A 51,604-nucleotide genomic window follows, 5' to 3' on the forward strand; every position below is an offset into this window, starting at 1 on the left:
TTTTGCTGCAGGATGGCCACCTTAAGGTCTGCTATAGTGTGGCCAGGGAGGTTGAAGTGCTCTCCTACAGGTTTTTGTACATTACCATTCCTAATGTCTGATTTGTGTCCATTTATCCTTTTCCGTAGAGACTGTCCAGTTTGGCCGATGTACATAGCAGAGGGGCATTGCTGGCATATGATGGCGTATATTACATTGGTGGATGTGCAGGTGAATGAACCAGTGATGGTGTGGCTGATCTGGTTAGGTCCTGTGATGGTGTCGCTGGTGTAGATATGTGGGCAGAGTTGGCATCGAGGTTTGTTGCATGGATTGGTTCCTGAGCAAGAGTTATTATGGTGTGGTGTGCAGTTGCTGGTGAGAATATGTTTCAGGTTGGCAGGTTGTCTGTGGGCAAGGATTGGCCTGCCACCCAAGGCCTGTGAAAGTGTGGGATCATTGTCCAGGATGGGTTGTAGATCCTTGATGATGCGTTGGAGGGGTTTTAGCTGGGGGCTGTATGTGATGGCCAGTGGAGTCCTGTTGGTTTCTCTCTTGGGTTTGTCTTGCAGTAGGAGGCTTCTGGGTACACGTCTGGCTCTGTTGATCTGTTTCCTTATTTCCTCGTGCGGGTATTGTAGTTTAGAGAATGCTTGGTGGAGCTTTTGTAGGTGTTGGTCTCTGTCTGAGGGGTTAGAGCAGATGCGGTTGTACCTCAGTGCTTGGCTGTAGACAATGGATCGTGTGATGTGCCTGGGATGGAAGCTGGAGGCATGAAGGTAGGCATAGCGGTCGGTGGGTTTTCGATATAGGGTGGTGGTAATATGACCATCACTTATTTGCACCGTGGTGTCAAGAAAGTGGACCTCCCGTGTAGATTGGTCCAGGCTGAGGTTGATGGTGGGGTGGAAGCTGTTGAAATCATGGTGGAATTTTTCCAGAGTCTCCTTCCCATGGGTCCAGATGATGAAGATGTCATCAATGTAGCGTAGATAGAGAAGGGGTGTGAGTGGACGAGAGCTGAGGAAGCGTTGTTCCAGGTCGGCCATGAAGATATTGGCATATTGTGGGGCCATGCGGGTGCCCATAGCAGTGCCACTGATCTGGAGATATATATTGTCATCAAATTTGAAATAGTTGTGTGTAAGTATAAAGGCACAGAGCTCAGCAGCCAGTTGTGCTGTGGCATCATCAGGGATAGTGTTCCTGACAGCTTGTATTCCATCTGTGTGTGGGATGTTTGTGTAGAGAGCCTCTACATCCATGGTGGCTAGGATGGTGTTTTCAGCACTCCCAGCTATCTCCGCGACACCACTGATTTCCTGAGGAAACTACAATGCATTGGTGACCTCCCAGAAAACACCATCCTAGCCACCATGGATGTAGAGGCTCTCTACACAAACATCCCACACACAGATGGAATACAAGCTGTCAGGAACACTATCCCTGATGATGCCACAGCACAACTGGCTGCTGAGCTCTGTGCCTTTATACTTACACACAACTATTTCAAATTTGATGACAATATATATCTCCAGATCAGTGGCACTGCTATGGGCACCCGCATGGCCCCACAATATGCCAATATCTTCATGGCCGACCTGGAACAACGCTTCCTCAGCTCTCGTCCACTCACACCCCTTCTCTATCTACGCTACATTGATGACATCTTCATCATCTGGACCCATGGGAAGGAGACTCTGGAAAAATTCCACCATGATTTCAACAGCTTCCACCCCACCATCAACCTCAGCCTGGACCAATCTACACGGGAGGTCCACTTTCTTGACACCACGGTGCAAATAAGTGATGGTCACATTACCACCACCCTATATCGAAAACCCACCGACCGCTATGCCTACCTTCATGCCTCCAGCTTCCATCCCAGGCACATCACACGATCCATTGTCTACAGCCAAGCACTGAGGTACAACCGCATCTGCTCTAACCCCTCAGACAGAGACCAACACCTACAAAAGCTCCACCAAGCATTCTCTAAACTACAATACCCGCACGAGGAAATAAGGAAACAGATCAACAGAGCCAGACGTGTACCCAGAAGCCTCCTACTGCAAGACAAACCCAAGAGAGAAACCAACAGGACTCCACTGGCCATCACATACAGCCCCCAGCTAAAACCCCTCCAACGCATCATCAAGGATCTACAACCCATCCTGGACAATGATCCCACACTTTCACAGGCCTTGGGTGGCAGGCCAATCCTTGCCCACAGACAACCTGCCAACCTGAAACATATTCTCACCAGCAACTGCACACCACACCATAATAACTCTTGCTCAGGAACCAATCCATGCAACAAACCTCGATGCCAACTCTGCCCACATATCTACACCAGCGACACCATCACAGGACCTAACCAGATCAGCCACACCATCACTGGTTCATTCACCTGCACATCCACCAATGTAATATACGCCATCATATGCCAGCAATGCCCCTCTGCTATGTACATCGGCCAAACTGGACAGTCTCTACGGAAAAGGATAAATGGACACAAATCAGACATTAGGAATGGTAATGTACAAAAACCTGTAGGAGAGCACTTCAACCTCCCTGGCCACACTATAGCAGACCTTAAGGTGGCCATCCTGCAGCAAAAAAACTTCAGGACCAGACTTCAAAGAGAAACTGCTGAGCTTCAGTTCATCTGCAAATTTGACACCATCAGCTCAGGATTGAACAAAGACTGTGAATGGCTTGCCAATTACAGAACCAGTTTCTCCTCTCTTGGTTTTCACACCTCAACTGCTAGAACAGGGCCTCATCCTCCCTGATTGAACTGACCTCGTTATCTCTAGCTTGCTTGCTAGCACACATATATATACCTGCCCCTGGATATTTCCATTACATGCATCTGAGGAAGTGGGTATTCACCCACGAAAGCTCATGCTCCAAAACCTCTGTTAGTCTATAAGGTGCCACAGGATTCTTTGCTGCTTTTACAGATCCAGACTAACACGGCTACCCTCTGATACTGGGATGCGGGAGACCCCCAGTACAATTCCCCCCTCTGCCTGTTGAAGGAAACAAATTTGAACAGGGGGTCCTCATCCCTCAGGTGAGCACCCCAACCACTGGGCTATAGGATATTCTAATGTGGTTTTTCAGTCTCTCTTGAGGAAGCCATAAACTCTAGGCCACCCACTTTTCAAGTGAGTGTCCTATAGAGTCACATTCTCTGACACAGTGACTAATTATTTATATAGAGTGGAACAACTCCAACAGGAGACATTGAGACACACCCTTCCCTACCCCAAAACACCAGACTATCCCACAGCTCAATGGTTAGGGGACTCTCTTGACACGTGGGAAACCCCTGATCAAAACCTCTCCTGAACAGGCAGGGGGAAGGAGGAATTAAATGCATCTTCCACATCGTGGGTGAGTGCTCTAACTGCTGGGATACAGACTTAAGGAAGTTGCTGCCATCCCCATTACCTCGTCTTTCGCCAGCATTCCTTGCAACACGACCTTAGCATTTAATGTAGCAGTCCAGCAGAGAGGTTTCCAGCTATGGATCACAAGCAGAGATAGGGCCTCCCTGCAGCCTAGAGGTAGGTGTTTGCCTCCATGAGAGGAGTACGGCTATAGCTCTTCCAGTGGTGTTCTCAGACTGCTCCCCACCTCGCAGACTAGCTTTTGTGGATCGCATTCTGTGATGGTGGTTACTACTCACCATTGGGGCACTTCCTTTTGGCTCATGTGGAGATTAGCTCTTGATGCTCCCCCCTTCAGTTGCTTGCCCACGGTCTTTCTGGACTCAGGTTACTCCCAGTGACTGGTAGGGAACCAGGGCCCAACACCTACATCAAGTCCCAGCCCCGGGACCCTATAATCAACAGCAACTCTTGCTGATCTTTTCCTGAATTTCTTCCTACTCTGCTTTCCACAGGCTCTCTTCCTCACAGCTCTTCTGGGTAAGCCCCCGTCCATCACAGACTGGATACTAGGTCTTCTGCTCCCTCAGGAGTCCTCCCACCCACTGCTGAACCCAGAAAGCAACTACAGAGCATCTCCCTGAAACCCCTTCCTGCTCTCAATTTCCTTTCTTTATAGCAGCTCAGCCTGCCCCTTTTCAGCTGGTATTCATCATCAGTTACCTTTATCAAGCCTGATTCTCTCCCAGGTGCAGCCTATAAAGTTAACTGGCCCTTCTGAGCCATCTTAATCTCTTTAGAGCTGGGGTGGGGGTGAACTACCCCAGTACACATTCTTAGATGCCTCTCTCCCCCCCATGAACTGTATTGGAAGGTTAAGGGCCTAACCTTGGGTTTGTGAATTCCAGTGATTTTTAAAGGGCACCTTAAAAAAAAGAGTCGGGTGTTGCAACACCCAAGAATCTTTGTGGATTTAGGCCTTAGTTTTACAGATAACAACAGATAATTCCAAGATTGCTGAGGCTCACCCATTACTAAAAGTAATATTTGGGTATGGAAGAAAGCCATGCATCCCACGAAGATACAGCCATCTGTCTTTACCCTGCACTGGGCTTCAGCAAAGGAACATGCCCTGAGAAGGCAATTGTCTGGCTGAGGATAAATCATGATGCCCTGAGAGTGTAAGTGGGCTGTCACTACTGAGAGGACCTTGATGAATACTCTGGGGGCCAATGAGAGGCCTAAAAGGGAGTATTCCTTACTGGTCTTGGCCTAGTGTGAACCTGAGGTAACATCTGTGACTTGGTAAAATCGAAAAATGGAAGTATGGTCCTTGGTCCTCAACCTTCAAGATGCAATCTCCTTTATCTAATGCTGGAATAATTGATAAAATGACCATCTTGAACTTCTGAACCTTGATAAATTTGTTGAGTGCTCTGAGGTTCAGTATGGGTCTCCAACCCCCTTTTTTCTTCAGTATCAGGAACTAATGAAAGTAGAAGCCTTTGCCTCTTAGATGTGTGAGCACTGGCTCTACGGCTCCTATGCTGAGGAGATGGTTTATCTCTGATGTAGCAGGCTCTCATTAGAAGGGTCCCTGAAGAGGGATGGGGAAAGGTGGTGAAATGAATGGAGTACCCATCTCAGATGATCTCTGGCACCCATTTGTCAAATGTTATCTGTCCCAAGGTGCTGCGGAACAGGATGAGATCTCCAAATGGAATGGGTGACGTTTTCCAGCATAAGATAATGATGAGGAAAATGTTTTATGGGCACCTCAACCAACTCATCAAAACTGCTGTTTTGAGGTGGAGGATGGAGAGGAAGTGGACTGAGAGCCCAACGTTTTCCATCTGCAGAACCTGGGTTTCTTCCTCTGGGGTTCATATAACCTCTGTGATTAATATTGAGGTGAGTGAGGCTTGAATGGTGGCTGAGGGCTATACTATTTGTATCGAGGTGTGTAGATCCCAAAGGATCAGATGGTGGCCCTGGAATCTTAACATGTGGAGAGAGGCGTCAGTCTTCTCAGAAAATCACTTTGAAAGGACAAAGCGGAGGTCCTCTACCATCATTTGGACCTCTTTTGGGAAGCTGGATAGATGAAGCCATCTCATCACAATGGCAGTTGAGATCAGACTTGCCACCATGTCAGCTGCATCAAGTGCAGACTGGAGAGATGTCTTAGTCACCAGTTGGCCTTCATTGACTGAGGCCTAGAATTGCTCCTTATGAGAATCAGGAAGTTTCTCAATAAAAATCAAATTTTGCGTAGTTCTGATAGTTGTATTTTATGATTAAAGCTTGATAGTTTGCATTGCAAAACTGGAGGGTAGCCGAGAACGATGATTTCTTGCCAAAAAGGTGCTTCCAGTCCCAGTCATAAGGAGTGGATTTAAACTGGTGTTGGTGGTCCTTTGAATTGACTGCATCCATAATGACTGAATTGAGAGATGTGTGGGAGAAGAGGAACTCCATGTCTTTTGCTGGCACATAATATTTTTTCTCAGCTCATTTGCACATTGGTGGGACTGAAGTGGGGGTCTGCCGTATGACTTTGGCAGGGTCCAGGAGTGCCTCATTAATAGGGAGGAACACTCTGGATGTGGTGGAATATGTAAAATGTCCACCAGCCTGTGGTGTGACTGGGTCATCACCTGTAGTGGTATTTGTAAAGCTTCAACTACCCTCTGTACCAGATCCTGGAACAGAGTAAAGTCATCTGCCATAGATGGTGATGGGGACATCATTGTCATCTGACGACGAGAAGCCTTTGCCTCTTGGAAAGTGGGATTGAGAAATAACTGCATTCTCAACTTCAGCCTCCAGTTCCTCCCTTGATCAGGGGGTTCAGAAGCCCTTGAGTCAGCAGCTGAAGGAAGGTGTGTCACACTAACGGTAAGGGAGGCCTGTTGTCTTTGAGCCTGTCAAGGATCCCAGTATGGCCATTGTTACGGGAAGGGACCCAGTGGTTGGTACCACAGCTGACCAAACCAGGGAGGCTGTGGACCAGGAGGACAAATATGCCTGATGTCCATAGTGAAACTGGGCCTCATATAGCGGGTGAGAGGAGTGGTGGGAAACCAAGTCCTCGTATTCACTTTCTAACTATGACAACAAAAAGGGCACTGTGCAGCAAGAAGTCAGTGAATCAAGGGCTCTGAGTGAAGGTGGTACCAGTGCCCGGTACTGAGCAGAGGTGAGTTCAATGCATCAGACACTGAAAGAGCCATTTCACACTGGAAGTCTGCAGGTGTAGAAGGTGTTGGTACCGGCAGTTGTTGTCAGTGCCAAGAGGCCTATACTGACAGGATCGGATGTGGACCTGATAGCAAGGTCTGTCAGTGCCTGACGTCCTGCAGACAATACTGATGTCTGTGTCCTTACAGATGGAGCCTTCCCCGGGGCAGGTCTTTTGTGTGGTGTTGCAAGGAATGCAAGAAGTACTGGTGCTTTCTTGCTTGTGCCCATTGGGTCATTAGGCAACCTGACTAGCTGCTGCTGGTACCATATGTGCCTTGGGTACAAGATTTAGATGGCTTTGGTACAATCAGTACCAATGATACTGATTGAGCCAGAGATCATTTTTGGATCAATCAGGGCTTGCTATGGGGACTCACAGATCTTTTCTTAGAGTTCTTACATGAGTGGCTCATAGGCATCTCCCAGGACCCAGGAGATTGAAGGTCTAACTCTATGAGTAGGAGTTTAAGTAACAGTTATCTTTCTTTCCTGGATCTGGGCTTCAGTTGCTGACACAGGCCACACTTCTGTGGAACGTGTTTCTCTCCAAGGCAACTAACACACTGCAAGTGTCCATCAGTCACTGGGATAGAATCCTTGCAACTGAGGCACTTTTTGAAGCTTGGGGACCTGGCCATACCCCTATACAGGGGTTAGCAAAAGACAAAGGCCTTCACTTTCTCTCTCCCCCGACCCCCCATTTTTAAGACAATGGCCAAAATAAAATGCAAATGAAGAAAAAAAAAGGCTTCAAGGGAAACTACAAATTAGCAATTTTAGAAGAGTTAACTATCTGTGAACTGACAGCTATAGCTCTGACTCGAGCTAGGGGCTGCTGAGAAGGAACTGAGGAGGGTTTGCCCATGCATGCTAGCTAACCTCATGGCATGTGAGGAGCAGCGCATGCGTTAGCTGAATGGACACTGTTACCAAAGTTCTCCAACCAGCAGCGCAGGGACATAGACACACCTACAATGGAACACCCATAGGGACACTACCCGTAGAAGAACTGGGGGTTATAATGGATCACAAATTGAATGGGTTATCAATGTGCTGCAGCTGCAAAAAAGGTTAGTATGATTTTGGAGTGGATTAACAGAAGTGTTTCATGCAAGACACAGAAGGTAAGTGTCCCGCTCTACTCAGCACTGGTAGGGTCCCAGCTGGAGTACTGTGTCCAGTTCTGGGCACTCCAATTTAGGAAGGATGTTCACAAGTTAGAGAGAGTTTAGAGGAGAGCAACAAAAATGATAAATGTTTTAGTAAACCTGACCTATGAGGTTATTGGCTGGCAACGGCAAACTGTGGCCACTGGGAGCTGTGGGTGGCCGTGCCTGTGGACAGTCAATGTAATCTCTGTCTCACAGCCCACTACATGTTGCCCATCACTGGTCTAATCACATTGGAGCCATAGCTCCCTCAATATACTCTTCTCAGTGCATTCTAGCACACTTAATGAGATCCATGATTTGCCAAAGCCCTGAGCCTCTCTAATTAATCACTCGTCATAATGGAGAGCTTCTTAACATTATTTACCTGTCTGTGAGACATACGATATTTCTTATGCGGAAATACTGTATGAGGGCTGAAACTTCAAGAAATATTACACTAGCTAGCTGTTGAAACCTTAATATAGAACATACTTGTTATTCTTGTGCTGGACTTAAATTTTTTTTTTTAAATGGCAAACTTGAATTCTTATAAGGAATTTTTTATGTTCTTCCTTTGATGCAATTAGGATTTTAATTAGAGTCTTTTTTGGAGTGGGGTAGGGGGAAGGTATCACTATTTTAATTCTAATAAGTATTTTTGAGATTATCCAGGCATATGAGAGGGTAATGCCCTCTGGCTCATCACTTTTTCTCCTATGAGAATAAAATCAAACCCAAATCTGCTAAATTAATCCATTTTGTGGATCATATTGCATACATCATTTTGTCAAGTATATGGTGCATCAGAACATTAGGCCCTTCCTTTAGGTGAGGCTTTGAAAAACAATTGAATACTTGCTTAGCATTAGAGAACAAATTATGCTGTCTCCAAACTGAGCACATTAAAATTCTTCTTCACATCTACTTCCCTTAATAAACTCTTACTAAAACAAAATTGGGGGGGTTGCATGCTATTGAGCCAGTTCCTAGAGACCAGCTCTTCTACACCCAGTCCACCTGAAGGGGTAAGGGGCTACAAATGTGGTGATAGATCCAGAATCACAGCTCTGTGATGAGGCTGCTCTAAATTCCTTTCTGGGACCTTAAGTTGTTCTAAGTCAGGGGTCAGCAACCTTTCAGAAGTGGTGTGCCGAGTCTTCATTTATTCACTCTAATTCACTTTAATTTCGTGTGCCAGTAATACATTTTAACGTTTTTAGAAGGTCTCTTTATATATGTCTATACTATATAACTAAACTATTGTTGTATGTAAAGTAAATAAGGTTTTTAAAATGTTTAAGAAGCTTCATTTAAAATTAAATTAAAATTCAGAGATGCCCAGATCGGTGGCCAGGACTCAGGCAATGTGAGTGCCACTGAAAATCAGCTCGCGTGCCACCTTTGGCACACGTTGCATAGGTTGCCTACCCCTGTTCTAAGTTGTGTTGTCTGCAATGATGCCAAAGTTGCTGATCTGGAAGATGGGGATTACTGGAGAGAATTAGCGCTCTGCCCCTTTCTCCTGGGCACACTTTTCATGTTGAGGTGGAGGTTGACTCTACACCACCTGGAGATTCACCAACTAGTGGGTTCAATGCCAATTTTTGGTCCAATTTGCACTGCCAGAATAAGGATTGGGATGTGGCCCTTTCACTTTTAAATAGAGCTGTAGGGGTAAAAAGACAGAACTTATGCATTTCCTCTTCATTGTAAAAAAAGCTAGAGTATTTGCCCCCCACACTGCAGGAGTTCTATCCATATGTGCGCGTTATTTAGGTTTTATCAGTCACTGCAGTGGTTAGTGGTGAACCTAAAAAGAGAACATAAGACTTAAAACAAGAATCAATCATGTTCCTCCTTTCAATGCTAGCAGCTCATTACCATGACCAATATTTTCCAAAGGTATTTGAAGTTTCCACTTCCAGTCCTAGCCAAAATAATAGATCCTCAAGGAAAATAAAGAGCCACATCTTGAACCTCATTTTTTTAAAAAAAAGGTCTAAAACCGTGGATCCTTGTTTTACAGGGTACAGGGCATTCCAGTTTGATGGGAGCACAGGGCAGCCCTAGCCCCCAGTTGAGTTCAGTATGGGGGCAAAGGATTATATCACAAACCAGTGGTTCTCAATGCAGGCCGCTTATGGTCAATCAGCACACAGCTACGGCCCATGGGACATCCTCAGGGCCATACAGGTAGTATACATATTGTGTGGATGAGGCCCACAATGATAAATAGTTTAAGAACCACTGATCTAAAAATATTGATAGATATTCAAATATAAAACTAGATGATACATTGTTCAAACCATTACGTTTCAATGCAAGCTAATGTACCATAAGCCAAACCAATTTAGTTATGCGATACTAGTAGACTTCTCTCCTATCCAGCACCTCATGCCAAAGGAGGATTATAGTAACAGCAATTTGTTTCAGATTTACTCTGTCAGGTCAGCTGCTGATAGCTTCAGACCACCCTAATCTGGAGGAGAAAATGAAGCTCTCTGTTGACAGAAGGGCTGTTTATTATTTTTCTAAAGCATTTCATTGTTTACTTTAAAACAATTAAGAAAAGCTGAAGTGACAGTAGTCAAACTCTGTATATTTAAAGTATCTGACATAAGCTTTTGAGGTCCTGTTCTTTCCTCCCCTAAAAGATGTTTGTCTGAGATTAAAAATATATTATAAATACTAATTGAATTCACAGTGCACATACTTGGGAAAATATCTGGTTTCTCTCAACCAGTAAACAGTGATAATCTTGGGAGCTCTAATGAAATGGAATAGATTTCATGTTTGAATGAAAGACTTGAATGTAATATTTTTTCAACTACATGGAAGCAATGAAGGTGCACTGAGTTAGTTTAGCTGTTTATGCAGTACTTAGGACTAAGATTTTCAGTTACCTGAGGAATTTAAATGCAGTTTCCATTAATTCTAATAGGAGCTAAGCATCCAAATCCCTTAGGCCCCTAGGATAAGATTTTTCAAAGATGCCTATGGTATGATACAAAGCCCACCAAAGTCATTGGAGAGACTCCCATTGACTTAAATGGACTTGGGATCAGGCCTCTAGTCTCCCCTCAATGTCTGCATGTTGTTCCATGCGGAGATAAGAGGAACTCAGCTTTAGGCTAAAATGTGTATCTTGAGTAATCAGATCTTTCTGGCTAGCAGATATACTGTATATAAAAACTGGAATCTGGTATTCATGCTTGCTGATCTACTTGAACTTTATTTTAACGAGGGAGCTTTGAGTTAGAAGCACAGAATCAGGCCTAGTATCACAAAAGAGTGGATGACTAAACCCTTTATTTCACGGTTTCCATGACAGATGGCGGTCACTCAAGCAGTGAATTGTTCTTCAACATCTTGGGGCCATAGTAGCTGGTACAAACTCTCAAAAGCTGCCCCACATCGTTGGATGCCTGCAGCAGCATGGAGCTCCACTGATGCAGGCATAGGAGTCCACAGAGCGGTTTCAGGATCAAAGCCCAGTATGTTTCCATAATTTCTATCAGGGAATCCATAATTTCAATTTCTTTCTCAGAAACAATATAAAAATAGGTGTCAGTAAAATTTAACAAAAAGGAATATACAAGTTAACTGGTGAGGAGACTATCACTGGCCTCTCTTGGCTCAAGAAGAAACAGTTATTGTAAATTCAGTTGCACCCTTGGCAATGAAAGTTAGAAAAAAAATAACACAGATTGTACCAGATGCTTCCTTAACACATCACATAGTATAATTTACTAGGCTTCTGCACCTTCTTAAGGAATGGTTAATGTTGCAACAAACCAGTTTCTTTGAAGTATACTGAATGCTTGACTTAAAAAAAAAAAGTCATATTCCCAGGCTAGAAAGAACCTTGATGTTCAGCATCTAGTCTGACCTCCTGTATAACACAGGCCATAGAACTTCCATAAAACATAAAAATTGCCAGTGATGGAGAATCCACCATGACACTTGGTACATTTTTTCAATGGTCAGTTATCCCAACTGTCAAAAACTTACACCTTATTTCCATTTTGAATTTGTCTGTCTTCAACCTCCAGCCATTGCATTACGCTTTATACCTTTCTGTGCTATATTGAAGAGCCATTATCAAAGTATTTGTTCCCCATGTAGATAATTATAGACTAATTAAGTCACCCTTTAAATTTTCTCTTTGTTCAGCCAAAGATTGAGCTCTTTGAGTCTATCACTATAAAGGCATATTTTCCAATCCTTTATCATTCTTGAGGTTCTTCTCTGAATCCTCTCCAATTTATCAATATTCTCCTTGAATTGTGGATGCACCAGAACTGGACACATTACAGCAATGGTCATACCAATGCCAAACAGAGGTAAAGTAACCTCTACTCCTATTTGAGTCCCATTTATGCAGCCCCAAATCACATTAGCTCTTTTGGCCATAGCATCTCACTGGGAGCTCATGTTCATCTGATTATCCATCATAACTCCAAATCTTTTTCCAAATCATTGCTTCCCAGGATAGAGTCCACCATGCTGTAGGTAGAGTTTACATTCTTTGTTCCTAGGTGTATACATTTAGCTACATGAAAATGCATAGTTTGCTTGCGCCCTGTTTTCCAAGAGATCCAGATCACTCTGAATTAGTGATCTGTCCTCTTCATTATTTACCACTCCCCCAGTTTTATCATCTGCAAACATCAGTGATGATTTTATGTTTTCTTCCGGGTCATTGATAAAATGTTAATTAGCACAGGACCATGAAACAATCCCCGTGTGACCGGTCAACATACCTCCTTGATAATGATTCCCCATTTACAATTAAGGTTTTGAGACCTAGCATTTCATGAGTTTTTAACTCATTTAATGTGCCCCATGTGGGATCCAAACTGAAAATCCAGGGGGTGAAATCCTGGCACCACTGGAGTCAATGGGAAAACTCCCATTGACTTCAATGGAGGCAGGATTTCACTCTAGATCTGAACTCCCCTGAATTTTAGAGAAGTATGTATCTGGATCCCTGTTCACAACTGGTCCCTGTCTGTGTAATGGACCCAAACAAAAGCTCCCTAATCCAAAACTCAAAGTTAGATCCAAATTTCTCAGCTCAATCCATCTCTATACATTACTGTAATCAGCCCAGTCCCATTACTGAGAAGTGCCATGAACTCCAACAAAAGTCAGTGGGAACTGTGGGTACTCAAAACTCAGGACCAAGTCCCTATTGCATGGAGTGTTCTTTTCTTTTGGCAACACTTTGCAGACAGAATTTATCCATCATGGCAAAATTGTAGTTGATGAATCTTTTTCTAAAGGACAATTGAATTCACATTGGAGGGTCCCCCCCATTTTTGGAACACATTGCAAAGTAGTAAACTGAAGTCTTTCATACCTAGATCTCCTTACACAGATTTTTTTTCCCCATGGAAACAATTGAGACAGTACAGAGGATATAATACTGTATATTGTTAAGACAAAAAAAGCTACAAACAATAAAACCAAATATTAGTTGCACTTGAATTGGAAGCCAAATTTTGGATTTGACTCTATTTATTGGTAATTCTGGGAAAAGGTTTCAGAATAATCCTTAGTTAATGAAATCTTTGCTAGTCAATTTCCTTTGTCAACACTACATTTAATGTGAGAAGTGCTTATACCTGCTAGATTATCAAAACCTGCAAAGCTAATAGACTCGACTGGAATGTATGAGACAGGGAAGATTTTCATAAAACCTTAATAAAAGGTTTTGGCCTAAAAGGGTGTAGGGTGATTCCTTTAAAAACAACTCTGCTATTACTATTCTCCAGTTTCCAAATAGTTTTCAGCCATGAAAACTGACAGCTATACTGAAAAAATATATTAAAAAGTGTTTCTTGGAAACGTCATACAAATAAAAGAAGAATTCAATTGTAAAATCCCTAGCCAACCCAGGTCTGAGACTTCTACTCTTTTGCAATGATTATAGAGTTTGGACACATGCCAAATCCCAAAGAAGCCAGTCAAAATTGTGCATGAGAGAAAGGTAACCTTGGCCTTTGATAGAAAAAGAAAGGCTAAAGTCTGGCTTAGTGCAATGAAGTACAGAGGCTCTTTTGCTAAAATGACAAAATCCCCCCCTGTGAGCTTATGTACAGTGAGTGACAGGACCATGACAGAAAAGATGCCTAAACTGATCTAATTCCAGCAAACACATTCTATTCTACCACAGAAGTAAGAGCAGGTGCAGTCGGTGTCCAGTGGGGCACGGATATCTGCATCAGAGGTATTTTAGTAAATCCACCTTTAATGAAGGAGCGAGCAGGTCATGTTTTCTTACACATTTTCGAGAGACTTCTGTGCAGAAAGTGGAGCTGTTGATTTCATGATTGTCAGCCATTGAGGAGGAATAGGAAACAATCAAATACAAGTCTCTCATTGGTATTGTTAGTTATATTATTGAAAATGTTTCATCTTCGGGGAATTAAAAGAAAACATTCATAACACAAATTGCGCATTTCTCTTTTCTACATTTTATATAACTGCATACATTTTTATGTGGTCAGTTAGCCCCAAATCCTATCTTGTTTCTCTTCCACGTGGGCTACATTTTGTCCAATGCAACATACCTCAGACAACATTATAAACTGTTACAGCTTATTTGGTTGCTCTCTGAGGATTCTCCTCTCCAAATTCCTGAACAAAAATACACCCAGAAACATTATGATTTCAGAGAATCCTTCCCAGATATTACATGGAGTCAGCTCATGCTTCGACAGGATTTTGGGAATTTAGTTAGTGCTTCCATGTCTGAAGTGTGAACATGTTTGCAATTATGTATCTAACCACCAAGTCTCAACACTTCAATTTAAGTAGCTTTCTAGTCAAGCTGGATGTGCACATTTCAGACTTTTAAATAAATATTTTGACTGACAACTTTTATGTGGACTTTCCACAAATATCCAACAAACATGGGATATTTGTGAAAACAGAACATTAAGAAAAGATTTAGAAAAGTAAATTCTGAAATCATAACACAAATATTTGCAGCAGAAACCTTATTCTCCTCATCCGGTGAGGGGACAGAAACATACCACGTATTGTGTGCATCCCATCAAACATTATAAAACACTTAAAATTTTTGAATACTTACAAAATTCTAGGTCTGTAGTTTTTGTACAATAACTAAATTGGAGAAAATAAGAATTTGCTCATGGGCAATTCTCTAAAACAAGTGGCAAAATGTGTGCGTGGAGGAAATGATCTATTACAAACTAAGTCCCCAATTCTACTTCGCAGCAACCTTCCCATAATATATATGAGATATACCTATCTCATAGAACTGGAAGGGACCCCAAAAGGTCATTCAGTCCAGCCCCCTGCCTTCACTAGCAGGACCAAGTACTGATTTTGCCCCAGATCCCTAAATAGCTCCCTCAAGGATTAAACTCAAAACCGTGGGTTTAGCAAGCCAATGCTCAAGCCACTGAGCTATCCCTCCCCCCATAACATTATGTTTTGCCAAATGCAACCTTGATGACTAGTAACAATTGCACTCTTTCGTGGGGTTTCTGGCTGAATAGCTCATGGAAGTGCTGACAGTGAACTCTATAAGCTCATGTATAGGGTCCCTAAAGGAAGTAAAAATACACTGCACTAAAACATACTGTAGGGAAAACTCTTACAATAGCATGGAATTATAGAAATGTAGGACTGGAAGGGACCTTAGTAGGTCATGTAGTCCAGTCTCCTGCACTGAGGCAAGACTAAGTGTTTTTTTAACCTGTTCTTAAAAATCTCCAATGACAGATTCCACAGTCTCCATAGTTAATTTGTTCCAGTGCTTAACCACCTAACAATTAGGACTTTTTTCCTAATGCCGGTCTTAAATCTCCCTATCTGTAATTTAAACCCATTACTTTATCTCCTTATCCAGTGAGGACAGGACATCACACTCCTCTTTATAACAACCTTGAATGTACTTGAAGACTGTTATGTCCCACTTCAGTCTTTTCTTCTCCAGACAAAACAAATGAAGTTTTTTCAATCTTTCCTCATAGGTCATGTTTGCTAGACCTTTAATCACTTTTGTTGGACTCCTCTGGACTTTCTCCAAAATGTGGTGCCTAGAACTGAAGACAATTCTCCAGATGAGGCCCTATCAGTGCTGAGTAGAGGGGAAGAATTATGGTTTCTTGCTTACAACACTCCTGCTAATACATCCCAGAATATTGTTTGCAACAGTATTACATTGTTGGCTCATATTTAGTTTGTGTTCCACTATGACCCCCCAAATCCTTTTCTGAAGTACTCCTTCCTAGGCAGTGATTTCTCATTTTGTACATATGCAGTTGATTTTTCCTTCCTAAGTGAGGTACTTTGCATTTGTCCTTCTTGAATTTCATCCTATTTATTTCAGACCATTTCTCCAGTTTGTCAAGATCATTTTGAATTCTAATCCTGTCCTCTAAAGCATTTGCAACCCCTCCCAACTTGGTACCCTCCACAAACTGTAAGTGTATGTTCTACATCATTATCCAAATCACTGACCAAGATACTGAATAGAACTGCACCCAGGACAGATCTCTGTGGGACCCTATTCAATATGCCCTTTCAGCTTAATTGTGAACCGTTGATTACTACTACTTTTTCAACCAGTTGTGCACCCACTTTATAGTGCTTAAGTATCAAAAGTCAGACTGATTTTGATTACAGTGGCCAACTACCGTCACAGGGAAAAAAATTTAAATGACTGTTTAATCCAGTGAAGAATGGCATAACAAGAACCAAAGGATGAAAGCTGAAGCCAGACAAATTCAAACTAGAAATAAGGCACATTTTTAAACAGGGAGGGTGATTAATCCTGGGAGCAAAATACCAAGGGAAGTGGTGGATTCATCATCTCTCAGCACTCAGATTAAGACTGGATACTGTGATGTTACACCCCATATCCTTCATAAAAATATTGTTATATGAATATGGCACAATTAAAATGATCCATCTTGCATAAAACACGTGAGGTATTATTAGAAAGTTTATAATTTACTGAATGTGTTTATCCAATTTGTATGCATGTATATTTCTGTATCTGAAGTTAGGAATATTGTCTATGTAACAACTAGAACTGTGTGTGTATTTGGGGAATGCCCACCAGCCAGTAAGCAAGCACCCTTAATGGGCCATTAGGAAAAGACAATGAGTCTTTGAAGATGTGGATTGCTCATCTTCCCTGGAGTTCCTTCCTATGGACATTGCAAATAAACCTTGTTTTGTGGTTGCTTTGACACTGCAAGGTCAGGTGCTAAGGTCACCTGGAACAAAATACCCCCTTGGACACTCATGGTATTATTCCACTGTAAACAAAGACATCCTACCATATATAAATTCTCTTTAAGGCTGGGAAGGCAGGCATTCAGGACTTTCCTCCATTGTCTGCCTGCCCAGGAAAGAAGACTGCAAAAAGACACCTGAAGCGAAAGGCAAGGTTGAGTCCAGGTAGAGACAGGAGTCCAGTCTATAAAGAGTAATAACTGGAACTCTAAGCTACAGAAACTCTGCAATTTGCCTAAAACAACACTAAGGGTGAGAAATTACATTTTGTAACCTGTCTCTTGAGTGTATTAAGCTTAGTTTGTTTTATTTTGTTTGCTGTCCCTTATCACTTAAAATTTACCTTTTGTAGTTAATGAACAAGAAAGAAGTTTATTTCAAAACCCAGTTTGTGCAATTCATACCTGAGGAGGGGGCAAAAAGATGTACATCTCTCTCTCCACCTTGAGGGAGGGAGTGATTTTTATGAGCTTGCGCTATGCAGATCTTTCTATACAGCACAAGACAATATTGTTTTGGGTTTACACCCCAAAGGAGGTGTGCACTTGAGAGCTGGCCATTCTCGTAGCTAAGTCTTCCCACACAGAGCTGATTTCAGTCTGTCTCTGCAGCTAGGTGTGGCCTTACCCGTGGGTGTGCTGGAGACGGCTTGAGAGCCTAGCATGGCAAAAACAGGTGAAGAAACCCAGGCTGGTGGAAAAGGCAGACTCAGTGAGACCCCAGCACAGCAGGTGGTGCTTGGGAGCGGGGAGGGGTCCAACTCAGCAGAGATGCCTTTCTGGAAAAAATGCTTTAGCCAAACACATTATGGGACTCAAAACAGGACCAAGCGGATTAAATGTCGGTGTCGCAAGAGTGTCCAAATGTAATGGCCTATGAATACAGTAGGTCAGACTAGATGATCTAATGGTTCCTTCTGGCCTTAAATGCCATGAATGTATGAAGACACTCTTTCCACAGAAAGTAGGAGCAGGGTTGCTGAGAGCCATTGAACCAAACTGTAACCCCTGTATATGATGGAAACTACTTCAAGCCAGGGGTTCCAGAACCTATGTGTAGGAGGTATTGTCAGGACACCTGGGCAACTGGCTGTGGCTAGAATAGGGGCAGGGCCAGTTTAAGCAGACTAAGAGTGGCTGCTTTCACTAGGAACCTATACACCTGCCTTGGGGCTCACCTGGTTAGACCCTTCAGACTCACAGGTAGTTACCTCAGATGACTCATAGAACTCTGCCATTGACTTCATATTAGAATGAAATCCTGGCCCTATTCAAGTTGTGTCATTGCTGCAAGTACAATCCCTTGAATGGAAGCTATGCACATCTTATAGTAGTATAAAGGGCTATGTACTGGCCCGGTCACCCTCACAGTTTTAATTGCACTGTAATTTAATATTTTGGATTTTTTTCTATATTTTCTAATATATTGATTTCAATTACAACACAGAATACAAAGTGTACACTGCTCCCTCTATAGTTACTTTTATTACAAATATTTGCACTGTAAAATGATAAACAAAAGAAATAGAATTTTTCAATCCACCTCATACAAGTACTGTAGTGCAATCTCTTTATCGTGAAAGTACAACTTACAAATGGAGATTTTTTTTTGTCACATAACTGCACTCAAAAACAAAGCAATGCCAAACTCTAGAGCCTACAAGTCTACTCAGTCCTACTTCTTGTTTAGCTAATTGCTAAGACAAACAAGTTTTGTTTTACATTTACAGGAGATAATACTGCCCACTTCTTATTTACAAAGTCACCAAAAAGTGAGAACAGGGACTTTTGCAAGTAATTTACGTGCCAGATATGTTGTTAAACATTTGTATGTCCCTTCATGGTTAGGCCACCTTTCCAGAGGACATGATTCCATACTGATAATGCTCATTAAAAAATAACGTTAATTAAATTTGTGACTGAACTCCCTGGGGCAGAACTGTATGTCTCCAGCTCTGTTTCTCCTGCATTCTACCATATATTTCATGTTATAGCAGTATCGGATGATGACCCAGCACATGTTGTTCATTTTAAGAACTTTTTCACTACAGATTTCACAAAACACAAAGAAGGCACCAATGTGATATTTCTAAAGATAGCTACAGCACTCGACCCAAGGTTTAAGAATCTGAAGTGCTTTCCAAAATCTGAGAGGGACTAGGCGTGGAACATGCTTTCAGAAGTCTTAAAAGAGCAACATCCGATGCAGAAACTACATAACCCGAACCATCAAAAAAGAAAATCAGCCTTCTGCTAGTGGCATCCAACTGAGATGATGAAAATGAACATGCATTGGTCCAAACTGCTTTGGGTTGTTACTGAGCAGAATCCATCATCAGCATGGATGCATATCCTCTGGAATGGTGGTTGAAACATGAAGGGATATACGACTCTTTAGCACATCTTGCATATAAATATCTTGCGACATCGGCTACAACAGTGCAATGCAAACGCCCATTCTCACTTTTAGGTGACATCATAAACAAGAAGTGGGCAGTATTATCTCCTGCAAACATAAACAAACTTGTTTGTCTGAGTGATTGGCTGAACAAGAAATAGGACTGACTGTATTGTAGGCTCTAAAGTTTTGCATCGTTTTATTTCTGAATGCAGCTTTTTTTTTGTACATAATTCTACATTTGTAAGTTCAACTTTCATGATAAAGAGATTGCACTACAGTACTTGTATTAGGTGAATTGAAATTTTTTTTTATATTTTACAATGCAAATATTTGTAATAAAAAATATAAAGTAAGCAGTGTACTTTGTATTCTGTGTTGTAACTGAAATCAATACATTCAAAAACATAGAAAACATCCAAAAATATTTAGATAAATGGTATTATTGTTTAAACAGCATGATTAATTTTTTTAATCACTTGACTGCGATACACCTCCCCCGCACCCCACCCCATGAGGTTTCTGCTATCCTGGAAAATATCTTGAGGCTTAACCTAGTACTATAAGAAAGGTCTTACTGCAGTGGATTAAAAAGTAGGCTTGGAAGGGTTAGATTTTAAAAATTTACACACAAGCTGAAACTATTTCCATCAATTGACATTTACAGATAATCAAAAAAATGTTTTCTTGAGAACTTACTTTAAAGGATATTTACTTTGTATATTTTGACATGTGACACTGACAATTTGTTTGAATGATTATAAAGTTAATTTTGAATCTTCACATCTACCCTTGTTTAATTGTCTATACACCCCACCAATTACCTCAACTGTGAAAATTTAGAGTTGATAAAAATAAAAGATGCTTAAAAACCAATATTATCCATTCTTTTTTTTAAAATAAAGTCATTCTGTCAAGCCTAATTACAACTAACACTGCCTGAGGGTTCTGATTCAGCAGCCCGTATCTATTAACTTCTAGCAAAGCATAAGCTTTAGCATGCACTTGCACACTCTGACAAATTCACTGCCTTGCACTTTAAGCAGGGAGAAGTTTGGCTGGCTGGCGAGGAAAAGGCGGCAATGCTTTCTGGCCTAGGGGAGGAGGGGATATATACAACTTCTGGAAGAGCAGTCAGCATGGTGGATGACTCACCACCTAGGAATGAGGGGTTTAGAAAGGTCAGCCTGGGCCTGCCTTCTCCCCTCATCACTTGGAACAGGCTGGGCAGCTGGCACAGAGGCTCCCACACATGGCTTGCTGCAGGACCACGTGGAAGCCAGCATGTGAAGCAGCATGGCTCCACGGGCATGGAGAAGGGTGAGCTTGGGAAAACAGGGGGCTGTTAACCCCTAGCCCCAGAGACAGGAAAGGGCAGGCAGAGGCAAATTAAACAGAAAGGGGACAGTGGAAAGAAAGAACTAGCCCCCCTCTGCCCTAGGTACCTCCACCCACAGGCAGGCTGGAAACTGCAATCGGGAGGGTGAATTTGCAAACGATGCTAGTCATAGTCAGCCTCTGAAACAATCAACGTGCATGGGGGGGTGGGAAGTAGGGGAAGGAGGCAAGGGAATTTAACTGTTTCATGTACAGTAACTCCTCATTTAATGTTGTCCTGCTTAACATTGAAACAATGTTATGTCCCTGCTCAATTAGGGAACGTGCTCGTTTGAAGTTGTGCAATGCTCCCTTATAACGTCATTTGGCTGCCTGCTTGTAAGATTCTGTGGCAGAGCAGCAACTTTATAAGGGAGCATTACACAAGTTCCGCTTCTTCGCCTCCTCCTCCTCCCTCCCAGTGCTTCCCCTACTGCCAAACAGCTGTTTAGCGGTGCTTAGGATTTTCTGGGAGGAAGGGGGAGGAGTGGAGATGCAGGGCTTCTCCAGTCCTCCCCCTCCCGCCCAGCACTTCATGCTTAGGACTTTCTGGGAGGGAGGGGCAGGTGCAGGGAAGCACTGTGTCTCCACTCCTCCCCCACCCTCCCAGAGAGTCCTTTAAGCTACCAAACAGCTGTTTGGCAGTGCTTAGGACTTTTGGGGGGGGAGGGATGTGGTGTGCTCCAGAGAGGAAATGGAGTGGGGGTGGGAAGAGGTGGGCCTGGAGCATTCCTGGCAAAGTCCAATCCTGTTCTTCTCCTAGAAAGCTGCTGCTGCTGCGGCTGCAAAGGTGCTTCCTACTGTCCTTGTCTGCAGCGGGCTGTGCCTGTGTGGGGCAAAGCCAGGGGCACTTCCCAACTACAGTACAGTACTGTACAGTATATAATGCCTTTTGTCTGCCCCCAAAAAATTTCTTTGGAACCTAACCCCCTGCATTTACATTAAATGTATAGGAAAATTGTATTTAACATTGTTTCACTTAAAGTTGCATTTTTCAAGTACATAACTACAATGTTAAGTAAGGAGTTACTGTACTAGCCCTGCTGAAGTGGATGTATGAGGCTGCAATTCTTTCTAGCTGTGAGCAGGTTGCTGCTCAGGTACCTGTACCTTTGCTGGAAAGGGGACAAGCAGAGGCAGGGCAGTCCCAGTGGAGACCAAGGGCTGGAAGGGGACACAAGGCAGACAGTATTACAGCAGGGGCTCACACGTATGGGGGCTGCTAACGCTCAGCATGGTGTGTTTAATAATCCAAGGCATAATCCAGGGCAGCCTCATGGACTGAGGAAGGAAAATGACTGAAGACAAGCAGCCACACATGCAGGTGGGCAGGCTGTGTGATTTAATGGGGTAGTCAGCAGATCTATGCAGCAAACTGTCAGTGAAATTGTTTGAGGTTTTTTTCATAGCATTACAGCGCTTCCAAAGGGCACAAGGTCACCCATAACCAGGATATTCTCTTCCACTGAACACAAGAAATGGCAGTAATGCTGATCCTAGGGGTGAGTGTGATCTAAACCACACAGAGGTTGGGGGCATGGGTGGTATCCAGCCTTCCAGCCTTGCAAGGGGTGGCAGTTGCAGGGGCGGGGACTGTGATAAACCAGTCACTCAGTGACTGCACCTGAAGGGGACAGGAGGCAGCCTATTGGGGTAGTAAATACTCTGGGGCCATCTTCAGTGGGGGCACTGATGGTATTACATAGCTGATGCATGCTAATTTGCATTTACTGCAGCAGCTTCAGGCAGCTAGGTGTGCGGGATCTGCACAGGGTCACAGTTCGGGTAGCAGCACACTTCTGGATGACGCTACTTGACAGTATTTCGGCAGCAACACCTATTGACATTGCCGCTTGTCGGTGGAATTTTGGCAGATGCTCGTCCGCCACCACGATCCTCTGTGGCTCATTGTCTGGTACCTGCCAGGTGAAAAAGTTAGGGACCACTGGAGTAGAAACTCCTGGGGAGTCTGTGGGGGAGCAGAACTCTGTGGAACTCCCTCCATGTAGTCCTGAGTACAGTTATGCCAGGGTGGCTGACCCAATGGGATTTCCCCTTCTCAGTACAACTAAATATAAAATCCTGAGAGGCGAATACATGGATATATTATGTCTAGTGCATAGGGAGGTGTTGACAAACAGTAAACATAGGCAAGGCCAGCAAAAATAGTGAACTGTCCAAGAGGCCAAGGGTGCCTAGAACATGAGAAAATTGGGAGGCTGCCTTCTTCATCTATGCGGGTGTTATAGTACAGACCTACCCAGAGAGGAGCCCTGCCTTGGTTAAGTATACAAATATAATTAGACAGGCACACACTATATTTGGGGGCATGTCCTGGCTTAATTATAATTAGCAGTTTCAATTAAGGGCAGCAATATAAACTGGGATAAGGTGGCATCACACACTGTGGTTGCACTGGATGACACCAAGGGCACCAGGGGTTTGTTCATATTGCAACAAGCTCAGCAGTGGCCCCAGGCAGGTTATAGTATTTACTGGGCATTTAATGATGATGGTTGTTTTCGCAACCGCTGTAGATACAGGCATGTTTGTGATATGACTACTGCCAGCAATTATATTTTGACAAGGCTATGCCCATGGGCTGTTCAGTATCCTGTGCAACTTTTCAGAAATTCAGTACAATGTTGCAGTGGTGCAGTCAGTGGGACTAAACCAAGTAGTGCATTATTCACATAATTATTTTTTTTATTCAGCGACAGACACATTTCAGACCCTAGCTAAATAGCTAGGGGAAGCCCTAGTGGAAGAGAAAACATAAGGCCCTCCCACTACATTGACCTACCTGGGTATTCAGCTAAACACCAGGGAGAGTGTATCTCGGCTCCCTCAGGATAAACTTCAGGAGCTATCAGGGTTGCTCCAGAGAGCACTGGGGGCTTAAAAAAATCTTAGACACCAAGAACTGCACTCTATTCTGGGGCACTTGAACTTTGCTTGCAGCGTTATTGCCCTGTTTTGTGCCTGGTAGGCAGTGGCAATGGCTGGCATAGCCAGGCCACACCATTACATACCAGTCACTAGACATATAAAAGGAACTCTTGAGGGTGTGGAAAAGTTTTCTGAGTCTACTTAAGAGAGTATCATTGTGGAGGGAGCAATGATTATTACAAAGGGGTTTAAAAATCCACTCATATGCAGCGGGGGGGGGGGGCAGGTTTTGAGGTGCTTTATCAAGGCAAATGATGTGCATAAAATGATCCACTGCCTGGACACAAAACAGGGTTGTGCATAACATGACCTTCTTGGAATTCTCCCCCATTTTAATTGCAGTGGTCATTTGGGGATCGGAGCTGTCTAATATAAGGGTGCAAGTCTGGTGCAACAAATATGGCAGTGGTACAGGTTATCAATCACCAAACTTCCAGATCGCACAGGGTTATGAAGTTGGCAAGAGTGTTTGTTCTACAATGCTTAACCTTCAACATCTGTTTTTCTTCCAAGCACGTGCCAGGCATAGATAATGGCATAGCAGATGCCTTGTCTCATTTCCAGTTTGACAGATTTCGTGAGCTTGCAGCTGGGTTGGGGGCTCTCTAGAACCGCAGAATGTGATGTGGTCGGCAACTTTGCCTTTAAGTAATTCCAGGCCTCCTCCGCCTTTAGAGCCCCACGTTCTTCAGTCCAATCCACTTCCCTAACTAGTTTCCTTAATTCTTTATGGTTAGCCCTTTTGAAATAAAAAAATCTTAGTCACAGATCTATTTTTGTGTATCTTTCCATTTAGTTTAAATGGAATTAGCTCACGATCACTCGACCAAGTTTGTCCCCTACAACCATTTCTTCTTTGAGATCCTCACTACTCACCAAAACCAAATCTAAAATGGCATCCCTCTTGTTGGTTCAGCAACTTCTTGGTGAAGGAATCCATCAGCTATCGCATCTAGGAAAATCTGAGCCCTATTATTATTACTAACACTTGTCCTCCAGTCTATATCTGGGAAGTTAAAATCTCCCATGATCATCTCAAACCTGTCCCACAGCAGAAATGCCCTGACATGGTTGGAGTTGAGGACTGCTCTGATGAATTCTATTATTTGTACCAGGACTAACTTTGATTTTTCCTCATTTATCAACAGGCCCAAGGCATGCCCATCACCTCAAGTATTGAAACGTCACGCTGGACTTGAGATCTGGAGTGACTCTTGATGAGCTAGTTGTTGAGGTATGAGTAAACCTGGATACCCTGCTGCCTGAGGGAAGCAGCTACCACTATCATGCATTTGGTAAACACCCTGGGGGCTGTAACCACACCAAAGGGCAGCATAGCAAACTGTTAATGAGCAGGACCCACCATGAAACACAGGAATTGGCTGTGTCCTTGGAATAATCGGTACATGGAAGTACGAGTCTTTCAAACTGAGGGCAGTGTACCAGTCTCCCTGATCCAGGGAAGGAATGATGGAGGCCAGGGAGACCATATGGTACTTCAACTTTTTGAGATACTTGTTGAGATCTCGCAGGTCCAGGATGGTTCTCAGACCCCCTTTGGCTTTGGGGAATTAAAAAAAAAAAAAAAAAAAAAAAAAAAAAAGGTGTACCAGAAATAAAATCTCTTGCCCCTGTACTCCTGAAGGGACTTCTTCCACAGCCCCAACTTGCAGAAGGTCTCCTGCGCGAGGAGGTTCTCATGATAAAGGGTCCCTGAACAGGGATTGGGAAGCAGGGGGAGAGAAAGATGGAGAAAAACTGGAGGATATAACCCTGCATCATGGTGTTGAGGACCCAGTGGTCCAAAAAAGATAGAGAGAGGCCTGGAAAGGGGACAGGCAGTTGGAGAAACATGGGGAAGCAGGATCCGGGATACAGGCTGGTAGGTCATGCACACTTGCCACCCTGTTGGTGGAGCTTGACTGAGCAGAGGGTGCTGGCTGATGACCTTGCCAGTGTCTGTAACCTCTCCCTTTTTACGGGAAGGCTCTGACCTGGGGTGGCTCCCACAACCTTAGAGCTTTCGCAGCTTAAACCACTTTCTGGCTGAGCCCGGGCTATAGAGGCCCAGGGTCTGTAGTGTCTCCTGTGAGTCCTTTAGCCTGTGCAGTTGTGTGTCTGTTTGTTCAGCAAACAGAGCCTGGCCGCCGAACGGAAGATCCTGTATTGACTGTTGGATCTCCATTGACAGACCAGAGGAATGCAGCCAGGATGCCCTGCTCAGAGAGACAGTGAAGGTCATGGTTCTGGCTACAGAGTTTGCTGCATCTGAGGCTGCCTGGAGGGCTGCTCTGCCTACTGCTTTGCCCTCTTTGAGGATCCCACGGAACTCCTTCTTGGGGTCCTCAGGCAGCAAATCCTCAAACTTGGCCATGGATTACCACATATTAAAGTCGTAGTGGCCAAGCAGGGCCTGGTGGTTGGCTACCCGCAACTGAAGTCTTGAGGACAAATAAGTTTTTCTTCCAAATAAAATCGAACCTCTGAGTCTTTGGTTTTTGGGATCGCACCTTGTTGGCCTTGCTTTCCCATATATTAATGGCCAACACCACCAGGGAGCTTGGGGTAGGGTATGTGTAAAGGTATTCATCATCTTTATTGGGCACTGTGTGTGTGTTCTGCCCTTTTGGAGATAGATAGGGGACAGTGACAAGGGCATCTGTCACAAGGATTGTGATCTTTGCCACCTCCTTGTGCAAGGGCAACACCACCCTGGCAGGTGCGGCTGAGCTGAGGACATTGAATAGAGAGTCCAAGTGTTCCTCCAGCTCCTCAGTGTGAAGCCCCAAGTTTGAGACGACCCTCTTTAGCAGCTCCTCATGGGTCTTAGCATCATCCTGTGGGACTGGATGAGGGGTCCTGTGATCACGTCATCAGGTGAGGAGGAGGAAGCAGAGGATCTGCTGCCTCTTATGGCTGCTCAGTTGGTCCCTCCAGGGGTCTTTTCCCCAGTAACCGCCACATCTGGGGCGGGTGGGAGACCATGGCTTCCAGTTTATCCAGAGCCGACCTAAGCCCTTGCAAAGGCTGCAGAAACCCCCAGAGATTCCAAGGCTACCTGGGGCAAGCCACAGCCTCGAAAGCCATGATATGATGGGCGGTACCATTGGTAGAGTGGGCAAACCTGGTGCAGGACCTTGGCCTGCTGGCAGAGGACTCCTGATCGGTACCAGAGTCCAAAGAGGAGTGATGATGTCCAGGAGACCAGGATGGTGCCGAGTGATCCTACGAGTCACGATAGTGCCAATCCTGATGCTGTGATGGGGATCCTTCAGAGTGCAACGACTCCCCGTGTCAAACTCCAGGAGTCCGATGGCACTCAGTGACAGTGGCCCGGCAAGCAATGCCTTATGCTGGTTGAACGGTGTTAGTCTGTCGAGCAAGAGCAGGAGCAAGTCAGCCGCTGATATGGGGAATGTCAGCCAGACCATGGCAAACCATACCGGTGCGCCAGCAACGGGTAGTGAGGCTCCCAGGACTGTCGGCTTGGGTCCCCAGAATGGTACCAGACACTAGGGCAGCGGCTAGGTTGATCCTGACATCAGGGCTTCAGGGACAGGCACATCTCCATGGGTCTGTGCCAAGTCACCAGCAATCTGCATCTCGAGGTCAGTGAGTGGTATCCTGAATCTAGTGGGGGCTCCTACAGGGTGGCCTCCCCCTGTCTGAGGCCTGGTAGCTCTATGCGGGCAAGCGCTGGTGGGACACACCTTGAGGTGGAGAGCGGTGCTGTACTGATGGGGACTGTTGAAAAAGGTCCCAAGACAGGTTTGCTGTTAGAACAGGGCACTGCCGTGGCCAGTGTGGACAGCAACAGTAGGATGTCCTGTGCCAGCTGCACGGCCTCTACTGTGATAGCATATGCAGGTGCCAGAAGCCTGTGTCACTGTCCAGGGTGGCAGGTGCATCACTGGGTGGACTAATCCGCTTGACCTGGGCCAGGGCCCGATTCCTGCTCGAAGGTGAGGAGCTGCCCTTCTTGGGTCTTAGCTCCCCTCCAGCTCTCTCCTTCCCTTGACAGGATATAGGAGATTGGCCAGGAGGCAAAGAGAGGCCAGGAGAGGACAATGTCAGGGATGGGAATTGGTGCCAGTCCGAAGATGGCACCGGTGGAGTGCTCCACACCAGTGCCGCAGTGCTGGGAGCAGAGTCTGACCTGGACAGCTCTGGTGCTGATGCTAGCGCTGTTCTATAAGGAATGCCCAGAGATATATATCCCGCTCCTTTTTAGTCAGAGGTTTGACATCCTTACAGATACGACACTTGTTGCTGATATGGGTCTTGCTCCTCAAACAGCTACTATGGGGTTCGTGGATGGGCATTTTTTTTTTTTTTTTTTTTTTACCACAGCAGTCACAGGGTTTGAAGCCTGGCAGGGCTGTGCACTCTGGCGGATTAAAGCAAGTTCAATAAAACACGTTTTCACCTATAACGCAGTAAGATTTTTTGGCTCCCAAGGACAGCGTTATATCAGGGTAGATGTGTATGTACAGAGAAAAGTTCAGATCAACAGATTGAGTATGAGAAGCCATCAAAAAGATGCTCCAGCACCATCACTGGCAGTAAGAAGGAACTGAGGTGGGGGGAAGCCAGTGGCACCCCTTATACTATACCATATAGGCACCACTCCAAAGGGCTCCAGAGCCAGCCCCTATGGACCTCTGAGGGGAAAATACTTCCGGCACTAGTGCATGTGGTCAGCGCACACACCTCCAATGGAATAGATATGAGCAACACATCTCAAAGAAGTCTACAATCTGAATCACCAGGACAGGGCTAAATTGGTGTAAAGGCCTTGTCTTCTTTTCTGCATGGGAGAGGGGGATTAATTTTGCCTTGTGAAGAAGTATTTCCTTGTATTTGTGTTTAAGTTTACCCCTTAAAGAAACAAAGCAAATTTTTGAAACAAGAGTATGTTGATAAATTTGACTCATTTCAGTGCAAGAAGTTGATCTAAAGTGGGATATTAAAGATATTAGATATGTTTCCTAATAAGGGGTGAGGGAATGAGCATTTTTTAAATGAACCCATTCATCAAGATGAAAAGCTAAACCACTTCCTTTTTGTGAGGGGAATGGGGAAAAAAATAGCTGCATCCCTTTCTCCTGATGTGTAAGTGTGTAAATAGTCTGTCATCACCTTGTTTAGATCTCAGATGTTAGAATGGTCCGTTACATGCTGGGAAATTTTGCCCAGCCTCTTTCCTTTGTGCAGCTGTTAAGCATGAAACAAGTCATATGCCCCACACTTAAATCAGGGAGCATGGTTTAAAAAAATAAGCCAGCAGTATTCCACAAAGCCGTTACCTTAATCTAGTTGGAAGATATACAGATTTCAAAAGGAGTTTCCATTGCACAGGGTTCAAAATGGACCCAGGTTTTTGTGGGACAGAGTTTCCATGTTTGTTTTTTTATTACAGTTTTAAAATCAAAGTTACTGAAATCTCATGTTTCCTTGCCAAAAGGTGGTTTTAACATTTCAGTAACATTGAAATTAAATTAGGTTTTAGAGAAGTTGCAGAAGATTTCAGCAATTTAATACGAAAAAAGTTTCAGTTTTGAAAGCAGCATTTTCTAACTAAACACATTGCATGTGAAAAGTGTCAACACTGTAATATTAACCTTTGTATAAAGTAAAAGCACGCAACCAAGTTTGTATAAAGTAAAAACATGCAATCAACTCCTGGGGCACCAAGTTGATAGCAGTATCAGTGCTGCAGGGAGCACTGGGGAAGTTCACAGGAGCAAAAGTTTCAACCTTGTACATTTCACAGCATTGCAGGAAAAGAACCTCAAGCTCAGTGGATAATTCCTGCCCTCACTGCAGCAGCCATACTGCCATTGGCTTGATGCCCCAGGAGTTGACCAGTAGCCACAATGGAGGAGACAGAAAGGAAGTTTAAAAAACAGCTCCCAAATGCATTAATTCCCACTTGATATCCACACTGAAAGGACAGCCTAACGTATAGGGATCTAGTAGCAAGGTACTGCAATGCCACATATGGGATCTGAGTTTAGACCTTTAACTTATTAGAAAGCCATCTTCCCTTACACCATGACTATGCAAGTGGACAGAGGTTAAAGTGTTACACAGAATCTTGTCAAAATATTGTCAAAGCACAAAAGAAAAAAGAATCTCAGCTCAACTACATTTTCAGGGTCTAGTAGCAGGTTATGTAAATGTAACATTGACATTTCAACCACAGAAAGTGCAAATATGGTATACTCTCCCATTGTATTGTCTTCTAATAGTGGCTTCAGGGAATACCATATTGCTTGATTTGACTGACCTAGAAATAGAAGAGGACCAAGTGATGGTTCTGTTGAAAACAATACTGCAGGAGCTCAGTACAAACTGTACTATCCTATAGGGATTAATCCTGAGCATTCTAGGTTTATAGTTTGAGCTATTAAGATACTGAGAATACTGAACAGTATGCCCAGATAGATTTAAATGTACATTTCCTCTAAGTCATTGCCGATTTTTAAATATATTTCTGTTACCAGAACAGTGACCTGAAGAAAAATTTTGAACTGGTAAAGCTACTGGTGGGGGGGGGGAAAAGGGAGGGGAGGAAAATCAGGGCCAAAAAAAATAATAATAAATCACATTTGGAGCCTAAAAATGGAAACTTAAATGCTGACTGTAACATAGTTACAAAATCAAGAGAATACTCAGACAAATGGGAGCACAAGATAAGTATAACTTTGAACTGACCCACAAATGTCAGCCTCTAGAGAATATTTTCAAGCTTTAGACAGATTGGATTTCCCAATATAGGAAATCAAAACCGTTCATGTCCTCCTCAAGTGAATGATTTGCTTTGGTTACAAGACCAAGTGGCTCAGTATTTCTAGCAAACATATTTAGAGAGTCTTGCTTTTAAAGAATTTGTTCATATATTGGCCATGTGAGGATGAGAGAAACCTGGCTTGCTGCAGTCAGTCAAAGTGTAACCAGATCTTGTCAGGGACAGAGGAAGAGGTACATTAGCCAGCCTCTCTTTTGTCTTTCCGAGTTGTAAGACAAAATAACATTTACAAAGGAAGGCCTTTAGCAATATACCTGAGTAAAGAGGTGCTAATCACATTTGGAGGAATAGAAATAGCTGAACAGACTCTGAACAGGATTAGAGTGTAATTTATAGTAATCATTGTTATTTATATTAGAGCAGCATCTAAATGCCCCAGCTGAGATCAGGACCCTATTGAGTTTATGTGCATATACAGCACCTGACCCAAGAGTTTACAGTTTAACTAGACAAGACAAAGGAAGTATCATCATCCCAGTTCTTACAGATTGCAGCCGGGGGTGGGAGAAGAGGCACAGAGATTAAGGGTGGATATTTCAAAAGGAGCCTAAAGTTGGATACTAAAATCCCACGGGAATGCAATGGGAGTTGAGCACATCATCCCCTTAAAATACTCTGAAAGTGCAAGCCTCAATCAATTAGACCCTTTGGCCAGGCCAGGAATTGAACTCTCATCTTCCGAGTGCAGGTCTGGTGTCATAACCATGAGTTTGTGCTTCCTGTCTGGCCAAAAGAATAATCACACTATCAGTAAACTGGATTTTATTTGCTGTTTGCCAATCCATAGCCTTTTGCTCTTCTCCAGGCCCATGCAGTCTCATCCTACAAGGATGACTCCAGGTAACAGGTAAGAAAATAATATTCCCTGAAGTTCTAGGCAGAATTTCAAGATGGTCTTTCTGAACCTTATCTACCCTGCTTTAAAAAAGTCTGACTCTTTCATAATTTAACCCTCAAACAGCAACATGCTTATTTGTCATTAATGACAGTGCTTATAAGAAGATTAACCTTCCTCCATTTAATTACTTTGAGATGCTACTTTTAAAGTTTTTAAAATATATATATATATTTCATATTCAGTATTATGGAGATTTTCTTATCTGTAAGGAACATACATAAGTATGCACTGCCTGTAGCACACAGAGCCAGTTTTTCAAAGATCTGTAGGCATCTAAAAATGCAGCTAGGTGCCCAGTGGGACTTTCAGAAGTGACTTCAATGGGAATCTGGCACCTAGACAAGGGAAGTTAGGTGCCTAGGCATCTTTTGAAAATCCCACCAGGTTCTATCTGCATCCACGGGCTCTTAAAAACCTTTAAAAAAAATCTGACCCACAATACTTTCAGGGACAGCTTAGGTGCACAGTGAGGTACGCACTGGTAGTTTCAACGGCAGCAGAAAGGGAAGAGTTTCACAATTCCACTACAGCGGGAAAGTGAGGGGGACATGTAGGTGAAAGATTGTAGGGAATAGGCTCACTTTGCCAGCTCAAAACCCAGAATGAAAGGAGCTGGTTGGCGGGCCAGCCAGTGGTCTCTTGCACATTTTCAATGACACCAAAGACAACAATCCTAGCAAAGGTGATAGGGAGGGTGAAGGATCAGTGGGGGGGCAGGGATTCCAATGAGTTTCTCATCACAAATGACTTGCACTTCGGGGTTATGTGAGCACAAAACCTTAAGCACAAAGAGAAATGAAGGGGTCTATGCCAATGTGTTCACATGACAAAGATCAGGAGAGGGCTTTGAGCTTAATGGGACTAGTTATCCTTCCTGTCATAGTGTTGGTTTGCAGCACTAGTCCAGCTAAGATAGGGAATATGGAGATACTAAAATACCCACCTTTACTGTTGGTAGGTAGGCAACCAAATGAATTCCTCTCTACTGCTTATGGCATCACCCATATATACACTTAGAGGTTTTAAGATGAAGATACCCAAAACCTGCGGCAAGAGACACAAAGATCAGATTCAGGACTAACAGAGAGATTGAAAGAAGAATGATTTGAGTAAAGGCCTGGGAGTCAGGATCTCCTGTGTTCTTCCCCAGGCTAAAAGGGACTCCTGGGATCTTGAGCAAATCACGTAACCTCACCCGGTCTCCGCTTATCCATCTGTAAAATGGGAATGCTACATTAATACTAATGTTTATAAAGTATCTTGAAGAGGAAAAAGCATTAAGAATGCTAAGTAGCAACACTGTTAGCTGTACCAGCTCAGTAGGGCACTTGAGAAAACCACTTTTCACCAACAGCAACTCATCTTAAAGCCATCTATTTCCCACTCTCAAATGCCAGCCTTAGGCAAGGTCTTCCTGCTCAAGAGAGCATGAGTAGGAGCAGCCATGTCTTTGAAGACTGTTCTAGTTTCCTACAGGATGGACAGCAGTGAGTACAAATATAAATATACAACAATAACGAAGGGCCAAATTCTGCAGTCCTGCCCCAGGCAATACTTCTCCCTGTATCAAATCCTCCTGCAAAACTGGAAGTGCCATAATGGATGAGACATGTGGTCCATCTCCTGAGATACCTAGTTTCTGATACTGTCAGGCACAGTATATTTCAGATCCCAGTCACTGTTAGCCTTCCTTCATGTACTAGAACTTATACACCATGAATCACTGTTTAAAAAAAAAAAGTTTGCACCACCTGATATCTACACAACATAGTTGTTCAGGTTTCCCTCTCCCTTCCCTCCAGACTCCCCACACACTTAGCTGTCTAGATCTTAGTTTTATCTTCAAGGCATTGGGAACATCCTATATTAATGTTCTCCAAGACCAAGTAAACTGTATTAGTAATTAAAAATGAATTAGCTCATTGCTCCAACACACACATGCCATCTCATTATGATCACATGGACTAGAACATATCAGGCCAGATTCTGCTGATAACATACTCTGGATTTTTATCTGAAATTCTCTCCTCATTCAAAAGTTCTTCCTCAAACACTCAGAAGTCAAATATTTGTGTAATAAAGTACGTAAAACATATAATGGCTTCCCACAGCTTTACTCTGTAAAATATACCAACAGCCATAGATAATTAGCTCCTTTGGGTTGAGTTCAGAATTTGACCCTTTTAAAATGGCTATGATAGATAGATAGATAAATGTCAACTGCTGAATGAAAAGCCTAAAGTAATGGAAGCTAATTTGGATATAGTGAGCTATATCTAAGATGACAATTTTGTCTTGACACTCCTGGAGCTGAACAAAAACTTCAAATTTAAAATTACAAAAACAACAGTACTTGACCAAGAGAAATGGACCTTGGGTAGTCTGAAGTCTTCTCTTTGGAAACTTCAGTGTCACTAATGGCTGTTAGATTGAATTATACATCCAGATCTCAATCAGTAAATGCTCAGGTTTACTAAGTGGATTTTTGTGGGGCTTTGACTTAAAAAAATAAAAAAGGAACAATCAACATTCTCCTCACCCCTCACACACACAGTTTACATTTCTCAAAATTTCAGCCTGGAAATTGTGAAGTGTCTAAGCAAATAAATTCCGTCTCATTTGTCTGCATTCAGCATGCTATTTTATGTTTACAGCTGCAGAGAAACTGAATTCCTTCAACAGTATTATTTTAGTATAAAAGAACAGGAAGACTTGATCAAAATTGATGATCCAGTGGGTGTCGCTCCTCTGACTGTACTGTATATGCACAGCTTTCCAGACTAATTTATTGGTTTGTCAGAAACTTCAGTCATTTTCATCAAGTTGAGTTTTACACTAAACATTCTTCCACTTAATTGGAACCATGCGGATACACTTGGGCAGCATCCATATTCCTGCTCAAATAAAAGGGGCACTTTGTTACAAGTTCAGCATACTTTGCTGTTAAGTTGTATTTTGCTAGCTATTACAATTAAACAAGAAGTTCACACTTAATAGCAAATATTGTAATCATGTGGGAATAATTCTCCTTCCACAAACATCCTAGTTTGGGGGGTGGGGGGAGAACCCCACAGCTTCATGAAATAAGCTGCCTGCTGGTGAATAATCCAGGGATTTTAAAATAAAGTAGCAGCAGGATGGAAATTGTTTAAGAAGCTTATTTAACCCTCTCACCTGCTACTTCTAGCCCTCTTAGGGGGCACATCCCCAAGTGCAGGCAGGCATGAGCAGAAGGGGTTGGCAAAGTGGCAAAATGTATAAGTGCTTGGTTTTATTTTTGCACTGTTGCAAGAAGTGACTGTGGATGGGGCAGAGATGCAGTCCTTTCCAGGTCTGGGTGAACCCCAAAGTATCAAAACCTGCCCTGTAACCTGTGATCTTCTGTGCTGTGCAGTTTTGGCTCCAAGCCCTGATACTAGCAGCCTGCTAACAGCACAGACCTCACCCTGGCTTCTACCAGGCTGGTTACTCCTTGCAAGTTGACACCCAACAGTCCCTCCAGCCCTGAGTCTCCCTTGCAATGCTTAGCTCCTACTCTCAAAATCTTATCAAATTTCTGCTCCTTTAAAGAGACAGTACACAGCACCACTCAGTTTGTCTGACGATTTTACTCTTCAGTTTGAAACACTGCCCCGAGATGGTTGTGTAATAAAACAAATATCTGTTTTGTTAATAAACTTAGTCTTAAGTGATACAATGTAGAAGGAATTGAGCTAGAAATGGTTACAAATGTAAAAATATGCTTCTATGACTAAAAATCTATCCTAACAAAACTTGTACAACAGGCTTTAGGTAATTCTCACCACAATTCTTCCAGCATGACTAACTAAGATCCACGAAGGGCACAAAGCTATTAGTTTCTCTCATCAGATGAAGGATGCAAAATGGCACTCTCTCATATGCTCTCTCTGCACTTGTATCCCCAACATTTCTTTGTTTTCAGAGTCAGGAAGCCCTCCTGATGGCTCAGTTTGCTGTGTCCACCAGGGAGCTGACTTTTTTTTTTTTTTTTTTGCTGTCTTCTCTCCATCTATCCCCCATCAAGCTAGTCAAGTAGGTATCTCCACTCCCCCTAGTCTGACAGTTCAACAAAACCATCCTTTTATGCAAATTTCTCTTTGCTCAATTTATATTGAGCACACATTCAAGCAGGCAGAACCACTTTCTTTTGTCTAGAGTGGGATGACTTAAGTCCCACCTGCCAAACATTAACAACATATGAAAAATTACAAAATGTGCTGGCAATGTATCACCCTGTCACAGAATCCACTCACCACAGTGGCTCCTCCTGCTGGTCATTCTGGGAATTAGCACTGCCTGTCAGTGCACCTCCTTCAGGTGGTGCCTCTTCCATCCTCCTCAGCCTGCAGACCTGCCTCACTCCAGGAACTGCAATGACCTTTTCAGCCCTCCAGTCAGGTCATTATTTGTGTTTTCCCCTTCTGGGGTTACTCAGAGTCCTTCTATGCAAACAGTCCCAGGCAGTCTTCTCTGTGCTGTCCTGATGGGGCAACTTCCCCAAAGGCCAGTAGAGGAACCCAGGCCTGTCCGCCCACTACTCCAGGTTCCAGTCCAGGGACCTTCACTTCTGAAGTTCTAGGCTTTATTCTCCCAGCCCTCACTGCTCCCTACTCTTCCTGGGCCACCCTCCCTAGGAGTACTATCTCCCTCCTCTTTCTAGGGAGAGATGCCTTCCTGCAGTCTTTCCCACCAGTCATTTGGCTTTATACAGGCCCTGCCAGTTCCTGCACAGGTGAACCTGCTTCCAATTAGTTCCCTACTCCATGGGTCCTCCTCCAGGTGCAGCCTGTCCCCCTTAACTGCTTCTAATCCTCTCTGGGATGAACACCCCCCCACACACACCCATGATACTTTCACCACACAATAATATTCACCATTGTGTTACCAGTTCTCATATCCTACTTTACATAACACCTTTTAGATATCAATTATAACAGTGAGGTGGGATACTCTCAGCTGGTCAGGCCAGCTGAGGCTCACTATTAGATACGGGGAAGCCCCTTACCCTCTGGCATTCAAGTAGCTCTTAGGATCACAGGGTACATAGAAAAAGTCTCTAAGCTTTGAGATTTCTTGAATTCACACAAATAAACATTCCACACATATATTTTTTAAAGCAAAAGGCATTGACAATAGGAAAAGAGATGATGCTCTAAATACCAACACTATTAAAATAGTGAATTAAATTTGGGATCTTTTAACACTCCCCCATAGGCCAGTTCAAGCCTCAAAAAGGAAGTTACAGACTGCAGTTGACTCAAGGCAACACCACCCTTCTCATCAGCATAGCTCTCTGCTGCATATTCTGAATGCATTCTCCACCTTAAACTGCCACTGGTATCAGGGAGACAGTATAATACTATACATTTCTCTAGGACCTTTCATCTGAGGATCTCAAATAATTAAGACTGACAGCATCCCTGGGAGAGAAGGAAATATTGTTATACCAGTTTACAGAGTTGTGAACTGAGTGATGGTGAAGAGACATGACTCACCATGTGTTACATGGTAGATTAGCAGCAGAGCTGCTGATTGAACCAAAGAAGTTCAAAATCCTCATCCTCTATCTTAACACATGCTCAAAGCTGTAATATTTCTGCATTCTCCCCCAAACAGATGGAGTTGGTCCCTCCTCTTATAACTAAGAAGGCCCAGTTATCTTCACCTATCATTCAGCCTAAGGCAGGGCCTATTTTCTCCACCAAGACAGCACTACACCTGTGAAAGAGCATTAAGTAGGCCAATTCCATGCAAGGCAGCAACAATCCAAAGGTAAGGGGAAATGAGAAGACTGACACTACATCAGCAGCTCAAAGAATCTGCACATGCTGGTGGTTGCAACTGCTCAGGATTGTGATTACAGACAGTTAGCAGCAAACTGGAGTGACTCAAGCATCATGTGGGGCATAGGAGAGAGATTTACAGAATTAGATACACAAATCTCCAATACAGAGACATGTGGAGTGTGCTACAGAAATTCACAATCTCTTAACTGCAGTGTGGATTTTAAAGGTACACATTTGTATCCAGTGTGCATATAAGTTTCTGCTATTTAAACAGAAACTATCATTGCTGTACCTATACATACCTCTAGAGCATTCCTTGTGCCCTGATAGGGTGTTGCAAGGGACTTGCCTTCTCATGCTGCCAGCCACGTCATTGGCTGCAATGGCCAGTTCTAGGCAGGGTGTTCTCCAGTTTCCCTCTCTGGGTTTTCTATGGCTCAACCCTCCAGCCAAATTGAACAAAACATCCAATTTAAAGTCCATATCAAATGCCCAGACTAATAGCTCCTCTGCCCTGCTTGGGCTCTCCTGAAGTCCTCTGCTTCCTGGCTCCTTCTCCTGGGAAGAGCTTTTCTTATCTTACTTCTTTCCCCAATGGATTCCCTACAGCCTCTCTTAGCCAGAGGCTGCAGCATTTTGCTTCTAAGGATCTCACTGCTTCTTTTAGGGTCTGTCTCCTCCAAGGCCTACTCTGCTCTTTGTAAGTGCCTCAGCCTGACTTCCTCGGTGTCTTCCCCCTGGTTAACTCCCCTTATTCCTCCCTTTACTGACTTCCAAACTCTGTTTCAGTACTGCTCTCCCTGCTACTCCCCCACAACTGGGAAGGTCAGTCTTTCTAAGTAGGCCCCATTACACCCAGCTGGGGTAACTAATAAGCCCTTACTTTGCCAACTCATCAGTGGACTCTGAGGGATAGCTGCTAAGTCATTAGACTAGCTTGTCTCCCAGGGCCAGCCAGCCCATGAAATACAGCTGTTAGTTTTGTAACACTGAGTTACATCTATAGAAATCTACATTTTATGATCTTACCACCATGTTTGTGGCACCACACTTGGGAGATACCAAACTTTATGTTGTTCTGTCATGCTTCTCTTATAGCTCCTCCATACTGCTCTGTTGAACTCTTCCAGCCATCTTATTAATTGCTTTCTTGTCGCTGAATTCAAACAGACCACTCACCACTTCCCCAGCTCTAACTTGTTCTGCTTTTAGCATGCCATTCCTGTATGTCTATAGAGCTTTTATATCTCCTGCAAACATGGTAGGGGCCATCTATTTAAATTACACATGGGTGAATCTGGTGGAGTTTGAAGTAGTGCAAACCTTTTGAACTATTTTGGGTGTTCTTCATACTAATTCAAACTCACAGAAGCTTATTCCATATAAATTTAACTCCATGCTTTTTTCAAGGGTGAATTCATTCAAAAACAAAAGGAAGCCAGTTGTTGGGGGTTTTGTTTTGTTTCTTTCTAGCCTAGGGGGGAAGTGGTTCTCTGTACTAAGGGTGGACCCATCAAACAAAAAACCCCCTAAAGTTGCAAACTAGAGGCAAAGTGGCTGAGTGGATAGGGCACTAAACTGGTTTTGACTTTGCCACCGATTGCTGTGAGACCTTGACCAAGTCATTTCACTTCTCTGTCCCTCTGTTTTCCCTCACACCCTTTATGAGTCCCATCTGTTTAGCTAATACATTCTTTGGGGCAGGGACTGTCCCTTACTACGTGTACCTACATTGCCTAACACAATGGGGCCCCCCACTGAGATCAGGCTAAGAGGGTGATAAATAAAGTGGGTATCCTAAGTAGGGATATATATTTTAGTGTATGTATTTTTTTTCTTTGGAATGTTTCTCTCAGCTCCTTCAGTCTCCAGTTTTCACTCCTTTTTTACTATACTTTTCCTCTCTTTCCACTCTCTGCTCCTTATTTCTCATCTCTTTTCATGAGAATACAAACACAACAACAGCCACACCCAAGTCGGTTAGGCAAAACAAGGATCCTAAAAATCTCATACCAGTAGTCCACACTCATGCACATAGTCAAATTGACATCAGTGGGTCATAAATGACTCATATAGGTAAACATTTGCAAATCCAACCATAAATTTGCCATCCTTAGTTTATTTAATGAAGATGCTGGAGGGTAGGGCTTCAGCATTCTTCCGAGGTTGGTTGGCTTCACTGAAGTACCCCTGGGATGAAGGACCACAGAAGAGCAGCGGAGGAGGTATCACAAGAACAAACCTCAAATATTGTTTTCTTTACAGGGCTCAGATCCAAGCCTCCTACATCCTGTAAGCTTGCTTTAAAAGGCACTAAGGAGTAAATTGAATCCTGCACTGGAAATTGCTATCCAATTCAATGTTAGATTACTTCTGGTCTTTAAACAATTGTGTGTCAACTAAATTCTCAACTGTATATTTAATAGACCATAATCTTTGACATGTGTTATAATGAATAGCACACAACTAAACAATGCATATAAGACTGTAATTTCATTTGGGAGTTTGTTGACAGTAATAAACTAGTCAGGCTATGCTGTTGTAGTTCACAATATCATTAGAAGCAGCAAAGAATCCTGTGGCACCTTATAGACTAACAGACGTTTTGGAGCATGAGCTTTCGTGGGTGAAGAAGTGGGTATTCACCCACGAAAGCTCATGCTCCAAAACGTCTGTTAGTCTATAAGGTGCCACAGGATTCTTTGCTGCTTTTACAGATCCAAATTAACATGGCTACCCCTCTGATACTTAATATCATTAGAGTAGCTCAGTAGGTTTACAGACCTGTTATGTACAGTTGTAAAATACATTATTCCATATGATGATTCTCTGAATGAAAGGAAAGCTTTGAATTAAAAAATAATGTAGAAGCCCTTGCCAGTGTTCTGATCCACCTAGGAGAATTAAATCTGAAAGAATATTAAACATCAAGTTTACTTATTTATGCAGCTGGTTTACTTTTTGAAGTTTCCTCAGCTTGGACAATGAAAATATACTAGTCAGTTTTAGGTTTTTTTCCATAATGAGGGATTTAAACATTCCTCTGTAAAGTTTTTTTAGCATAAGAGAACCAGAAAATGTCACTGATCATAAAGAAGAATGAACTAGACAAGTCCAGTAATTTCATAGTCCAAACTGAGTTAAATATGAAAAAGCAAATTAACAGTGAAAACTACATATTTACAATTCTTTCAGTTTCAGTAATCTAATGGTGATATCAGTGACACTACTAGAGATTTGTTAAATACATCAGACTTTTCTCTTTAATTTGAAAATATTCACCAGGCCAGATAGTAGATGCCTATATTTCCCTCAAAGTAAAATTTGTATTGACATAGCTCATCCTGCCTTCTTCTCAAGTATCTAGGGCACACAAGTAAGGGCTTCCATTCGCCTGCATTTTATTTCCAGTTTACCTGCATGACTATGATTTTAAAACATTTTAGTTTAAACATTCCATTGCTCATGTGGCCTGCTTTTCTTATCACAATGCATCCCAAAGTGAAGGAATTTTAATAAAGTCTATACTTGCTAGGATGGAAAAGAAATGCACCTAATAGCCATTCTATCACATTTATTTAAACTACTAGTAATTATTTGAATCACTGCTTGACAGATGAGTGGGGACACTAAAGTTGATGTCCTATTATTGGGTTTGGTCTGTGGGTTCTATTAAAAAAAAGGAAGTTGTGTAACACCCTGTGTATTAGATTTCTAGATTTCATTTTTGCATTAAGTAAAGATTAGAAAGCTCTGGCGGAGAAGTTGCATGGACCAGTTATGGCAGACCACATATGTAGAATGATAGCAAATGGATTGCTGCTCCCTCTCACCAATGATTTTGCTTAGTTGTCATTCTTCTAACACCAAAACACTGTCCTAGAGCCAGGGACGGCTCTAGCTCTTTTGCCGCCCCAAGCACGGCACGCAGGCTGCCTTTAACAGCACGCCTGCGGAAGGTCCACCAGTCCCGCGGCTTCAGCATACCCGCCACCAAATTGCTGCCGAATATGTGGAGCTCCCACAGAAATGCTGTCAAAGGCTGTCTGACTGCCACCCTTGCAGGGACTGGCAGGGCAACCCGTAGAGCAAATTTTAATGGAGCCACCGCTGCCTAGAGGAGATTTTAAATGACCCACCACTGCATCCAGCTATTCTACCCATTTATTTACAATGATTCTTGCACACTAATGTGTGCTTTAGGAAAAACAAACTTTTACTGAACTATATTGTTTCATACTTCCACACTATTGGTAGAATTATCTTAAGCTGTCCAACTGATTTAGTTCATTTTCCCCAGCCTTGTTTCATCTGCGTGCATGGAGACTTCTGGTATGAGTTCAGTAAGAGGATTGCTTAACGTCCTTCCCACACCAGAAATTCTGTTCCTAAGAGTGCAGGCATTTATCTGGGTGAGTTGTGTTTGGACAGAGTGGAATAAAGACATCTGATTTTATAAGGCTAGTGATGATTTGTACAAATTCATGCTTCCAGATTAGATCTTTCCTTGCCCAAAGTCTGTTGGGAAATTGAGTTATATAAATGTGCACTTCTCATACCAAAGGCAAGGACAGAGCATGGAACAGAATAGCACAATTATCACTTCTTCCCAAGATCTGTATTAAACCTATCAGGCTCTAGGGACAAATAAACCCATCTGATGTCATTACAGACTCCAGTCTAGACTTAAGAGAGTGAATCTCAACTTTCCACAGAATAGTGAGTTCAATTTATGACTATGACTTCTGGAAAAGCTGTACACTTGGCCCTTGAATAATCCCCAGTAGTGTTGATGCTGGGTCCGTGCTATGTAGTATATCCACCAGATCTTGCTGTATTTAGAGTCATTGGAAGAGATAAATATGGAAGCCCACTGTGCCATTTATAGTCACTTCTCTAACTGTAACTGCACTTTAATGGAAGTTATGCTGTCACAGGTATAAACAATAGAAAATCGTTGTCATTTGTGATAATGTTTTACTGCTGATTATTGAAAAATTACAGGAAAACCACTTAATAACCAAATCATGTTTTAGTAATACTGTCAGCTTAGTGATTCATTTTTGAAAGTCTTTGATAGTGTGGCATCCAAGTGAGTAATTGCTCTCGCGTAAATGTTATTAAGATTCAGGCAGTTTGCCGCTGACATAAATGAAAGTCTAGAATCCCCACCCTCACAAAAAAACTCAAAGAAATGAGATAAATATGGTACCATTGGCAGAGAAGAGAAAAATGGAGAAAGATTAAGAAATTACTTTGGCGTTAAAAGAAAGTATGTTTATTTTTTTAAAACTAAAAGATGTTGGCTTCATTCCAGAATACAGCCAATGTTCCTAAAACTGTATCCAAGCTATGGAACTATTCTACATAAGTGGGAATAAGGATAAGCTTCCAATAGCATCAGCAAGGGTGGGGAGATAGGAACCCTTTTCAGACTAATGTATTATATGCATACATTAAAGGCAAAACAAAAACCTAGCAATCTGGTGGCTAGGGGCTCTGAACTGGGAGTCAGGGGACCTGGACTTAATTCCTGACTTTGCCACTGACCGAGGCAAGACATTTCACTTCTCACTGTCCATTTCCCCTCCCAACCTTTGTCATCTATCTTGTCTACTTAGATTGCTGGCTCTTTGCCATAGGGACTGCCCATTAGTATGTGTCTGTATAGCATCTAGTACAGTGGGGCTCCAGTTGTAGTTACAGCATCTAGGTACTACTGTAATACAAATAATACATTAAAAGAGCATGAAAGCTGCAAAGCAAATAGGCCAAAAAAAAATACAATCAGGAAGTGATAACGTTACGATTGTGCAATTCTATCTATCTATGTATGGCTACATGCTACCCGTGCAATGTACAAGTCCTGGCGGTTTTCCTTTGCTTACATCACAGTCCTCAAGTTTCAGGATGATTTTGGATCTCAGACCCAATGTGCAACTTAGAACCCTGCCAAGTTTAACTGATTTCCATTCAAAACCATTACTCAGCCTCATTTCAATCAAAAAAGTCCTAGCATTGTGAAAGTTTCAGCCAAGGCTTGCTTGAGTCTTGACCAAGTCTCAGTGAAGTATGAACATTTCATGGACCCTACCTTTTATTTACCTGAAACCAGGCAAGGGTTGCCTGGTTGTGGGTTTCATTATGAAAGCCTTACACTATTTCACTATCTATTGGTAGCTATAGCTACCATGGAGACAGGCACATGATTGGTTGGCAGCATGGAAAATAAAGTCTTAAATCTTAGAACGCTGATATCCATTCTAAATTATGTAGATTCCTTTCACTGGCTTGTGTGTACCCAATGTACAGTATTGTGGATTTTTCCTAGAGGAAACATTTGTGGTTTTGCCTATATTACATGCTGCTGGGGTTAATAGTGACTCCAAGTCCTACCAGCTGTTTGTCCAAAGACTTAGCACACAGTTCTGATTCCTTATTATTAGGAAAATCTTTATTGTATTATATATATTTAGGAGTCTATTCTGTCATCAATATCCACTGAGACCTTAAAAATATGCAGTAGGGCATCTTGGACTGGAGCAGATAGAAAAGAATCTGTTGTACGAGGTTTTTCAACTCTGACTTCTGTGCTCCTATGATTAACTAATCTTTGCTTCTCTCAGTGGCTGTATGGACCCTTCAATTATTGATCACTTCTTCTAGCTACAGACTACTTTCTTTAGAAGTAAGAGCAGTTTCAATGCTGCCCACAGTTATGGGAAACCTAATTGTTTTTTGTTCACCTCACTTTCAGCCCATTTTGCGAGTAGGTTCAGTTTGTAGTTGCACAACCCCTGAGTTGAAATCTGAGTTTGGAGTTAAAGCAAAATTTAGACTCTGAACAACTTTTAGGTTGTGAGGATTGGGCTAAGGTAGACACTTAGTAATTTTGAACACTATTTTCAGGGCTGGACCTTGCCTCTGATTTCCTTCCCTGGTCATCCTCCCCCAAATTCCCCATGTACTACCCTGTTATGGAGCAGTCTGAAGGCTTTTAATTGTTTTTTAAAAATCCTTTCTCAGTATAATTGTTTAACATTGTCCATAATGGTAGCTCATTTCCGTGCTCTTAAGTCTGAAATAAAATCTGAAATAGAACTAGAGAACCTGTTGAGTTTCTGTAAGCTTTCCCCTAGATGTCCCTACTTCAACACATTCTGGATCTTCTCTTACCAGTCTTCTACAGCCCTTCTAAGGGCAATTGGCTGGCCTGTTCTGCCAACCCTGTTCTTTGATATATGGGTTAGAGAAACAAAGTAGGCTCATGCCACGCACTCAGGTTCCCCATGATCTTGAAGGTTCTGTAACAGTTGCACAGTTGAAAATGACACTCAGTGGCACAGTCTGTCCAACTACCAAATGCTGGTAAATATTTAGATATTCTGCAAGTTTTTTCTACTAAATATTGTGTAGTCAGCACACAGTCTTAACATTATTATGTTATAGCATCACCTACAGGCTATCTCCATGATCAGACCCACTGTATATACCCATGGCGAGAGACAGCCTGTGTCCCAATTTGCTTGAGTCTAAAATAGACAGGACAAACAGTGGAAGAAAGGAAGTATTATCCAAGTGGCATAGTGATTAAAAAAAAAAAAACTGTGTAGACTAACCTCCACCGACACCTTTCTCAGATGAGAAGTGTGTAAGCATCATTTACCTGAGTTTACCCTCAACAATCCTCCTGGATTATCCCCCTTTGCAGATGAAGAACTGAGAAACAGAGAAGTTAAATGACTTGGTCTCTGGTCACATAGGATAATCACTGGCAGAGTAAGAAACTGAGCCCAGATGCAATTTAGTATATTAAATCACAAAACCATCCTTCCTCTCTTGAGATGTAGAAAACCTGAACGGGGTGGAAAATATGTGCCAGAGAAACAAACAAAAACAAGAAGTATTAGAATGGACTCCTAAGGGGACATTAAAGTCTTGCATACACATAAACACTTGCCAGATAATGACAGAGCCGAATTCATAAGAACATACATAAGAACAGCCATACTGGATCAGATCAAAGGTCCATCTAGCCCAACATCCTGTCTTCTGATAATGGCCAATGCCAGGTGCCCCAGAGGGAGTGAACAGAGCAGATAAGCATCTAGTGATCTAACCCCTGTTGCCCATTCCCAGCTTCTGACAAACAGAGGCTAGGGACGCCATCCCTGCTCCACCACTTTGAAAGATAAAAGCCTAAGAAATAGGATATTAAACACAATATTGAGATCATCCTAAGCACACTAAGTATCTCAGCTATCACAAGTATCAAGTGATCAGTCTAAAACATCTGTAATGCATGTACTATCCAGTGAGCATAAAACAACTCATACAAAGTCCATCCTAGACCCAGAGACTATACAGTACCTGAGATAGGGTAGATTGGAAAAAATACCTCACTTAATGAGGAAAACTTCCACAGCCAGCCCGTCGTAACAGCTTTAGCAGAACCACTGCCAAATGTTTAAACTGCACACTCTCTTCTTCAATTTATCACACTATTATGTTAGTAAAAACACATTTTGTAGGTTGGAACAATAAGTCTGAACAAAGAGCTTAACACAGAACTGTTGCATATTTCCCTTTAGGAATTGAAGCGATAGTTATATAAAAACTTTAGCTGTAAAATATTCTAAGAACACTGGGCACAAACAGACATACATTTGTGATATGAATGAAAAAATAAATTACAGCATAAATGTTATACAAGAAATGGTTAGCAAAGGCAGCCTCCACAGAAAGGGTCTGAAGAGAACAAGTTAGGTCCTGGCAACCAGTAGAAAGGATAATCCCAGAAGTCTTGTAAACAGAGAGTCTATTTGTTCAGGACCCTAGCAAGGAGTTAACCCAAAGCCAGATAAGAGATCATTGACATATTTGCCATGACTAGGTCATAAATAAGGTGAAAAGGGGGGGCATGTTTATGTCTTTTTTTATGTCTTTTAATTTGGACCAGAAAAATAGTTTAAAGAGCACCTATCCTAGACTCTAGTGGGCACTGACAAATAATTTAAAATACAATTCTTCGGACTCAGAAATCCAGTAACACCCTTCTGATCCCAAGCCAACAATGACCAAACAGAAAAACAAACAAATACAAATCCCTGCCCCACTCACCAGCCTCACAATTCTACTCCTCCTCAAATGCCTGGACAAATAGATGAACTTTGCATTGAGCTAGAAAGGTCAACAGCTTTAGGTTATTTTAGATCTGTAACCCTTCTGCCCCTCTGAGTTGGCAGCAACAAGGGCCGGGTTCAGTATCCAGGGGTTCCGTTTCAGTAACACAATGCATAACCGGCTCGAGCCCCCACCCAGTGACTTGGGACACTCACATACCACACACCCCTGGGCGCCTCTAGGAGGCAATACTTCCCCTCTCGCAAGCACGGAGTCTGAGTGTAGCAAAATCTTTTTAATAAAGGAAGGAATCAATGCGGCATCCCATTGGAGAAACACCACAAACAGGGTTATAACACAAACCATAAACAAAAACCCACCTCCAAGTACGTTTGGCACTGTCCTTTTTCCCCTTAGGGTTTTAAGTCCAATCACCCCAAAGTCCAACAACCCAAAAGTCTCTGGTCAATGCCACCCCAGAGTTCGAGAGTTTATCTGTAGAGGTCCCTCCCCTCAGCCTGGGTAGAAAGGGGCACCTTACATGGTCCGGGGCCAACTGCCCTGCCTCTCCGTGGGTTCTGCTTCTGCCTTCTCCACGAACTGCTCCGCTTTACCAGCTGCTCCACTCTGCTCCTCCAGCCGTCCTCAGAAACTGCTCCGCTCCACCAGCTGCTCTGCTCCATGAGCTGCTCCACCCCTCCCACAGCTACTCCGCTCTTCCAGCCACTCCACTGCCACCAGCTGTCCCGTGATCCACTCCAGCCGTCCCCACGACTGCTCCACTCCGCCAGCCGCTCTGTTCCACAGCATATCTTCAGGCTCCCCCACTAGTTAGCACAGTACTCAGTGCTCTCAGCTCAGTAATTTCAGCTCTTTAGTGATTAGTGATCTCAGCTCTTAGTAGGGGAGCCCCAGTGCTAGTGCACCATTAGCCCAAAGTGAGTTCAGCTCAGTCACCTGTATTTAGATTCTTGAGGGAATAAAAAAATCAACTCTGACATTCCACAGTGGAGAGAGGAGGGGGTGGAACTGGTACTTCTGGCGCCACAAGGAGACTGCACCACCAGGCACAGATACCTGTCCCCAGCCTCTCTCAATTCACTGGGTTTTGGAACCCATGTCCCTTGTCTAGCAAGTACCACCCAACTGAGGGTGAGTCATTTGTCACCAAGCAGTCCCACAGCTCAGTAGTCTGGGATAGGGTAGGCGTGCCTATGCAAATACACTCTCTGACATTCTTTCCACCAGATGTCAGGGTAGAGTTTATCCTGACTCTGCTTACAGATCAAAAGCAGAAGTGAGTTCTAAAGTGCCAGCAACTCCCTCATTGTTAAAGCACAGAAGTACCAGCTCATATTTTCCTGCTAATTGGAACTGAGGGAGCATCAGTTGTGGAGAAAGATGGTCTTTCAAGTAGGCAGCTCCTAAGTCATTCAGGGTTTTCTAAAGTGAAAACAATATCATGAGTGATGTGGAGAAAGTGGTAGGGAAAAGTTATTTACTTATTCCCATAATACAAGAACTAGGGGTCACCAAATGAAATTAATTGGCAGCAGGTTTAAAACAAATACAAGGAAGTCTCTTTTTCATGCAGCGCACAGCCAACTTGTGGAACTCCTTACCTGAGGAGGTTGTGAAGGCTAGGACTATAACAGCGTTTAAAAGAGAACTGGATAAATTCATGGAGGTTAAGTCCATAAGTGGCTATTAGCCAGGATGGGTAAGGAATGGTGTCCCTAGCCTTTGTTTGTAGGAGGATGGAGATGGACGGCAGGAGAGAGATCACTTGATCATTGCCTGTTAGGTCCACTCCCTCTGGGGCACCTGGCATTGGCCACTGTCGGTAGACAGGATACTGGACTAGATGGACCTTTGGTCTGACCTGGTATGGCCATTCTTGTGTTCTTATGTACCTTAAACTCCACTTGGAAACTACAAGGCAACCTGTGAGGATCCTGGACTACTAGTGTAATATGCTGTTGCCTGCTCTATTGGTCAGGTATTATTTAGAATTTCCAGTTTAACATTCTGTGGTTTGGCAAGATTCATTTGTCTCTCGATCAGCCACAGTATTACAGTTACTGTAGGAGAGAGACACTTACCTTTTGAATCTGGGGAGTTTTATTAGCACAATCAGCAGTACTGCAAATATTACAGTGTTGCAAAATAGATAGGGATAATACAAGCATTAGAACTTGCATACTCACACTGTCCTTCGCTGGGGAGCCCATAGTCGGTAAGATGACACACAAATGGACCTTGACTTAGCAGGTTCACTTGTCAGCAATTTAGCTACACTTATTTATAATATCTTTATACCTTGTGACATAGGGTCATTTACTGGTTAGTTGATTATGTCAAGTTTTTAGGTCTTAGTTAGTTTGGCTAAGCTATTGTCTTTACAGGCTTTAAGACCTGTAGGCTTTTGCATTACTTCCTTAACCCACACCTATACCTTATTTAGCACATGCCTATATTTCTATAACAACATAGCTGGTCACATATGGTAAGATACTGTGCTTAACAAGTGGGCCAACAAATTCTTCATCCCCTTCAGTTTCTGACCTGATTTAAGGGGTGGCCCCATGTAAAACACATTTGAGTAATTTAATCTTGAGAAAACAAAGGCATGATGAACAATAGGATAGCATTCCTGGGCAAGTGCAGATGTAAAATAGCAATCCTGGGTGATATTAATCTGATCATCCATCAGTAGCTTGGAACCTAACCAATCTCCGAGACCAGGGGTCGGCAACCTCTGGCACGTGGCTCGACAGAGTACACACCCTGGCAGGCCAGGCCAGTTTGTTTACCTGCCGCATACACAGGTTTGGCCGATCGTGGCTCCCACTGGCCACGGTTTGCCGCTCCAGGCCAATGGGCAGCCAGCACAGCCCTCGGCCAGCGCTGCTTCCCGCAGCCCCCATTGGCCTGGGATGGCAAATTGCAGCAAGTGGGAGCTGTGACTGGCTGAACCTGCGGACGCAGCAGGTAAACAAACTGGCCTGGCCCACCAGGGTGCTTACCCTGGCGAGCCGCATGCCAGAGGTTGCCAGCCCCTATCCTAGACTGAGAACACAAGTAGCAAATGAGGAGGACTGATTGAATAATTGATTTATTGGTTCAGCGATTGAACAAAAAAAAACGGTGTGAGTTGAATGGAAACCAAACATTTCAACAAATCAAAATGGTGGAATAACTTTGGTTTTGATCAGACAAAACCTTGTGTTCAAACTGAAATAAAACATCTCATTGCCAGACATTTTAAACTATTTTTAATGAAAGCAAAGGAAAGATTGGGTTAGATTTACAAAACTGGAGTAAGAGAAAGTGATGGGCACTCACCTGGGATTTGGGAGGTCCAGATTCAAATTCCCACACTTGCATTCAGGTCTCTACCCTCCAAGTAAGTGCCCTAATGTGGAATAGCTTTAGTAGGAGACAATGAGAGTACTCCACCCCGGAATACCCTACAGTCTGGTGGGTAGGGCACTTACCTCATAGCATAAAGACTTGGGTTCAAGTCTCTGCCCCCAAGCACAAATTCAAATGTTGGTCTAGTGGATTAGAAAGTATAATGATTACAGCACCACCTTCTCCTCCACCAGTTTTGTGAATAGCACACAAATTCCCTTGTGACTCTAAATCCGGGGGAAAAATTGTCCAAAGCTATTTGGCACATCTGTGTCCAATCTGCAAATAGTTTCCCTCCCTGATACTTTATTTGCCTCCACCCACCCCCAAAAAAAGAAAAAAAAAAGCAGTATTTGTCCAAAAAAATTCATCCAGTTCAACAGATAAACATCCACAAACATAAGAGTAGCTATAATCCTTATTATATCTTCCGGTTGCTTTCCTTGGCCCACCATCTTCTCAGTCCTGGCCATATTATATCTTATCCAGCTAGCTATTATATTTTGTCCAATCTTAGATAGACACTTGTCCATGAGGAAGGTCTTTATTTAAACCTGAACCAAGGCATCCTAGTTAGGTTTCTTGAATACCAAGGGATACAAGTGCCAGACCTCCATCTGTTTGCATTCGTGCTTAAAGGGCCTAGATACTATTTATATCTGTGGGAAGAGACAAGAGTTTCTAGGCTTCCACTTTGGCCTTTTTAATCTCCTCTGCACATACAAATGTTTGAGAGGATTGCATCACCATCCCAGGAGAAAAAAAAAATCACAAATCTTTGAACTCCATAAAATAGAATTTAAAATTGCCATTAAATCAGTGACTAAAAAACCTCCCCACATTGTAAATCTATTTTTATCGTTGAGAAAATATACTGATGCCTCAAGCACTGACTGATTTGACTAGTTTTCCAAAATAACCCGCAGAGAAGTTGAAGGCTTTAAAGCTACCTGTTCTGTCAGGCATTGTTTTGTCTTTTCCTTCTTTCCTCATACACCACTGATGGACGTTGAAAAATATTTATGGATTCTCATGTAAATTCTTAGCTGATAAATTTCATTTCACATCCCCTGGGTTAAGCAAAAAATAAAATGCTGTATTGTGTTAGCCTTCACACATGTGGAGATTGTATTACTTTACAGTGAAAATCCAGCAAGCTGTACATTACAGATTTTACCACAATCCTTTTGGTAGGAATGTTTCAAATATATTGCACATGTGTGAGTGTCTTGTAAGCATATTGAACTGCTTTGAACACTGTAATGCATCATACACTTGGGGTGGTGAAAGAAACTTCACCTACACTGCTGCTTATCTTACATTTATACAGCCCTGTACTTTCCAAAGGATCCCTACATGCTTAATTTGAGACCTGGTGTTCTTCAGTCTTAACTGGTGTGTGTTCCATGTCTAACCAATGTATAAAGGTGAGCTACAAAACAAATGACTGAATTATACAACCTCACAAAAGTTTCAATAACACAGTGCATCGTTACCAGTTTGCATTTCATTTCTCGAATTAGATACCTGAGTTAAAGAAAGCAGAAATGGCTATTTGTTCTGCGTGTTATTACTTGGGGGAAAGCAGATTAAAAATGTCACAGCTGTACAGCAAAGCCCTTTGTTTTATGTGCACAGCTTTCTGAATCCCATAAAAGTCTAAACATCTGACCATTTACATTTTACAAGGGACAGGGCTACAACACTGGAAAATATGCTTAAAAATCTACAATTCAAAGGCATTAAACAGTTTCATTTCACATTTGTTTCCTATGTACCCA

The 51,604-nt window shown here is 42.9% G+C and overlaps 1 long non-coding RNA gene across 1 annotated transcript; it reads right to left on the reverse strand.

The window, feature by feature from the left end:
• Window positions 1-1,275: 1,275 nt before the first annotated feature.
• Window positions 1,276-39,996, reverse strand: LOC127049360 (uncharacterized). Its single transcript, XR_007773960.1, has 3 exons — window positions 39,957-39,996; window positions 2,826-2,898; window positions 1,276-2,471 (listed from the first exon to the last, which is right to left on the reverse strand). It is a non-coding gene; the product is annotated as an uncharacterized LOC127049360 (long non-coding RNA).
• Window positions 39,997-51,604: the final 11,608 nt, after the last annotated feature.

Source organism: Gopherus flavomarginatus, chromosome 4 (genome assembly GCF_025201925.1).
Source record: "Gopherus flavomarginatus isolate rGopFla2 chromosome 4, rGopFla2.mat.asm, whole genome shotgun sequence".
In the NCBI taxonomy this organism is placed as follows: Eukaryota; Metazoa; Chordata; order Testudines; family Testudinidae; genus Gopherus; species Gopherus flavomarginatus.